The sequence below is a fragment of the Alosa alosa genome, chromosome 12 (genome assembly GCF_017589495.1).
Source record: "Alosa alosa isolate M-15738 ecotype Scorff River chromosome 12, AALO_Geno_1.1, whole genome shotgun sequence".
Classification (NCBI taxonomy): domain Eukaryota; kingdom Metazoa; phylum Chordata; class Actinopteri; order Clupeiformes; family Clupeidae; genus Alosa; species Alosa alosa.
In genome coordinates this window covers 32,761,753-32,833,841 of record NC_063200.1, presented here as the reverse complement: position 1 = coordinate 32,833,841, position 72,089 = coordinate 32,761,753, and the positions used below count along the sequence as shown (strand labels likewise).

The 72,089-nt window shown below is 39.9% G+C and overlaps 2 protein-coding genes and 1 pseudogene across 2 annotated transcripts in view; 2 read left to right on the top strand and 1 right to left on the bottom strand.

Annotated features, from left to right (window-relative positions):
* The first annotated feature begins 14,076 nt into the window (after nucleotides 1–14,076).
* znf462 (zinc finger protein 462) lies at nucleotides 14,077–54,384 on the top strand. Its single transcript, XM_048258387.1, is given in 14 exon segments — nucleotides 14,077–14,365; nucleotides 32,337–32,566; nucleotides 32,812–34,388; nucleotides 34,390–38,208; nucleotides 38,570–38,707; nucleotides 39,565–39,929; nucleotides 41,177–41,295; nucleotides 44,579–44,764; nucleotides 46,891–47,146; nucleotides 47,260–47,396; nucleotides 49,022–49,245; nucleotides 49,548–49,761; nucleotides 50,490–50,628; nucleotides 51,498–54,384. Coding segments are annotated over 13 exon segments (7,584 nt in total). The 5' UTR covers nucleotides 14,077–14,365; nucleotides 32,337–32,358; the 3' UTR covers nucleotides 51,700–54,384.
* Nucleotides 54,385–61,115: 6,731 nt separating this feature from the next.
* On the bottom strand, nucleotides 61,116–64,067 carry LOC125304203 (annotated as a pseudogene).
* Nucleotides 64,068–66,786: 2,719 nt separating this feature from the next.
* rad23b (RAD23 homolog B, nucleotide excision repair protein) overlaps nucleotides 66,787–72,089 on the top strand; it is a 24,878-nt gene continuing 19,575 nt past the window's right edge. The window contains exons 1-3 of the mRNA XM_048258907.1: nucleotides 66,787–67,004; nucleotides 68,497–68,578; nucleotides 68,841–68,920. Of these exons, the coding sequence (XP_048114864.1) occupies nucleotides 66,939–67,004; nucleotides 68,497–68,578; nucleotides 68,841–68,920 (228 nt within the window). The 5' untranslated portion in view covers nucleotides 66,787–66,938. The remainder of the gene's footprint in view (nucleotides 67,005–68,496; nucleotides 68,579–68,840; nucleotides 68,921–72,089) is intronic.

Sequence of the window (72,089 nt, the reverse complement as noted above, 5' to 3'; positions counted from 1 at the left end):
GTCTCAGGCTTTAAGCATACAAACTGGCCCTATTAAGACTGCACATCCTGTTCAACTGCTTCCTCTGCCAAAACTGTTTCAAAATAAAAGTCCTCACTATAATATTTCACTGTTAAAACAATTTAACCCTTTAAACTACTGAACTTTTTAACTGTTCAGCCATTGTAACTGTTACTTGTCATCAACTATGACTCCTACCCACTGTAGCTAGTTAACAGTGGTTAACATGGTTAGCATAGCAGCATGCTAGCATGTTAACATTGTAAGCATTTTTAGCAAAAAACTGCTAAAATGATTAGCTAAGTTAGCTAAGTCACATGGTTAGCATAGTTAGCATGCTAGCATGTTAGCATGCTAGTTAGCATTTTTAACAAAACTGCTAAAAATGATTAGCTAAGTTAGCTAAGTCACATGGTTAGCATAGTTAGCATGCTAGCATGTTAGTATGCTAGTTAGCATTTTTAGAAAAACTGCTAAAAATGATTAGCTAAGTTAGCTAAGTAACATGGTTAGCATGCTAGCATGTTAGCATGCTAGTTAGCATTTTTAGCAAAAGTGCTAAAAATGATTAGCTAAGTTAGCTAAGTCACATGGTTAGCATACTTAACATTTTAACATTGTTAGCATGCTAGTTAGGATAGTAATTTGGTTAGCATTATTATCTTTGTTAACATAGTTAGCATAACTGCTAGCAAACATTAGAGCCATTCCAAGTGTCAGTTATCGTCAACTATCTACCTAAATAATTTAACCATTTAAACTATCCACTTATTTAACTGTTCAGTCATTCCAACTATATTAAACCTCATCTACCTAGCAACCAATATAGTTTGTTTTTACTCTGTATGATTTTTTACATCATATTTTTGCATTTTCATGCACTGTATTTCCTTCAGGAAATGCTTTTCTAGTTACTATATGTTAATTTGTATGTTAATTTAGTATGTCTATTATTCTATTTTGAACCATTCAGTTGTGACCAAGCATGGAGATTACTTGGTCACACTTATCTGTGAGCTACAGGCATAAAAACAAGACCAATTTGTTAAACCCAGCTAGCTAGACACAATGTTCTTTTATAGCTGCCCTCGCACACTTTTTCATTTCGCTGGATATTTTATTCAACTGTTTCTCAGCATAATGTATGTATGTGAACAGAAAGTAAGACATTCTTAACTTTTTTTTCCCTTTTCCAGGAACCGAACTGAAGATGCTGGGATCCACCATTTTAAAGACGACTTGAGGCAAAATGACATCTTGACAACCCTCAGCTGCAACAGCAGAACCAGCCCCTCTGCGGCTTAAGGACAACGACAGCTTGATAGAAAACTGGGGGGCAGTTACCTTTGGGGTCTAGTGTTTCCCTGTCCCTTATATGCCTTGTGAATCACTGGAGATGGGAGATGCCGACCACAGTCTTTGTTTGTTGTTTCCGATAGTATTTTGAAATAGCCTCTTATATAGTTCTGTTAATTGGGCAAAATGTCCTGCGTGAGAGTGTGATTAGTAAATGATATACCCATGGCTGTATTACATTTGTGCTGCGCCTCAAGCCTTGTCCATACAGCCACCAGCTTGTTCAACGCATTTCTTGTCAGGCCATTATTCCTAGTCTACCTATTCAAGTGGAAGCATTTGATGGGTTTACTTTCTTTCTATGTAGTGCTACTCTGTGTGCTACTTTGTGTGTTTTTTTGGAAGGTCTGTGGAAAATTGTGTTTATAAGGCTTAGCTTGACCTAGGACCTTGGACCATGGCGAGTTTTAGGGTGTGCAAGTGAGTTTATGCTTTGTAGTCATCTTTTTTTGGTGGTCTTGGTCCTTTGTAAAATAGAAACTTTTTTTATTTTGCCCTCTGTGTGGGGTTGTTGAGTGGCCAGTAGCTGTCCTCTGAAATAGAAAACAAAAACAAAAAAACCCCCTCACAACAGCATTGGTGTTTTGCAGAACTTGCATAGAATTTGTGACATGATTGACATAAAGGTTTTTAGCATGTATTCAACATTAGTCGGAGTACTAAAATTCAAGATCAATGACTGTTTTGAGGTGACTGAAACAAAGTACAATCAAGATTCCTGTTAGGGAAAAATAATCTTCATGGCCATTCTTCATGACATTGCAGTATGTTGTCATTTGTGCTCTCATCAGAGTATTATCATTGCAATTTTTCATACAGACACAATATTTTTTACTATAATTTCTCCGTGTTTGATTACAAAATGAGTATTGTGGAGATTTTGGGAGAAAAGACTGTTATTGTGGCCAGTAATTGGATAACAAGAGGGAGATCTTAGTCAAAATTGCACTAGACAACATTAACATTAGGATTGGATTCTGATTAGCAGTCACTGTTTTAGCTACTCTCCACCTCAGCCGCTCCAAGGCCTTCATGCTCTGTACTGGTTGACTAATGCCTACCCTGCAATGTGGTTTGTTAGTACATCACTTCAATCTGTGAAACGCATGAATTTGACTTCAAATGTTGTTTTAATAGAAATAATTGTCGTTGTGATTTATTTATGTGGTCCCTGTATATGCATTTAAAATAAATGCTTCATCAATTCAGTATCTGAATGTATGTCATTGCTATTTTTTCAACTGGGTCAGAGTTTGTGGAACTGAGAATTGTTATGTAGTTATGGATTAATCCTAGTTGAGCACAAATAGTTTCTGTGGGAATTGAGTCATCCCTAGGTAGTGAATAAACAATACAAACCAGTGGTTAATTTTTCTGGCTCGAAGATAGTTTGACTTAGAAAAAAATCTGTTATTTTATAGCATGTTAGCCTATGGGTTTTGCTTTGCTGTCTGAAGGTGAGCTCTTTATTGTCACTATAAAATGGAAATACAAATTCAATACAAAACTAGAAATTGTCATACATATCCAGCATAGCATTCAAACCTAATCTTTGTGCTGGACATGGAAAAAACATTACTTGCGTTACCAAGTGGCAAAGTTATCAAAAATACCAAGCCACTACGTTGCGGCAACGTAATTTGTTTACTTAATGGCAACTTCCTGTAGGCAACGTTGTGGCAACGTCACTCACAGTACCAAGAGGCAACGTTATCAAAATTACCAAGCCACTACGTTGCGGCAACGTAATTTGTTTACTTAATGGCAACCTCCTGTAGGCAACGTTGTGGCAACGTCACTTACACTACCAAGAGGCAACATTATCAAAATTACCAAGCCAGTACGTCGTGGCAACGTAATTTGTTTACTTAATGGCAAGTTCCTGCAGGCAACGTTGTGGCAATGTTGCCACAACGTTGCCAGAAAGTAATGTCGCCATGACCAAATGGCAACTTGTAGGCAACGTTGCCATTTGGTCGTATGTTAGCTGGGAAGACGTTATTGTTGAGGTACAGTTTCCGATGGCAACAAAGAAGCTCCTTTCTTGTAGATATGATTTTAGCCAGCTGTAAATCCAACACAGTGTTCTAGTCTGTGTAGTAAAATATTGTGATCAACAGTGTCAAATGCTGCACTAAGGTCCAGTACCACTGGACTGATGTTTTACCTGAATCTGTGTTGAGGCGTATGTCATTGGAAACTTTAATGAGAGCTGTTTCAGTGCTGTGATTTACCCGAAAACCAGACTAAGAAATAGTCAAAATACCCATTTGATGTTTGGAAGGTGGTTAATTGATTAAAGACTACTTTTTCAATAGTTTGGCCAATAAAAGGTAAATTTGATATGGGCCTGTAATTGTTTAGCATGGAGGCAGTCAGGTTATTCTTCTTGAGAAGTGGCTTTACAACAGCTGTTTTCAGTGACTTAGGAAAAGTACCAGACAGCAGTGATACATTTACAATTTGAAGGACATCCGCCACTATGAGGTGAAAAACAGTTTTGAAGAAATTGGTAGGCAGAGTGTCTAAGACACATGTGGAAGAGCTGAGATTCTGTAACGTTTTTTCGTAGTGTTTCGTAGTCGATCAAGCTGAACTCTGACATCAAGTAAAGTTTCCCTCTGTTTGTTGCTGGAAGTTCAGGTTGTAATTGAGCAGATATGTTGAGTCTGATTTTGTCAATTTTACCTTTAAAAAAAAAGGATGAAAACTCATTGCATTTATTAGTTAAGAGAAGTTCGGGCGCTAATTGTGAGGGGGGATTTGTTAACTTATCAACAGTTGAAAATAGAATACGAGTGTTATTTGAACTTCTATTGATAATGTTAGAAAAGAAAGACTGTCTTGCTTTGCATATTTCAGAGTTATATGTGCGGAGCATCTCTTTATGGATTTCATAGTGGATCTGAAGTTTGTATTTACGCCATTTTCTTTCAGGCTTCCTACACTCTCTTTTTAGAAGTGTAACTGCTGGATTTTGCCTCAGATGGTGGTGTTGAGCGAAGGGTTTCTGGTAGACACACACACACACATCCACAAGCATAGACACGCACACATACAAACACACACATAAACACACTCAGAACACATACACACACACACACACACAGGCACATTGGCAGTGCACATACAAGCACACATACTATCGGTATCGGCAATTATAACGGCTGATAAATTATTTTAAATTCAGTATAAGAAAACCAAATATTGATCCTTCATTTTGGCTGCATTTCCAGTATTGGCGTTACATAGTTTGTCCACCAGATGGCGCAGCATCTTGCTGCAAGACACACATGCATTACTTGACTTGGTTCTACTTCACTTACGAAAACGACAAGGCAACGGTTGCTTATGGTTTCACAGTTTTGTGGCTTGAGTATTCATGGTAGGATGTTTTCCCTTGAAATGTAATTCCCATTTCTTCTTGAAGCCGAAATCAACCTGAGAATGTGTATTGGACATGCTTGGTTTTTACTGCAGGTACGTTAATCTTACAGCATGTACATGTGCAATATGTGCAATAACCATGTTATTCCCATTGGTAAAATAACGTTACCGTTAGCATTGGTTGAGTGATGGAGGCTAGTTTGATTGTTGGTGTATTTGTGAAACATAAACTCTGATAATTGATAACAGCACTGTAATTGTCTCTTTCGACTGTCATCCCATTGTGTTCTGACCATAGTGACAGGAGCTAAGCTAGTTAGCCACAACATTAATGTTTGCTAATGCGATGGTTTGCTAATGGAAGATATACAGCATGGCATGGAGACCTGTCTACAATGCATCCTAAACACCGAGCTAGGACATTTCTGCTTGCTAAATACCATATTTTCCGGTCGAGTATAAGTCGCATCAGTCAAAAATGCGTCACGGACTATAAGACACATTTATTATGACCGCCGCTAGCAAGTTTTTTTTTTTTTTCTGTCATCTACTTCCTGAATTTTTGGTCAACGATACCCGGGACACCGAAACACCGGGGCACATGAAATTTGGTGGGTATGTAGCCCCACTAGACTTTTACGGAAAAATTTCGTTTGGTCCCGGGGGGCCACTCCAATCCTCTATTTTCAAAGGTGATTCAAGTAAGGAAGAGCATGGCTCAAAGTAAATAAGTAACTAGGACTGAAACTACATAAATTCGTAAAGTGAATAATTTGTGTCAACTCGCCGCAATGTAGATTCTACATCTCCATTTAAACCAAATGTTTTAGAGCGCACGTTGAGAGATGTATCCAGGGCAGGGCTGTACCTACACATATTTGTTGCACGTGCTACAAAAATCATTCTTTGGGATGGATGATTTAGTACCAACATTACACCGGTCTGATACAGTTTTGCCTATGGCTATACCGTGAGACTGAGACGCTTTTTGTTTGTTCGAAGTGCGTGTTTAGGGTGTGAGAGGGGAGTCGATTCCAGCTTGGTAGTTGTAGTCTATGCGATTAAAAAGCATGTGTGTGTGAAGTATCCAAACAATGATAACACTTTCATTATGGCTGCTTTAGCCACAGACCTTCAGCTACTGTACAGTGGGTCCCATATAGAAGGGTCCACTTCATTCGCACTTTCCGTGATTCATGCAGCTGCCTGAAATGTATTACTACTGATTTGCAAAACTATTAACTTTTCGTCAAGAGGTGGCAGCTTAAGTCCGCTTCATTCTGTAAGCCATTGGTTCCCAAAGGAGATTTTATTTGGGTCGCCAGCATAGCCTAGTGACAATTTATGTTGTGTAATAGGCCTAGTGTAGGGCCTACCTTATATAGCTTATAGTTTGTTAACAGTCACGGTTTTGTCATAACTCCCTCTATGCATTTTTGCATTTAGAATAGCTCTGAACCTGGGGGGCGAACACGTCACAGAGGGGGCGTTAAAATGTGTATAAACAGTCTAGCGACGCATTTCATGAAGGCCCTTTCGGACATAATAATAATAATAATAATAATAATAATAATTATAATAATAAGCTTTATTTGTATAGCACCTTTCATACACAGAATGCAGTTCAAAGTGCTTTACATTTGGAGCATGTAACACAATAATAGTCATTATCAATCACTTTCACTTTTCTTCATTGCTGTGGCCGTTTATGATCCAATCAGCAACATATCGGCACACAGCGACATGTCAGTTATTTGCACCACTGGGTAAAACGGCATTTTGTTTTAAACTACTGGTATTTAATTTGTGCATTGACAATAAAGTTGAATATCATATGAACTAGATCAGGGGTTCTCAATGTTTTTGGACCCCTTTTGGGGGAGAAAATATTCCGAGGACCCCCTCATAGCCGTAACAATTAAGCATGTCATTTGTATTCTCTGAAGTTGTGGACAGGTCCACTATCCCATGTTTTTTTGGCAGATGTGCAACAGGTTTTTTGGCAGATGTGCAACATGTTTTTTTGGCAGATGTGCACGTCTTTTGTCAGTTTTGGATTTTGTATCACTTGACAACATGGACTCACTCAAACATTTCTACACATTCATCAGCTAGCTGGCTAACAAATAAGCCAAGCTAAGCAGTAGTTGGAATGGTTCTTCATGACCTAAGTTTTAACGGTGAAAAGGGGCATCATCTGTAGATATTAATATTTAAAATAATAAAACTCAATTTTATAATTTCAAGCAAATTATTTTGCGGACTCCTTGGCTATGGGTCCCCGGACCCCACTTTGAGAACCACTGAACTAGATGACTTAAACTGTTGCATAATGTAGAAAAAGAAACATTCACAAAAATCCATGACATGACATAGCTGTTGAAAACTGCATGGAACTGACAGGGATTGTTTTGTTTAATAATAATAAATAAATAAATAAATACATTATGCTGCTACCTACTGCTTTTCTCAAATACAACGTAGCCTACAGGTGTACCTTTCATCAGTCCAGTTGCAATGGATGGACTGTGATGAACTGCCCTACTTTGGTCTGATTGTTTACAGATTTTAAAGGTTTTATAACAATGCTACAATTTTTTTGGCAAGTGCTACAAATCTATTCACCTTTGCAGCGCCAGTAGGCTACTTTCTGTGCGGCCCGCACACATGCAAAACAAGCATACACAAAAGTTTTAAGAGTGGGGGATGGAGTAGAAGATTTGATTAATGTGATTTATTTTCGTGGAATGGATGTACAAGCCTGAGCGGCGGTCATATTTTGTACCGCTATGCGGTACATCTAGTTTAGAAATGTATTTCACAAAATCCAAGACCAAGAACAGACAGACTATGTAACTGGACACATAAAGGCCAAAAAGATTGAGAATTCTACCGGGAATGTTAATGAAGACGAAGGAGTGAATGGCTGCAAGCTGAGGTGAGCTGGGCGATAACGAAAGCGGCCAAGGAGGGCCCGACGGTAATTTACAAAAGATTCACTAAACAAAAATGCTGATGTGGTACATGAAAATGTAACTAAAAATCTGGAGAATGCAATGCAATCAAGCATTTTGGGCGATGTAGAGACACAAGCCAGCAGCAGAGCAAATGCTCGGCAGGCTAGGTCTACAGTACCTCCGAGAGAGCGAGAGAGAAAAAATGATGTGCGAATGACATGCAAACTTTCAATGACGCTATACTAAGGAAGCTACCCTTATTTTAGAGACTGTTCACATGCCATTCTTAACCAGTATGGACATTTAATCTGGAAAGGCAAGTTATTCAACTATCACACAGAATAGGGTGACCAGACACCCCGGTTTAACCGGGACAGTCCTGATTTTGAGTTGTGTGTCCCCGAGTCCCGACAAAAAGCTTGTCGGGATGCTAAAATGGCCTGGTTTACACCAATAATAATGCTAATATGTGTGTGTGTGTGCGTGTGGCAGTCAATTGTAACAGTCTACATAATCTTTGCAGCCAACCTTACAGTGTATCTCTGTAAACAATGTCTCGTCATATCTAACTCGTTTTAACGGTTAGGACAATGCTAAGAGAAAGTCATCATTCTAAAAATAACCTATGCTGAGTTTTGTTTCAAATGTTTTCATGCATGTCTGGATAACGGGTGAGAAATGTTTAGGAGTCGTAAATTCTCAAATTATGGCCAGGGTCTTTTATCTACTTAGGCTGCGCAAAGCACACTTTATTTGGGGCAGACTTGTATTTGAGGCAGGCCTTTCTTATGTGCGTTTTATTGTGAGACATGCGTTTCATTTGGAGCGGCATACCGGTAGACTATCAAAAGCAGAAGATGTTCAGTTTGGTTTGGGATTTAATTTACTTTGGGACTGTTTGATTATATTGTTAAATGTTGGGACTGATGGGCACTGAAATCTGGGGGGTATTTGACAGACATGGGGGACTCGAGTCACATTTTTTAGGACTTGAGACTTGCTTGATCAACATAAAAGACTTGACTTGACTTTGACTTGCTATTCATGACTTGAGACTTGAGACAAATGACTTGAAATGACTTGACTTTTTATTTTTTCATAGATATTAAGGAGTTAACTTTACGATTTTAGAAAATCTGCTTAGGTGCTGTTGCATGCGCCACTTGAGCTTAACCTGTCATTGTTACCAAAGTGACGCGACAAACCAACAGCAAGTGCCAGATCAAATGAGACAGACTGAGGTAGGCTAACTTGCAAATATGGAAGGCTCGACGTTTATACCAAAACATAATAATGTTTGGCTTTACAGATGATGTATCTGACAACTCAAAAGAGAAATGAACAGCAGTCTGCAAGTGCACAAATTAGCGACATAACCACCACACGTTGATTTTCATCCATCAGAAGTTAGTCATGTTAGAAACCTAATGTCAAATTTGAGTCATGTTAAGAGTTGGCTTTGAATCTATTATGATTTTTTAGTTAACGCCATATTAGGTTAAAATGTGTGAAATGGCAAAGTGAAACATTTTCTTGTCTAAGTTTAATCTTGATATGCGAAAATGTTGCCAATGTAACCTAAAGTAGGTGCCTCTCTTTCTCCCTCCCTCTTAAACACGTCCCTGTTCCATAGGCTACGTTACAGCCTAGTAACAACAGTAAGTAGGCCTAGCTAACTGCCAGCAATCAGCATAGAAAAGTAGCTTACTTCACATGTTAGGCTTATTATGTATAATATGATATAGCATTGACAGTCCTAAACCCTCCTAAAACCCATTGTGCTATCGCGCTTGTCAAAGTTGACATCGGCGGCAGCGTTTGATTGATAGATTAGTTCACTTTTTTCAACATTATTTGGTCCCTGGAGATGTGACAGGTCTGGACAGGTAACTTGAACTGTTTGAATATTGTCATGATTTGATGTAGTTTACCTAATATTTGAGGCATATTGAAACAATGTATATTTGTTTGTTACAAATAAAACTCCAGCAGTTCATAACTAGCCTATTGTAGCTTATTTTAAAATGAAAACATGGGTAAATCATCATGAATTTGTATGATTTGGTTATGACTTGACTTGACTTGCTTGACCCAAGCTATGACTTGACTTGACTTGACTTGCTTGATTGTCACAAAAAATGACTTGGACTTGCTTGAGACTTGAAGGTTAAGACTTGAGACTTGCTTGTGACTTGCACATGTGGTTGGTATCGAAATCGGTATCAGACTTCAAAATCCCATATTGGTCAGGCTCTATAGGAGATAGAAACAAATTGACATACACGCATGCAGACACACACGCTTGCACACACACACACATCCACACAACCAGACACACAAACACGCACAAACACACACACCCACATGTAAGCACACACTCACGCTCACAGGCACACACGCGCACACACACACACACACACACACAGGCACGCACATACAAGCATACACAAAAGTTGCAAGAGTAGGGGATGGAGTAGGAGATGGAGACAGATTGAGAAGTGTGACAACAAGCGGGAGAGGATGTACAGGACTGAGCGGCGGTCATATTTTGTACCGATATGCGGTATATCTAGTTCATAAAACACATGATCCTTCACAATGTCATTTAAATTGCTTAACATTTTATGCATTCTGTAGGACACTAAATCAGTTAATAATGACATGTAAATAATGAATACATTTTAGAAGAGCAGACCTCTGATGAACTTATAACAGAGTTCCATGATGTTTAGCTCCACAAGACAATTTTTTCTCAATAATTATTCAGATATGAAAAAGAGTCACTCAAGTCAAAAGGTTGTAAGTCAACCCATGAAAGACATTATTTTTCGGCTAGCATTTGGTCCATCTTCATGCTTTAAATTGTACATCTTCCCTCCTCTCTGTCCACAGTGGGAACATCTGAGTCCCTGACGTCTATTTGTCTGTTTTTAGCAACTCTGGAGGAAGGTCTGGCAGAGAGGAACATGGAAACGGCTGGGTTTTCCTGGTGCAGTCTGTCCCGTTCCTCCCAAATTAATCAGATTTGCTGCACAGGCCATATGCTGTAACAGCATGATAAACTCTAGCACCCGGCGGACACCCTTGAAATCTTCTACCTATTGTGGGTGTGTGTGTGTGTGTGTGTGGGGGGGTGAGAACACATTTGTAATTAGTAGTTCCTTCAAATGTTGATTCTCAGCAGCTAAATCAGATCACCTTAGTGATTAGGATTCTTGCTATCTGACAATCCATGTCGTCAAAGTGCCATGTTGATTCACATGTTGCATCTCACTAGCCAGTTGTGTATTTAATTTGAAAGGATACGTCTTCTCTCACAGATCAAACAGCATTGTGTTTGTGGAACAATGAATATCGATGCTTTACAAATTGTTGTAAAGATATCTCAATATCAACAATGGTCTGACTTATGAGGAAATACTACTTGCTCAGGGTAAAACTGGTTTCACTTAACTTACACTCAAACAGACACAACCTCTCTTTTCTTCAGACTCCCACACTTCCATGCAGGATGTCCTCTTCCTTTCAGACCATTGTTGCTATGTCATTGAAAGAGTGTTTCAGAGCCATTTTAAACTCTTTCAAAAAAGTCATTATCATTACTTGTCATCCATACATCTCTATAAAATATGAAATACATTGACTTTGTTCTTATTTGTTAGATGACTCAGATGGGTATGTAATACAAAACTTACAGTAATTAACTTGGACCAGCAGGTCTCTGTGGCTCAACAATGATTGGTGGTCTTGCTACATACACCCCTGCAAACATATCCCTACCAAGCATTAGAAACTTGCATAGATAGGCACAAATGTCACAGTGTTTAGATTTGCTATAAGTACATACCAGTATGATCACCTGCCATAACATTATGACCACCAGCCTAATATTGTGCAGGTGGCCACCAAAACAGCCCTGACCCGTCGAGATATGGACTCCACAAGACCTCTGAAGGTGCTGTGGTATCTGACACCAAGACGTTAGCAGAAGATCTTTTAAGTCCTGCAAGTTGCGATGTAGGGCCTCCATGGATCAAACTTATTTGTCCAGCACATTCTAAAGATGCTTGATTGGATTGAGACCTGAGGGATTTGGAGGCCAGGTCAACACCTTGAACTTGTTGTTGTTATGTTCCTCAAACCATTCCTGAACCATTTTCGCTTAGTAGCCAGGCACATTATTCTGCTGAAAGAGGCCACTGTCATCAGGGAATACTATTTCCATGAAAGGATGCACAAGGTCTGCACATTTTTTTAGATAGGTGGTCATCCACATGAATGGCAGGACCCAAGATTTCTCAGCATCACACTGCCCAAAGCATCACACTGCCTCCGCCAGCTTGCCCTCTTCCAATAGTGCATCCTGGTGCCATGTGAAGCGGCGCACATGCACTCGGCCATCCACGTCTGTTGGATCGGACCACATGGGCCGGCCTTCACTCCTCACATGCATCAGTGAGCCTTGGCCGCCCATGACCCTGTTGCTGGTTCGCCGCTTTTCCTTCTTTGGACCACTTTTGATAGGTACTGACCACTGCAGACCGGGAACAACCTGCTTGATTTAAAGATGGCATCCAGCCATCACAATTTGGCCCTTGTTAAAGTCGCTCAAATCCTTACACACGCATGATAACGAGATAATCAATGTTATTCACTTCACCTATCAGTGGTCATAATGTTATGGCTGATTGGTGTATGTTGAAGAAGGCTTGTTGTATCAATGTTTAATTTAGTTAACAACAGACAAATCAAATAAGTATAGGTCTACAAGCAGAATTATGAGATCTCACCTGTTTTTCCTAAAGGACTCTTGAAATAAGGCGAGATAAGAATAAATTGAGAAGAAAAAAAAAAACATTTTAAGATAAGTTGGACTTGAATTGAACTTGAGACAAGTAGAGGGATATTCTGCAGCTGAGGGTTCCACCATCAGCAACTTTAAATGTGTTTAAATGCTGACCCAAAATCCAGGAAACATTCAGGGAATATTCATTAGCACATTGTTGGGCTACGAATGTAAAGTGAATGATTATGTCAAGATTCTTATGGGTCGATCATATTGCCCTCTTTGATCGTACATTTGCTGTGCCCTCAGTTCACTGTTAAGTGGGTATGGTTTCTCAAAAATTGTGTGCTTTGTCTCATAATGGCGCTTTTGATAATCGCTACAGTCTCAGAACATATCAGAAAGCCTGAGAATCGGTCCAATCGTTACTAAAAGCTCCATTCTTGCTGTCCAGCTTTCTTCTCTTTGAGCAAGGCATCATGTGAAATAACATACGTATTACATTAGATTCCACTGTTTCTAGAACAATCCTGCGCCCCACCACAGAACCCTTTCACTGCCACCTTGTAGATTAAAATTCTAAATTCTAAAATATTGTTTATCGAATGCTCGAATGCTTGACTCAAAATGAGTTTGATTAGGCCTACTCTAGGTTAAAAGAACAAGATTCAAGATTCAAGATTTCTTTTATTACATCTCATTATGGGTTTATAACAGAGTAAAATTCGTTGTGTTTTTTTTCTCCTCAAAAAATAAATAAATGAAAGGGTGTGTGTGTGTGTGTGTGTAGGGGGAAAAAAGTGCCTTGTCTTCAGCATGAGTTCAGCAATAACTGCTTGGTGAAAGAAACTACTTTGGAGTCTGGTGGTACGAGCTTTCAAGCTTCTATATCGTTTGCCAGATGGTAATAGCTCAAATAGTTCATGGTTGGGATGACTAGGATCATTCAAGATTTTTTTTTGCCTTCCTAATGCATCTTCCCTCAAATAACTCCAGTATGGAGGGTAGGTCACAGCCGCATATGGTCTGTGCTGTACGCACAACTCTCTGAAGTGCTTTTCTATTGTATTGAGAGCAGTTCCCATACCATGCAGTTATGGTCCCAGTCAAGATGCTCTCAATGGTGCCTCTGTAAAAAGACCTCAACTTGCTTCCAAACAGTCCAGCCAATTGCCTGCTTGCCAGCTGGATCCTCACCAATATTCAACCCTGTTTATGGTAGGGTTTTGGGTGGGTTGTTGAAAGGGAAAAGTCAACATTGTGACACTTCATGACAATTAAGCTAATGTGACAAACGTCATATGGAATGTTACAGCCATTAGGCCTACAGGTCTGTAATACATGCTAAGCCTACATGTTTAGGCTGATGAGCAGGTTTGTTCAGTTTTGGTGCCATCAGGCTAAATTCTACCAGGACAATTTCTATGGTGTTTCAATCACTAGGCGTTGTTTGACTAGGTAGGCCTACTGAACTCAAAATAACCCCAAAATGACGTAGACGTATGGATAATATGCCATATCTAGCATTATCCAGTCCGCCTGATTGAGTTCCATAGCTACGCTGGTAAATTTCCCTCAATCAAGAATGAGTGGCTTTTGGGAAACATACCACGCTGACCATCCTGCTGCGCTGTCGTCTCATCGTAAACTCTTGTGCACCCTCTGGTGCTTGCTAGTCTCCAAAACTTCTTTGTGTTGCCTGCTTTGCAGATTGTCTTCCTTGTCTCTGTGGTTGCTCATTATTCAGAGACAGACGGATCTCAGGTCATCTGCAGCTGCAGCACAAGAGAAGCAGGAAAGATGGCGATCATCCACTAGACCGGGCACACGCATGAGACACGGAACAACTTTTAAGAAGGTCGTTTTTCTGGACGAACCCGTGAGTAAAACCGATTTCCTTGAACATGAAGACCACAGCTTGGTTAATGGTCCAGAAGCAACATCGTAGTCAAGGCTAGACATAATAATTTGGAGAGCGCCGCGTGAATGACCTGGAAACAGCTTTTTCTCGTTTTCTCTTAGTTGTAGAACCAACCGGTCGGGTGTGACTATGAGAGCGATTGAGAGAATGTCCTGAAACTGGCACCCAAATATAGGCTACCAAGTCAACTCGGCTGTGTTCTTAAATACTCTACCGACCTTCCATTTCTAGGCTATCTAGACATCTCGTTCTGTTGTTGAGGACTGGGACTCGGAAATGAACCTGTAAGGATTTATATTGAGTTTGTTAACACCAATTACCATTTAAGAGCAATCTTTTGGCTGGTCTGATCATGTATTTAGCTCTCGACCCTCTTGCTGGTAGGCTGTGCTCGCTTGGAGAAGAAGCCATTGCACGGCTTGCTCTCCACTAGCGCTAGAGCTATGGGAGCTGAGCCTCCATTAGCGACGGTCTGGCTGGCATAGCCTCTGGTCCACGTCCAGACCCATAGGAAAAACAACTAACAGTTTTTACTCCCTGTGCTTTGTTAAAATCTAGTTTGATGGGCTTTGCTATGCTTTGTGGGGTTATAGGCACCTTAACATAGGGGACACGCGAGTTATTTTCCAAGTCACTTATTGTATTCTTCCCCCCTTTGCTCCCACTTGCCATCGCTGTTGAATGTGTGTGTGTGTGTGTGTGTGTGCGTGTGTGCATGCGCGACTGTGCTGTCAGTGCTCTGAAGTCAGGTATGTCATTGTGGGCTTCACCATAAAATGGAGGAAGGCAGATAGTCTCACAGGAACGAGCCAGGAGGCAGACTAGATCTCGTTGGCTACGCAGGAACAAAGGTGGACTCTTCTAGCGTGGTTTGCACCGGCTATTCGGAAGATCTGCATGACTAGAGAGTGAAAGCTGCCTTTTATATAGCCTACAGCTGCTACTGGAGCTGCCTATTTGAATTTAGCATTCATTTTGCGGGGGAAAACACGGTGTTGTATTTTGAAACAGTTTGGTATTCTTTCAATCTCTCAGAAAGCCACATTTTCTTAACTCTTCTTGTGGAACACGGGGGGCGTTAGGGCTCGATGGACTGTCGGATTGGAAGACTCTGAGACAGACAGATGATTAGCGGAACATGGAGGTGGGAATTCTGTAGTAAATAACGCCTTGAGAAAGTCGGCAGGTTGTTAATGTTCTACTAGTGGCCCCCACTTACCAACGAGGTTAACTCCAGGAAGAAGTTTTCAAGTTCCTCTGTCTCTTGCGCATTTAAACACGCAGCTAAAAATAGATTTTGTTTAGTCTAAAAAGGTTTTACTGTCAATGTCTATTTCACAAATGGCATGCTCACCGACCTTTATTTTAACTAACAGTAGTCTACTGAAATTATAAAAAATGTATTTGGTTTTTTAAACGTAGAATGGCCTATGTCAAATCCATTAAGATACATTGAATGAAGACTCAGGCTAAGCGACAACTAGCCTATACTGTTGCCATTAAAACGCAATAAAACATAGTAGGCTAGTGTAGGCCTAGTGTCTTTTTTTGTACATGTACTTTTGTCAATGTAGTGTACTTTATAGGCTAGACATTTTGCTTAAGGTCACCTCATGGGGAAATGCCAGATTCCTCCTCCCTTGCAGTGTGTTTGCATGAGCTTGCTTGTTTCTGCAACTCCAGCCACTGTGGAATCTTGCTGACAGGGAGACAGCGCTAGACACTCTGCGACAACTCCAAGCTAGGAGCATTTAAAATGGTGCCGCGCTTGCCTGTCAAGCCAAACAGGTCTCTTGTGGTCAGGCTTGTCCTTCTTGTGGCGGCATTGCTTGATTGTGTTTATTTTACCTGTGCAGCAATCAAAGTTTAAAAGTTATCCTGAATGTTAAGTTCTCAATGAGTGAAGGACCTTTAGGCACACTCCTATCAGTTTGAATGTAATGCAACTCCTCCATGAGGGCACTGACCTATTCTGCTGTTTCATTTAATTATGTTCATTTTATGGACTTCATAGTTCTCCAGGTTCTGTTTGATGTTACTTTTCTTTAAAGGCTGTGTCCTACCCTGTCCATTCTGAATGTTTCCAACAGTAGTTCTTTAGTGTGTTTAGTTGAAGTGCTGTCAAATATTTTCCTTTCCAGTAGCTGTATTTTCATATTTTCAAAAAACATGGATGACATTACTTAACAAAAAATATTCATTTTTAAATTGCCTGGAAACTTGATCAGCTGGAAGTCAGTGTTGACTTAATTTGAAATGTCCAGTGTGGAAACAGGGAAGTAGGGATTAACACCATGTTTGGTATTCAAGGATTTGGAGTAGCCTACACCACAACATATTTCAGGTTACTATAGTGACTTAATGTTCCTCATCCTCAGATGAGGGCACTAATGGCAGATATCATAGAGACTTGCTTTGGCACATTACAGTAACTGCAAAGTAGAAAATGAAATTGAAGAAGGTTCATTGTTTACTCATTTTATGATGAATGAATGGGACAATTCCATTATTGCATTGGTTGAATACCATAATACATTTGGGCGAGTTGGGTTGAAATACCTTTGGTTACTAAAATTACATGCAAATTGTTTCCCCAATGTGATTGCATTTGTTTCAGCATCAAGTTATTGAAGCACTTAACAGCCAGTAGATATTTTCATATTGCATTTTACTGTAGTGTTTTAGTATTTCACATGTCAATGTCATATTTGACCTTTCAGTGACAAAATGTAAGCCTCAATCTTCTGGCAAGTTTTGTCTGGACTTCTGGTAGTGTTGTAAATGTATTATAAACTGTCTTAAAACAGTATTTGGACATAGATAGGGCCCATAGTGTAGGCCTACCTTATCCCATAAGTAAAGAAAATGGGCTTTTGTGGATAAAATGCTGAAAGGTTGGCATGTACTGTTTGTATTGAATGTTGTCTAATGGCTGCACCTGCATTAACAAATGTAAGACACATCAGTTGTGCCTGCAAGCCATGATTATGTATATTGTTATGTACAGTAGTTGCCCAATGTTTGCAACCCTAAGCTAACAAGGCTGCATATGATAATCAGTCTTACACTGTTTTCCACACCACATTATTCCTTTGTAAATATACTTATTACATTGGTAGTCTTGAATTAGCCTATATGTAATAATGTATAAAGGAGATGCGATTGTCACCTAAGGACGGAGTTTTAAAAGTAGGCTATTAACTTTGAGTATGCAGGCCAGTCTTGAATTTCCCTTAGGGATCAATAAAGTATCTATCTATCTATCTAGTACAATGTAAGCCAAATTCTTACCAGAACAGAAAAGGATGGTCTGGAATGATTGTATTCACTAATAAGGCTAATTACTTCACACTGTTCTCAAATTATGGGCCACAATGAAAGTAACACTAATGGTTATAACTGGCTGATATTGCAAACATGTGAATATGTGTATTAAATTGTAAACACCAATCTTTAGGGTCATTAATTCACTTGAAGACACACATGTTTAGTGTTGCAATTTCTGTTTCAAGGTAGAATTCTCCCTTTTGGAGGGACATAGTAGCCTAATGCAAGAACCAGGACCTTCATTTGGTCCATTGTCCTGCCTGTTGGGGAAAGTTTTTTTTATGATAAAATGAAAGCATCCATCTTGATGGAGTGTTAAATGGAAATTGCTATAATGGACATCTTGACACAAAAGCGGAGAAGGGAAGTTGAAGGTGGTGGTGCCCTGTGCTGTAACTGGGACTATCCACACACAATACCCTACTGCAATGCTCCAATAGCTTCATTCACAAAGTGAGGCAAGTTGCTCATGGGAAATGCTGTAACGGCACTCTCTCTGACAATCTGAGTTTGATTCAAATAATATTAATATATGTTGTAAATACTGTAGTCTACTTCCTTGAAAGGTGGTCGACCTTTGATATTCTTGATTTGTTTTATACAGAAGAAGTCAAAAAGGAAAGAAATAACACAAGGGGTGTACTAATATATTATAATATAATAGCATAATATAATCACATGTATTATTTGTGTATTCTTCATCTTTTGTATCTCTCAGGTGTGCTGTAGTATTTCACTACTTAAGCTCACTTGTTTGGTTTCCCACAAAATGCATCTTAAAATGCTCCAATCACCCCCCACACCCCCCCCAATCAAGTACATAGGCTTAAACATGCAAAAGGTTTAAATTCAATTTCATTGCTCCCCTGTGCACTTTTAAAGTTTTATTTCGATGTCTCAATAAAGGTTGAACATATTTTTAAAGAGATTTTATTTTATTCTGAAACGTTGCTCTACACTTACAAAATATTTTAACAGTTTCTTATTTATTATCTACCGTATCTGCAGCTTTTTAATGTAATGTAGAGGGACTGACAGGGACTTAATTCTATAGGTCAGAGACCCGGAAGAAGATGGAGGTAAGGCATTTGATAGAGGCAGACAGAGAGGTTGTTATGTTGATAGGGATCTTCATGTGACCAAGGCAGTATTTTAAGCCTAGTTGGTGGCAAAACATGAGGTATACTTTGATGTTTCCCCCATGCCCAATTAGCTTATTGTACAGCCTTTCGGGCCAGAGGGTTTAAGTATTGTAACTGAATATTTGACCAATTTAGTTGAAAATGTAGATATAGAAACAATCTATAAATGGGGCCCAGGGGGGTAGTGACAAACCTGGTAAGTTAACTCGGAGTAGTAAATCTCCTGCAACAAGAGCCCTATGGCATTGTTTTGTTTGGAGAATGAAGCCATACAGCTTTTCTGAGGTTTACCATTAGAAGGTTTGTCTCTAAACCACATACTTGGAATATCCCCCAGGTTGAAAAAGGCTGGAGTTTACTTTTGAATTAAAGGAAACAAAATCAGTATTTTCAGAAATAAGAGTTCAAACTGTACAATTAACATTGATCAATAAGACCTCACACAGTCCCTATCTCCTATACAAAATGGAGCACGTGTTCTGCTCAACAGGTGCATTAGTAAAATGAAAGATCCTGTATCATCGGTTTGTGTTTTACAGATACATTTTCACAAACTATGATCTACTGATTATTTATGTTAACACAAAGAAAAACAGTGTAAATGAATAAAACAGAAATACACAGTTGTTATACTTAAGTGTCTGCTGCTTATGAGAAGCTGCCCATTATTGTTTTGCAAAAGACAACTATCAACATGGATTACATTAATGTACAACATTCATTCAGATTGTTATCTTGACAAACTATTCCTTCTAAGCAGATTTTTGTTCTTAAAAACTAGATAACATTTAATAGAATCCCATATTAAAGTCAGGGATTTCGCAGGAAGTCGCATTTGTTTTTTTGTTTAAGTTTATGTTTACATTCATTAGCAGATGCAACAAAATGTACATTATATTTTAACCAAGGACCAAACAAAACACGAGAGGTACCTGACCTTCAGTATTCCTACAGAAATTCCACGCAGGGTTTCGTTTTTGTTTTGGGGCAGGCTGCCGCTTTGTTTGTGTCCAGTTTTCGGAGCCTGGGCTGCCTATAGAGACTGTTTTTTTTTTTTACAGTGTAATCATGGAATGGGCAGCTAGCGGTCGTGAGGAGATGATTGCTGAATGTGACAAAAAATGTTATGGACTAGAAATCACGTAAAATCCCTGACTGAGCCTTTAACTTGCTGCACTTTTGCACATGGCATTGGGTGATGACATCAAATGAGGTTGTTCTGGTCTGTCTCCTTTTGTCTGCTTAACTGTATGCATGTCCTTATATTCATAAGATAGAGCTTTGCATTTGCTTCTTACATTCCCATTGTATATATTATGATGAGGAATCAGCTTTGTCATTAAATACAGTTTTAATGACATTTCCCACTTGTCTACAAAGGGGATATAAAACAGACTCAGAACTAGAAACTTTTGGAGGTGCTTGTTCCTCTGCCAGTGAACTAGAGCAGGACAAGGCTGTCTTTGAGAGGGGAACAGGAGTGGTCTTTCTAGGGGAGATCCTACTTCTCTGTAGCACAGCATTAGCCAAGTCTCTGTCCAAGGTAGATTAAATATTTAAGAACGTGGAAGGAGTTCTCCCCAGTAAGTTAATATTAATGGGTTTCTCATCTTTCTACAAGTGGTGTCACAGTAAGAGGTGGTTTGGCTTATCTTTCAAAAAGATTCAAATAAACTAATGAAAAGTTAATTTACAGATCAAGTGCATTTTATTTCCCCGACTTTGTCAACTCTAATGTAAATATTTATTTCATTTTTAAATATAGTTTTTAGGAAAGTTTTGTGACATTACTGCTACACACTACACACTGCACAGACTGGAAATTAAGAAGGCACAGACCTGTGTTATCCTCAGGCACTCTTTTACCAAGTCCCTCAGATCAGCATATCACTAGTCATATTCCTTTGCTGTAGTATATCTGCTATATTATAGCCACAAGGAAGTATGGGCAAAACTAAATTCCACAGTCAACAGTGCTAGACATCCTCCCCGTTTTTCTACAAATTGTCAATATTGTTTCATTGCTAGATTGAATCAACAATTTGAATTTTGTGGAACCTGTTGCTGCCCCTGGTCACATGGCAGAGAATGGGCAAATAATGACATTTTCTAGAGTAACACACTAACTTGTATGTATTAGTAGAAACTCATGTTAACACTCGTCAGAAAAAAATGGAACCATATTAATGTAATGACATTTACATCTGGATTTACATTGAATATCATGACCAATTAAAGCTTTTAACAGTGATGTGACATGAATTGGTCAAGTAGTGAATATATCTTATGGAATAGGCCACGGTTTGAATGTGTTGGTGTCTTGTTCATATCAACCTCAAGTTCGTTGCCAATGTTTGTAGGTTTGAACATACGTTTATACTGACTGCCAAAAGCATATAACCTAATTTTTTCCTTTAATATTATGTTGCTCTTGAAACATTCAACTTTCATCTTTGTGTGTTTGCCTGATGAAGTCCACTCAATAGGTCAAAGCCAGTTATCAGCTGAGGCTATATTTATTTGGCTGGCTATAATACAATCTAAAATAGATCTAAATGAATTCATTCAAATTTCTTTAACCTGGATAACCATGGTGGCACTGCTGATGTCTATTTTGCTTATCATCTTGTATCATCTTATGTCAGAATATAGGCCATTGCTGACCTCAGTAACAGTAACTGTTTTTTGGGGGATTTCAGTTGTACTTAGCTTACTTTACCTGATCACAGACCTTAGTGTAGGGAGCCATCTGCCTACAGCCAAAGTTGTTGGCTTCAATACCAATAAATCAAGTTAAATTTTAATATTACGGTCTCTTTCCATATCTGTGGCCTTACAACTAATCACACACACAAAACAAGCAATTTGGAGAACTTTCACATTTAAATTTATGATAGATAGACAGATAGATAGATACTTTATTGATCCCCAAGGGGAAATTCAAGATCCGGCTCCGATATCCGGATCATAGAATGGATGTTTAAACGATAACGTTAATTCTAATGTGAAAAAATAAGATTGTAGATCTCAATTGCCTCTCAATCGTCTTTGAAAAATGGCCTTTTGAACCAGGGCTACCAGAGTTAATCCCTTTCATAACTGACGTTATAGTTGCAATTGTACATTTTCTTGAGTGCATCCATTTGGCTATGCTTAACTCACATTTGTTATTCTTTTGTGATGTTTTGTTTGCTTTTGTAGCATGAATAGTGTCATGTTCTGATCGAGCTAGATGATGAAAAAGAATGTTTTCACCACACCCAAAGGAATGTAGCCTACTTTTAGAACTCATAGGAATGCCAACCTTCTCTCTCTCAAAAATAAAAGTGATCATTCTCAGAGGCCTAAGAGCTAAATACGTTTTGATGAGCATTTAGGTGATTGCTCTACTTTCTTATTGGATAACAGAATGTATGCCTGTTTGCCTTGGTATAGCTATCTATGGTTTAAACTTCTGAAGGTTCAAATTGGTCTCTCCAGTAGCCTGTAAAGCAGATTTTCAAGATCTTCTCAGGCAGCTTGTGGACATTTTCTAAGGTCATGGCTGGATTGTGGCCCTCAACTGGGACTGTTCTTTTGGTAGTAGCAACCATAAAAAAGATGGGAAGCAGAGAACAAGTAAGGGAACTTGCATAGGTCATTGCTCTGAACTAGATTCCTGTCTGTGTAATGAGATAACATGGGGTGAAAATGGGTGGAGGGTGAAAAAATACTTCATTGCCTTGGCCTTGAGGAGCACAAAATGGTGGATTACCAATGACTGCCTGCTCTGACTGACGCTGCAGTGTGGCTGTGAGTAAAATGGAGTCCTCTGTGTAGCTACAGCCTCTGCACAGCCTCTGCTGTGGCGACGCAGAAGATAATTCTGTCAGACCAGAGGGAGCAGCCAAGTGAGGGGACTCCACTGAAACAGTTTGAGCAATCTGGCCTTCTACATGTAATGTTGAAAGTTTCTCCACCGTTTTTCTGGAGTGAATTTCAGTGTCTCTAGATGTAGTAGAGGTAGTATTTTAAAAAGATGTGGCTGGTAATGGATATCATTTTTTTATTTTGCGGATGGAAGAATTGTTGTCTCTTCTCATCTTTTTTCATGTTTACACCATATTTGATGAGGTCTGTAGGTCAGTTGTTTAGGTCCTTAACATGGAGACAAAAGAAAATCCAAAGTAAATCCATAGTGTCCCTAAAATTCATGTAGTATTCTGAGCAGGAATCCAAGTGGTAAGGAGGACTATGAAGAAAGCCATGGGACAGTGTTAAGTAGGCTCTCTGGGTGATTTCAGGTTGCCATCTGCTAAGAGCATGTTCTGACCTTGCAGTATAAGAAATTCCAGACATCAAACAGCAAATTATCATTTCACTGAAGGATTAACAATGTCCCCGCTATTGCAATAGTATTTTAAAGGAGATTCTTGCTTGGCAGGGAAGAATATCAGAACCAGACCTTAGATTATTTTGAAATTGACTATTTTTTTCTTTATTTATGTAAACACATTTCCTTGGCTATATTTTTATGAAGGTCCAGTCTGTCAAAATGTATTTCATGTGATTTTTTTAGACTTAGAGACAAATCAGGTTTTCTGGAAATTGCATCACCCAGTTACTGATTACTGGATCCCTGAAAACTGAATGTTCTGTGTGTCTCCATCTTTTCTAGCAGGGTTTGTTATTTACTTACCAAATATGAATATTGTGACAAACAAATACAGGTGTTTTTGAAACAGATTAAATTGAATAGACAATTATTCCTGAACTGGGAACACAATGGGACATAAATGCCCACCAGTAATCTTTGCTTTGCTGTTGCCTTTTGTAGGGTAATTTGACATATTTGACTTGACCACACTGTTTCATTGACATTTCCTCCTATCTTGTAATGGCTATGAGGCTAAACAATCTGTTCATTTGAAAAGGCTTCTGTTGGTATTCTCGGAGATGCTTCATGCTAGTTGGTAAATGGTTGACCTAGTTCTGCTGCCATATGTTTCCTGGAAATGGATTTGCTGTGAGATAAAAGCCAATGAGTTTCTCCTTGCTTGTGGACCAGAAAAGATTACAGTTGTCAAAGGAAAGTTGAAAGACCAAACCTCTGTGAGCTTTGCATTTTAAGCAATGTTGTTTGTGCTTGATTTTAAATGTTTCAATTCATGATTCAGTTCAATTAAGACTTTTGACTGCTTGTTTTGAAATCTATTACAATAATAGAGAGAAAAAGAAATCTAGGCTTAATGTAAGAAATGTATAGACATTTTTATTAGTAAGATGGCCTGATGTGCTGGAATATTTGTTTATCTGGTTCAACTGGCATAACAGCATTGTACTATTGACCTGACCGTTTGCTAATCTTCATGTTAAACAAATTGCTTTGGAAAAAATTGTCTACTAAATAAATCAATAGAAATGGCAGTGTGGGGTGTTGAGGTTTTGCCAGAGGTGGTCCAAGAGGGGCAAACACTAAGTTGCAGGGGGGTAGGGCAGGGGAGGGTTTAAGTTGACATCCAGTGCATCGTTCCTACAATCAAAGTAGTAAAACCACAGGGTGTCTACATTATTCCGTTTTCGCGTTATCTGTTAGATATATGTATGTTTTGCTTTATATGTTACATGTAAGCCTACACCTCTCCATACGTCGTCGTCCATACTATGGCAGAGTTTTCAAGCCCCTGAGATGGAGTTGTTTGCAAACAATACCTGCCCTGTTTCAGGCCCCGTCCACATGGAAATTATGAAAACGGTACAAAAAGGTTCCAGAATGGGAATGTTTTTAAATGCCGCCCTGGCATTGCCATGTGGACAGGCAACCTTTTGAAACCACTGAGGTCACAGTCCTGATGAAGCAGATCCCCTACATTTTACCTACATGGCAGGACATCCCAAACAGCCAGTGTCTGTCAGTCAGTTTGTCACATTAAAAGCAAGCAGCATCAGCCTTTTGTAGCTAACTAAAAGCACACCGGTTACGTTAACATTACTGCAAGGCCAGGGTTGCCAACTTCTAGCATGACAAGCTAATGGTAATTCCTCAGGGTAACTTGCTCTATACCAGAAATAATGCCAAACATAAAATAATTTCCACATTTATAACAGTCACAAACCTTGATCTTGAAAATTAACTTTATTCATTTTACAGTTCAATTTCATTAAAGGTATAATATGCAGGTTCAGGTATTTTAGAGCTCCCTCTAGAGTCGCGATATATTTATATTTGACTCTGTCGTTGTATATTGCCTATTTCTCTTGGTTTGTTTCCCTTGTACACAATGAAAAAGCTTTTGTTGTGAAGGAGAAGGATTAACAGGCAAAAACTATCTCCAAAGAGCTATCTACTGACAAAGTAATAATTCACAATTCTCGTGATAAAGGTTATATTAAGGTGAAAATCGTGCATAGTGTACTTTCAATGATAGCCTGACACGAGTGCGCCGGCGGATGTTGTAGGCTCTTCATGCATTTGTGTGAAACCTCTACACTGCCATCTACTGGTCGGGCTTATGTACTACAGCATTTTCACTTGTTTGTGTTTCCTTCTAGACAAAGATATATTTGAAAACAATGCAGTGTGGATGCAAAACACAAACGCATGACACATACAAAGCTAAATACGCTAAAATGAATGACGGATCATTTTATTTTTTAACTGTTTGCAAACAAAAACAAAATAATGTGGATGAGGCTAAAGCAAGGATTTTTGTTTCAAAACCTACAACTTAAAAAAACATGCAAAATACAACAATACAATTAGTACTTACCTGGCTGTTACAGCCCGCAACATAGTACCCATGGGTTTTAGCCTCCCTGTTAGCACGCCTGCTCCAAGTTTGTGGGATTGAACCTGGGGATGGGCGAGCAGGCAGCAAAATGCAGATGTAACTGTAGCCAACTGGTCCGTAGCTGTGCAGTAAGTTCGGTGGTAAAACTTCCCTTCCAACGCCTTAAGAGTTGCGATAGTGAGAGAGCTAGTAGTTTGGACTTTTAGCTTGATTGCTAGCACGCGTGACTCCTGATCTGTTTGCAGGTTCGAGTCCGGGAGGGTGCAGAGCTGAGCCACGTGGTTTGGTTAACTGAATAGAAGTCTTTGCAGCTTGTATATCCTTGCTCTAAAGCAAAATTTGCCCTAACTCTCTTGAGCATGTGCTTGACTATGTGCTTTTGAGGTATGAACGAGTACAGCCATTGCCAAGCAGGTCTATAATGGGCAAGAGGGTTGGATAAAATTAAGATATTTTGAGTAGTTGTCAGTATTAATTCAGAAATACCATGCAGTGGTAACACTGCTACAGCTAGTTTAAATGAACTAGCTGTTAGTATGTTCGGCTGGGAGCTTGAGCAGAGAGCGTAACAGAGGTACCATGCAAATAACCAAGTGTATTTATCTAAGGACATATGGTACAACATTGAGACTCATACACAAAATTATTAAATATTGAACTATTCCCATATAGATTTTCAGGTTCCTGTCCTATGCAGATTTCCAAAAATGACCAAATGCAACCATATGTAGTTTTCTCTACTATTAAAAGTATTACGTTTTCTCTACTATTACATTTCTCCATTATTAAAAAAACATTTTTAGAGAAAACACTAGCGCCTTATGTTAAATCAATGGGAATGCAGTAAAAACTTTTAATGATCCGTAATCTGAGATGCTGCAGCAACCATTTTCCTGGATTCTGTCTTATTTGATGCAGAATGACCCATATACAGTAATAATGCCTATAATGTGGTGTGGTGTTATGGTGTGATGTAAATGTCAATATTGAGGCGTGGTTTGAGAGGGAGTCTGTGCTGAATTCAAATGAAGAATAGAATCAGAAATTAATAAGAAATGTATTACTGAAAATGTATCCACAGATGGTTGCATTAAAGGTCTTTATGGGTGGTGTCCAAGATTTGTAAAAGCTTGTAAATGCATAAAAACAAATCACATTATATTATGGTTCTATTAAAAGGCATGATCCTAATGTTTTATGTTTTGACTGAAAGTCAAAGAAAATGGTCTTTATTGTTTGGGCAGAGATCTGCAGAGGTTGATTGTTTGTCTTCTTGAACATGTATGAATGTAAATCCACATATACAATGTAATATGTGCACAACCCCCCACTATTTCCCTTCTCTACATTTCCCTGTGGCCAGAGATGGTAGTCCAACGGATAAGGACAAAACCCCTGTGCATCTAATCAGCTTAATGTTGGCTTATTCAAAGGCCCTCTTTCAGAGGAGCAGCTGCTGTCGGGCAGTTTGAGTAGAGGGTGTGACTGCTGGTAGAGCTTGCTGATGCAGAGAGACCGGTTGGTGATTAACAAATGTCAGTAGACTTTGGAATCTGGGGTGCAGAGTCAGATGGCTTTGTCCTCTGTACATGGAGGAAGGTCTCCCAGGTGGTTGGGTCAAACTGGCTGTATACCCCCCGCCCCCTACATTTCTCCCTTCTTTCCCACTCACTTGCTCCTCAGCCTAAGGCTGCAGATGTTTTCTGAGCTCTGAAAAAACGAAATGCAGACATGCCTTGCATTTTTATATCTCCTTGTGGAGCTTAGTTGGCAGTTCTCTTTTTTCCGAGTTGGTCTTAAGGAGAGTGTCACCGTGACCCTTTCCAGAGACCTCAATAATTTTTTAATCCCAAGATGCAAGAGATATTGTTCCAAGATATGAAAGGGCTAAGTCAGGCTGGCAAGTGTGAACGTTTTTTTTTTCTTCTCTGTCCTCCATTTCGCTGAGCTACGCAGGCAGAGGGCTTGGGCACAGTACATCTGGTGGATAGATTTCTGTCAGCAGTTCTCCAGTGACTGGACAGTCAGTGAAGTGGATCTGAGGAATCATAATATGAACACCTAAGCACACATGGCTTACACCTAAAAGGTTTCTGCTTGATGCTCAGGATCTATATTGCTTACAGATTCACACATTTCACCTTGTTAGTCTGCCATGACAAAGAAGCAAAATATTTGCAGTGTAAATTTTTTGGTTTTATTACCCTTGTTTTTTCTCTTTTGTGGATCTTATTTTTGTCAGTGTGGAAGTTGATATTTCATGGGTTGTTCTGTGCTCATCTGAGCTGCCAAAAGATCATGCCTTATGGGCCTTATAACTGAAACTGAGAAGAGGCGAGGATGTCTGAAAGGAACAGTGGTGACGCTTATGCCAGTGCAAGTCCAATATTAGATAACAGCTTCTAAAATGGATAGTTCCGGTCCTGGATTATGATTGGCTGAATCGCGTTGGATGCCGTTGTAAAATCCAGCACAAAAATACTGCATTTCGTTCTATATTACTGCGCTACCACAACTCGATACAAAAGTTAGAGTAGCTGTCAAACTATAACCTCCTTAATTTCCCCCATTCATTCTCTATGGTGAGTCTTAACAGTACACATGTAATACTTTTTCTGTCCACTGGTGGTAGGTTTGGCACTGTTTTGAGTTTGCCATTGAAAACGGAATAGAAAAAGTAAACTTTCTGTTATGTTGTAGATTAAAAGTCCATTGTAAAGTCTTTCTGTCAAGCTTGTTGTAGATCTGCCCAGTGAATGGACATGATCTGTAGCCCATGTATGTAGCCCTACGTAATATGAGGCTATTGTCATTTCATTTGAGCTGTAAAGATAAGGTGTCATTTTCAAATCAAATGTATATATATTTTTACATATGACCTATAGTGTTTAAATGTGACTATAGGTTCAAAATTGATCACAATATAGTTACCAATCTTGCTTGTTTACGTTGTCATGTTCCGATTGAAGTCAATGGCCATAGAGTGTGGTAGCCACCCTGAAGCTTGTAGTTTTCAGCGGTAGCATTTTAACGCTTCCTGGTTCGTAAGAAAAAATCTATGGGAAAATTAATGGAGTTTTGAATGAATGGAATTTTCAATGCTGTCCTCTGCCATCATTACACAATAATTTACATCTTTAGCAAATTAAATGTTGATGTGAGATGTTTTATATATTATATTTTTGTCTATATTATGAAGAAATTGATTTTTATTGGAGACTGGGAAGTTTATTGGGATTGATACATGTGAAATTGGCTATGTGATTTAATGTCACCATAATGATGGCACATGGCATGGTATAATGGTGTCCCCATCCTAAAGTCAAGGTTCCCATAATCCCCTGCATTTGCATGGCAACCTCAGTGTACAGAGTATTACACATCCAGGGTTTGATGCAATCTGACGGAATTGTCTGATGTAAATACAGCAGCCCGCTGGTGCTCTTCATCAGCGGCTTATCCTGAGGTAATAAAAAATAGAACAAATCACCCACATAATCCCCCTCAACTATTGTTTCTTGAACCTACCATTCAGTAAAAAAAGATCCTTTTGTGCATCTGTCACTGTTAGGTCTTAGAATGTGTTATTTTCCTTGAGATTGCGAGCTATAAACTCTCTCTATCTTTCTTTCTTTCTCTTTCTCTTTCTCTTTCTCTTTCTCTTTCTCTTTCTCTCTCTTCTCTTTCTCTCTCTTCTCTTTCTCTAAATAATTAACATTTACATTCACAGTGGGGTCTGTGGGACCACATAAAATCTGATGTGGTTTTATATTTTATTCAGAGTTTGATACAGCAATAATATTTTCCAATGTGTGAAATTATTTTTATATATTATATATAATATATTATTATTATATTATTACTTGTGGCAGATATATTTTCTAAGATATACTATTCTACTTATATATTCATATATTTTTGAAGGCTAAAAGTATCTCCTAGAAATAATAAGTGAGTCAAAAACAGTGTCCAGACAGTTTTAGTGAGTTAGGAGTCCTCTCGACTACTAAAACCAATTCATAAATTATCAAAAACAGCAAGTTTTATCGTTCCTCATCATGTTTTGGAACATGCAGAATCACTTCAAAGATCTCAATCATGATGAAATAACTATGGCGCTTGTAAATCATATAAATGAAAAGAGAATTCCACTTAGATGTCTAGGTTTTTTCATTAGGGACAAATAATAACAATGGTGGAGTATTGACTAGGGCTGTAACGATATGCGTATCAAAACCAAAATCGCGACACTCATATTCACAAACCTGTGCCGCGGTGTGTGAAGGCAGAATCGCGACACATTCCTTCCAGTTTTTCCCTTAGCACTTTGCTACGTTGTCCAAAAATAAATCATAATTTTATAGCTCTCATAGACTTCATTGTAGAGTTGTGTGCAACTTTACCAAACAGTAGCCTATAGAAGTGGCCTTCCCTTAACCTGCACCTTGCCTGCTCTCTCTCTCTCTCTCTCGCTGTCTCTCGCTGTCTTTCTTGTTCAATGGACACACCCCTCAGCATGCACATTTAATCCAAATAAAACATTCACAAAAGTCAAGTCAAGTCAACTGGCTACAGTTGGGGCAACTTTGATCTCATCTGAAAGTTGGTTTCTGAGCTGAACTGCATAGCAACTAAACGCTGCTTCACCATATTTAGTTCTAACAGTAGGTTTTATTAACAAGTATTTCTCCTGAGACCTGTGAGGAGAAGGTGTGTACTGCTGAAGGATAAACAAGCAGAAGCGCTTTAAAGTCAATTCTGTGACTTACTGGAAGCCAATGCAGGGACTTAAGTAATGGAGTAATGTGGTCAATTCTTTTAGTTTTTGTGAGAACCCTAGCCACTGCATTTTGTATCATCTGAAGCTGTTTGATAGTCTTTTTAAGAAGGCCTATGAAAAGCCCATTGCAGTAGTCAACCCTGGAGATGAATGCATGATTTTTTTTCTAGAAAAGTTTTTCTAGATCATGTTTAGACATTAGCCCTCTAAGTTTGGCAATGTTTTTGAGGTGGTAAAAAGCTGATTTAGTTATTGCTTTCATGTGGCTGAATTTTGAGACATCCAGTTGTTAATCTTGTCAATACACTGACAAAGAGATTCAAGGGGACCATAATCATTTGGCGAAAGAGCTAAGTAAAGTTGGGTGTCATCGGCATAGCTATGCTAGGAAATCAAATTGTTTGTGATGGTTTGTCCAAGTGGGAGCATATAGAGGTTGAATAATAGTGGCCCCAAGATCAACCCCTGGGGGACATCACAGGTCAAGGACCTTGGCGTAGAGGTACAGTTGCTGATAGCAACAAACAAACTCCTTTCTTGTAGGTATGATTTGACCCAGTTGATGACTATACCGGAAAGTCCAACCCAGTGCTCTAATCTGTGTAGTAATATGTTGTGATCAATAGCGTCGAAGGTTGCACTAAGGTCCAATAACACTAGGACTGATGTTTTGCCTGCATCTGTATTGAGGCGTATGTCATTTAAAACCTTAATAACAGCTGTTTCAGTGCTGTGATTTGCCCGAAAGCCTGACTGAAAGTCATCAAAATACCCATTTCATGTTAGGAAGGTGGTTACTTGATTAGAGACTTTTTTTTCAGTAATTTTGCCAATAGAAGGTAGATTGGATATGGGCCTGTAGTTGTTTAGCATGGTGGCATCTAAAGTTATTCTTCTTGAAAAGGGGATTTACAATAGCTTTTTTCAGGGACTTAGGAAATGTGCCAGACAGTAATGATGCATTTACAATGTGAAGCACATCTGCTGCTATGAGGTGAAGAACAAGAAGAGTTGAGGTTCTGGACAGTTTTTACAAGAATTTCATAGTCTATCAAACTAATGATGGTAAGGACGCATAGAAGACAACTAAGTTAGCTAAATTAAGTTTACTTCATTATACTTTTTTCTTTATATCTTTTCGTTATTTGGGGTCAAGCCACATTGTGTTTCTATGTATTCTTATTATTCTTTCTTCTGCCATGGGAGTGTATGGCAGCCATCTGGTAAAAAGTTCTGAAATTTGGCACACTGATTAACCTTTGACCCGTTATCCCAATTGTCGAAAAATGAGGTTTCGTTGGAATCCTTGGACCAAGCAGAGTTCAACAAGTTTTATCAAAAGTGAAACTAAATTTTCACAGGTCACAAATCTTGACACACATTATCTGCAGACCATGCCTTACATATGCATTACTTTCTGGAGCCATTTTCAAAAGCGCTCACCTGTGACAGGCAATCGAAATTGGAAGTGAGCTCATATCTCAGCAACCCTTTCATGTATCATAACCAAACGTAGTACATAGAATCATGACCCCATCAGGAGGATTCTTAAAAAAAATGTGGTGACCTTTGACCCCTAGGGGGTGCTGCAATTAGTAAAACCGCATTTTGGCCTGTAGCTGTTGATGTGTTTAAAATTAAAACATACTAGTGGTGTCTGCTAATACTGTGGGATGTCTCTAGGCCGTCATATTGGATTCAATCAAAAACACTAAAAAGTTATGTCTAGCTCAAGTCTCTCTCTGAAATCTGGTGGAAGCTGAGATGTTGCAGGAAGAGGAAGAAATAGGCTACACATAACTTTTGTTGTGTTATACAGACAGATGTTAATTATTGGAACTACACATATAATATATAGAATATATACTAGAGATGATCATTGCAAACATATCTTTTTTTTTCTTGTTCAGTCCATCCCAGGAGCCCTCAGTGATGGAGGTGCTACAGTGCGATGGCTGTGATTTCCGAGCTGAGTCATATGATGAACTCAAGACACACATCCAGGATGTCCACACAGCCTTCTTGAAACCCACTGAAGTTGTTGATGGTACACAGGATCTGTCAAGGTCTGCATCTCTGAACTCCCTCAGTCATGCAGAGGATGAGGAAGAGGACTTCTCTACTGAGACTGATGATGCAGGTTGGAAACCTCCCCTGATATGTTGCATCCCCCAAAGTTTGATGAAATGTTCACATATTTAATGGTTATGAGCATACATTTAACAGTTTATCTGTGTTGTTATAGAGTAAAACCAAAGACATCTGTAAACATCTGTAGATGTTATAGAGTAAAACCAAAAATACAGTTTCTTTGTTAAATAACCCGTAACAATAAAATGTAATAGATAATATTTAATTGAGGAATATTTGTGATTTCTGTTCAAGGCCTCCACTCCATGGACAAAGACGTGGACCAGTGTTCCAATTCCAAATCAAAGCTATGCAGTCAGCCAGCAAATCCCCCAAGTAAATCGTCCAGCCCCTTTTTCCAGTGCAAGTTTTGTGTCCGCTACTTCAGATCTGAATCCCTCCTAATTGAACACACCAGAAAAATTCATGGAACGGTTGGAGCGGCCTCAGAGACCACAGGAAACTCACAGACAGTCAAGCAGACAAACTACAATGTACACATGCATGAAGTCTTTGGGAAAATCTTTTCTTGCCAGTATTGTACATTCAAGTTTACTAGTAGGGCCAGACTGAATAAACATCAAAAGAAGTATCATGAAGATGTTTTGTTGGATTCTCCAGGGTCCCCTACTGAAGAGGAAGCTGACACTGAAGCTGTTACAATGGAATCAGAATCTGAGGACTTTGATGAGGAAGCACCACAGGATGATGAAATGCGCAGAATCTTAGACTTAATGTATAAATGTATCTCTAAGTCCAGTGGAAACTTAACATGTGAGTGGTGTGATTATCAGACCCATAGGCAAGAACTGTGGTATGATCACATGGCAAAAAAACATTGTAATATGCTAAAGATTATGTCATCACTTCAGGAGGATAGTGGATCTTCCAAATCAGGATCTTCATCCCCAAGACATACTCCAACATCTAAGCTGATGGCAAATAATTTAAATGGCAATAAAGATTCAGCATTAAAGAAAGCCTCTGGAAATGCAGTTGTGAAAGCCCCACCAGGGATATCACCTTTTCAGTATTCACAGATTTCAGCAAAAGTTCCCAACAGTACAGGCTCTTCCATTTTATCAGAAAGGTCAACCTTCGTCATGTCTGATATGTCAAATTCTGCCATAGACTTAGATACCAGTCTGCTCAACGATTCCAGAAGCAGCTCAGAAGATGAACTCGGTGACATGGATGATCCCAATTACAGAGACCCCTTGTCAGCTGAGGATTCCACTAAGCTGCTTCTGTCAGAGGAGGATAATAAAATGCTTGAAACAAAAGGGATCCCATTCAGACGGCACTTGAACAGGTTTCAGTGTCCTTTCTGTTCCTTTCTCACAATGCATCGACGGAGTATTTCTCGTCATATAGAGAACATACACTTGTCTGGCAAAGCAACAGTGTACAAATGTGATGACTGTGCGTTCATATGCACCAGTCCACTCAAGTTGGAAAGTCACAAGCAAAATCATATTGGTTCATCTTCAGACTGGGACACTATGGACTTAACATGTGAAAGCCCAGACGATGAAAATGAGTCAATAGATCCCTTGAATGGGGAAAGTGCAGGCTCAAAGATCAATGGCAAGCAATCAAGTCCTGGAAATGAGGTAAATGAGCAAAATCTTCATCACTGTACTCTCTGCAACTTCTCTACCATGACACTGAAAGGGCTGAGAGTGCATCAGCAACATAAGCATTCTTACTGTGACAATATAGCAGATAGCACCGAGGGTTCAATGAATGAGCAGCAAGACACAGACTCCGAAACAAATAGCTCAGCAAATTTTGTACAAAAAACTCAAACATCAATCTGGGGAAACGCCTCAAAAAAAACACCTTGTTGGCAAAACTGCAAGGAAGTCTATTAATGACCAACCTTTGGACCTGTCCCCTGTTAAGAAACGTACAAGAATTGATGAAATTGCCAACAATCTCCAAAGCAAGATTAGTCAGACCCAACAGCAGGAGGATATGGTTATCAATTTAGAGGAACTTGGTGATGATGAAGATGAGGAGAAACAAAGTGATTTTCACATGGATAAGGAGAAAGATGTTCATAATCACAGCTACTTGTATAATACAAACAATTTGTATCAGATTGAATCAAAAGAGGTGAAAGAAGAGTGCAGATCAGGGAGAGAATCAGGAGAGGTGAAAGAAGAGCGCAGATCAGGGAAAAGAAAACGAAACCTTCAGGCAAAAGGTTCTGTGAGAAACATTCCTGTTCGAGTAACTGTGTCTGAAGATGAGGACAATGAAAATAATTTCAGTGCCTCTGTTGACAAAAATCTTCAAATTCAAAACACTCAAGATGGTCAAAATACTTTCCAAGAGACTGTTGAGTACACAGAAGAACCTGGGAACCTTTTCTATTGTAAACACTGTGATTACCAAAACAAGTCTGCGCGTAGTGTCAGTACACACTACCAGAGAATGCATCCCTACATTAAATTTAGTTTTAGGTACATCCTTGACCCAGAGGATCAGAGTGCTGTCTTCCGTTGCCTGGAGTGTTACATTGAATACACCAACTTTAATGATCTGAACCAGCACTATATGGAACATCATCCAGGGGCCAGTAATGTTCTGAACTTAAACCAACCCAATCTCATCTATATGTGTCGCTTTTGTTCTTACACCAGTCCTAATGTGCGTAGCTTAATGCCCCACTACCAAAGAATGCATCCCACGGTGAAAATTAACAATGCCATGATTTTCTCCAGTTACATGGTTGATCAGCCTCAGAAAAGTGCTGAGTCTCAAACACTAAGGGAGATCTTAAATTCAGGACCCAAGAGCTTCACATCCTCAACACCAGTGTCACGGTCCTCATCGAGCCCTTCCCTCAAAACCATCTCTAAAGTATCAGAGTCTACATCAGATACTGAGACCCTCAAAGAGACCATAGGAGGAAATGTTGTTGTCTATGATTGTGATATGTGTTCCTTTGCCAGTCCCAACATGCACTCAGTCCTGGTGCACTACCAGAAGAAGCATCCAGAACAAAAGGCCTCCTATTTCCGTATTCAGAAAACCATGAGGGTGATCTCAGTTGATAGAAATCAGGCACCTACTAACTCTTACAACCTTCCCAACACTCCAAAATCAGCAAACATGATGCCATTAGGCTTAGATGATGAAGTTTATTATTGCAAACACTGTGTATATAGCAACCGTTCTGTGGTTGGTGTACTTGTCCATTATCAGAAGAGGCATCCAGAAATAAAAGTAACAGCAAAATACATTAAACATGCACCTCCAACTCCTGGTCTCATGAAGCTCATGGATGAGTTACAGATTGCTCCCCCAAAGCAGTTCTTCAAACCATCTAGCAACAATGGGACAGATGCTTCATCAACCAAAGGAAGCAATGAAAAAGGCGAAGCAGAGATGTTGTTTTTTTGCCAACACTGCGACTATGGGAATCGTACAGTCAAAGGGGTGCTTATTCACTACCAAAAGAAGCACAAAGATGTGAAAGCTAATGCAGACTTGGTGCGCAGGCACACAGCTGTGGTACGCAGCCAGAGGGAGCGCGCCCAGCTGAACCAAACTGCTGCTCCAGCAGGAGCTACCACAGTCTCTACATCTGACAAGGACACATCACAAAAGTTGAGATCATTGAAGTGTAGGCATTGTTCTTATACATCTCCATATGTGTATGCTCTACGGAAACATTTAAAAAAAGATCATCCTACTGTCAAAGCAACAGCCATTACCATCCTCAATTGGGGTTATCAGGATGGTGTCCTTGAGGCTGGATATCACTGTGAATGGTGCATCTATTCCCATGTTGAACCAAGTGGGCTGCTTATGCATTACCAAAGACGACACCCTGAGCATAATGTGGACTATACCTATATGGCTAGCAAACTTTGGGCTGGTCCTGATGCTTGTGCCTCCCAACAAGGGGGAAACTCAGACACAAAGCACTATCAGTGCAGGGATTGTGCCTATGAGGCAAGTTCTATCTGGGACATAACCAACCATTACCAAACTGTGCATCCCTGGGCAATCAAAGTAGATGAGTCTGTGCTGCTGGACATAATCAAAGGTAATCAAACACAAGAAAAGATGCACTCAACTCAGTCAAAAGGACACAATCCTGGCATGTCAAATCCATTTGATTGTTACCAAGCAGATCATGAAGAAGGCACAATGGATGTGTCCAGACCATCTCAAGAGAGACAGTCCCACCTGTCTTTCACAACTACATCCATTTCAAACAACCCGTATCAATGCACTGTATGTCTGTCTGAATACAACAGTCTTCATGGACTTTTGACACACTATGGCAAGAAACACCCAGGTATGAAAGTGAAAGCTGCTGACTTTGCTCATGAATCTGACATCAATCCCAGCTCAGTGTATAAGTGCAGACACTGTCCGTATGTAAACTCTCGAATCCATGGTGTTCTCACCCATTACCAGAAGAGACATCCTCTGGTTAAGGTCACTGCAGAAGATTTTGCTGATGACATAGAGCAAGTAAAGGATTTGGGAATCGAAGGTGATGAAAAGTGCAAAACGCAGAGGCAAGGTTATGGTGCCTACAGGTGCAAAATGTGTCCTTATACCCATGGCACGCTAGAGAAACTGAAAATACACTATGAAAAGTATCACAACCAACCGGCCTCAGACATGTTCAACCCTGCTGTGACTCAGTTTTCTACCAACAGAGAAGAACAAGTAGCAGAATGCAGTGCTACAAATGTCACAGATGCCCAAGATGTATGTGACTTTGATCTGAGCCTCTCTCAATTTGAAAAGGGAGAGAAGCATGCTGTTTTCAGGTGTCAGCTTTGTAAATACTTCTGCTCTACTAGAAAGGGGATAGCTCGTCACTACCGTATAAAGCACAACAATGTCAGGGCCCAGCCTGAAGGAAAGAACAATGTTTTCAAGTGTGCCCTCTGCTCATACACCAATCCCATCCGCAAAGGTTTAGCAGCCCATTATCAGAAACGTCATGATATCGATGCATATTACACACACTGTCTGGCAGCCTCCAAGGCCTTGACTGAGAAGCCCAATAAGGTGATGGTACCCTTGACTTCTGAAGCTGATGGGGCCGGAATGAGTGAAGAACTGAAACTTGCTGTGGAGCGAAGAAAGTGTTCCCTTTGTTCATTTCAGGCATTCAGTAGGAAAAGTATTGTCTCACACTACATCAAGCGCCACCCAGGTGTCTTCCCCAAGAGACAACACTCAAGCAAACTGGGACGATATTTCACCATTATCTACCCTAAAGAAATGGACAAATCCTCTGCTGTGGAGGAGAATGAGTCTGTTGAGGTCAAACCAGAAGCAGAGCAGGAAAGGGACCTTGAGTGGTTGCCTTTCAAATGTTTAAAATGCCACAAGATATGCTTCAGCTCAGCCGATCTGCTTTGCATGCACTACAATGACTACCACAGCAGGGACCTCAGGCGTGATTTCATCACAGTTGCAAACCCTGAGCATGGGAACTCCGAATTCTATCAGTGTGCCCACTGTGAGCTCAAGTTCTTGGCCCTTACTGACCTCACAAACCATCTGATGGATCACAATGAGGAAACTCAGAAGCGAGCAATGAGACAAGAAAGAAGGAAGCAACTCCAGAACAAACAGAAGGTCAATGAGCAAATAGAAACCAAGCAAGAGAAGGTACTGTAAAGTTATTGCTTTTATTCTTTATGAACACCCCAGTATTCTGATATTTTTGGTATTATCTCCTGTTATTCACTGCTGGAATTCTGGGTAAAGAATGTGTCTATGCTTAAGTTCAAAAGCATTTTAATTCAGTGAACTTGGCTTTGGCACCATACCTTGATGTAGTGTTTTGTAAGTTAACCCTTTGGACAAAACATAATGCATATATGTTATACATTTACTTCAATGTATAACATATGCATTTTAAGAGAGTGACCCAAGAGTTACTATACCATAATTATGTTATAGTTAGTTACTATGACATAATTTCTTCTGAATGTCAACCAATTCTAGTCATTGTTTTCCTACCATTTAGTTGGATGCCACTGCTGATAAAACCCCAATAGGCTATCGGTGTAATTTCTGTGTGGAGGTCCATCCCACCCTCAGAGCCATCTGCAACCACCTGCGAAAACATGTGCAGTATGGTGAGGCTAAAGAAGGCCAGCTGAAGGTGACACAACTTCACTATTGTCTCTTCCCTACACCATAACTGAGTTTAACAACAAAAGCTTAAAATATGTTTGTTACATATTGCATTTATATTTTCATTTCAGGAATTTCTGCTTTAGTTAACCTATATTATTGTAACAATCATCAGTATCACACAATTGTCTGATATAATTTGTCTGCATGAATTGAATGATCAATTTACAGCTACAAGTTTCTTTCTGCTATTCCCCAATAGATATGTTTAGAATCTACATGTATATGGATATGTACAGTATCTATCCTAAACCCTTCTCACTGTGTGTAGCACCAGGAAGCCAAACTCTCTGATCACACAGTTTTTCAAAAACATTTTGTTCCTTTTTTGTCATTATGTGGTGTTCCCATCTTTACTTATGAGAGGCCTGTTGTGGTGAGAGAAGGCTGACGAAGCAGACTATAAGCATGCAATAAGTTATTTATGATGTGGGTCAGGTCCTCTTGTTTTGAATTTCCTGCGGGTCTTTCTCGGTAATTTCCTGTTGGCAGTGACAAACTTGTTGTCTCACATCTGCATAGGCATACCTTGGATATGTTTTCCCAAATAAAAAGTGTGGGATGTGGTGGATTTAATGTTGTAACATTTCTTACACAAACATCACAGACATTGGAGACCATTTGGTCTGGGCAAAAAAGAATGTACATCAATAAAGTACATACTCTTTCTTTTCATCTACCTTTTGTTTAGCTATTTTTACTACTCTGGTGTAAGTCAGCCAAAAGAACAATCCCATGAATTGACTTTTATTTAGTTTATTGGCTTATTGAATGGTTTTAGCAAAGGTAGTATATTAATGCTTTCCCCCTCTTGTTTTCTCTCAGCAGGATATCACAGAAGTATCGTTTCCTGGTGCAGAGGATGCCATTCCCAATGGCAACACAGAGGACTCGTTGCCCATTGACGATGCTGTGTCTTCAGAGATGGACTTATCTGTGGCTGATATGGCCTCCACTGGAGATGTCCCCATAGAAACAGGGGAGAAGCCTATGGTTGTGAATGCACCTGTGTCTGTCCAGGAAAAGGAGAGACGGACAGGCGGTCACCCCTGCGCCCAGTGTGACCGGATCTTCATGTCTATGCAGGGTCTCCGGTCTCACGAGAGAAGTCACTCAGCCATGGCTCTCTTCTCTCGGGAGGACAAGTATAGCTGCCAGTACTGTCAATTTGTTTCTCCCTTTAGACACAAGTAAGAAAACAGTTCTTTTCAGTTTTAACTTTGCCTGATTGAGTTTTCTTTTTTGTGCCGTTTCCACATTTCATATAGTAATGGTGCTTTTCCACAAAGAGGTAAAACCCTGGTGGTTAAGGAAAAACCTCTGACTTCAGTGTTTTTGTCTGAGGCTGTCCTCAGAGCAGAGTTGGGGCTGAACCAGGGACTTTTCATTAGCCTGCCTCCAGGCTCAACCGTCGTCCTACTATCGCTGTTATAGTTACCATTCATAAGCATTGACATGGAACAGCGATTAAACTTTTTTTACCAGATCTACTTCATAGGTGTCCCATTATTCAGAATTAAAAGCCACCCCGCCAGCCAATCAGAAAAGAGTATTTCTTCTCTCCGGGTGATAAGTAAGGGATAACGACCGCCGAAGGGTCGGAATACGGAATTAGTGGACGAGGGGGAGGCAAAGAACTCCCTGACGCGCAGTGGAGGAATCCATTAATTCCATATAACAGGACACCTCGAAGGCCATTGTCCCGCTTATCACCTGGTTAACCAAATCCACACCCCTCCTTCTCTGTTGATTTGCGGAGTAGGCCTACTCGTCATACAGATATCACATGCTTCTGAAAAAGCGGAACCTAAGCTTTCCAATTACATTAGCGGCTAAACTTTGTGATAAACGGTTCGCGAGAAAATTAACGTTGAACTTACATGAAATTGAATCATATTTACATTATGCCAATGTCTCTGCACACCCATTACTCTCGGTGAAATATCTCACAAACTCTTTACTCAACACATGGCAAACCGTGTATATATAAATAAACAGCAGACCTTATTGAATACGAAGATATAAAGCATGCCTCTGTACAATAAGCCATTCTTGAGTAATCACCACTTGTGAATGTGTCTCTTAAATCAGCAAACCAGACACTTTTTACAAGACTTTTAGTCGACTAAAACTTCAAACAAAAATTATATTTGAAAGACTAAATATGACAACAACTATGACAAGGACATTTGACACAAGACTAAGACTAAATTAAAAATAGGTGACAAAATGAACTCTAATTTGCATGCACTGTAATAATAAGAGGTCTAGGAAGAGGCTTCAGGGGGGAGGAATGTAATTTGATTGGCTGTTGAGCTCAAATACCAACAACAACCGTTCACCAGAGTTGTACACTGTACCTTTTTAAGTGGTGTAACATTGATGCTAAAACTGTCTCTTTTCTGAGTGCAAATTTTCTTTCTCATCCTGTTCTTAGTTTGGATCGTCACATCCAGTCTCATCATGGCCATCACAAGCCTTTCCGGTGTAAACTCTGTCCCTTTAAGTCTGCTTATCTAAGCCGACTGAAGAGTCATCTGCTCAAAGCACATGCAGGTAATAAGACCTGATGAAAAGAATATACAGTGTCTTGCAAAAGTATTCAACCCCATGAGAATCATCACCATTTTCAGTTTACAAAATATACTTGCTTGCATTTTCCTAATCAGTATTTTTATATTGAATAATTGTGATGTAGTGTGTATATTATGACCTATAATATTGATATTTCAGAAATATATACTGTAGTCTATAAGTATGTTTGTTGCACTGGGTAAAGTAAATTATTTGTCTACCTAAAAAATACTGTTTGCAATTTCTATACATTAATGCCTGTTAGAGAACCAGGGATGGCTCGCTGTGCGCACGCCGCACACCCTAAGGTCTATTTATGGATGGTAACAACTTCAAACTTTTGAACACCGTTGTTTGAATTAGCAACAAAATGGCTTTTAGTTTGCAGCAGCAGGCATGGAGCCACGTCAAAAGAAATCGATTTCCACGATATTCTAATTTGTAGAAACCCACCTGTACAGGCATATACAAAAGTTGCAAGAGTAGGAGATGGAAACAAATTGACAAGCATGATTTATTTTCGCGGAGAGGATGTACAGGACTGAGCGGCAGTCATATTTTGGGGTACATCTAGTTATTCTTCTTGTTATGTTCTTAATTTTGCAGTTTTGTGCTGAAGAGCTGATTAGCCCAGATGGGGTCCAGCATGTTTGCCATGAACTAGGGGTGGGCGATATGGACAAAAAATAATATCTCAATATTTTTTGTGATTTTGATGATAAGATAATTAGTCGATATCCTTTAAAAACATATTTTTTAAAAAGTTTGAGTTACTTTACAGCTCATTATTTATGAATAGCATCATTATAAGAAATATAGCTGCAAGCAGCAATGAGGGGGCCAAGCAGATAGGCCGGAGTAACCATGGCAACGAAATGCTGTTAGCTTAATGCTGCAATCAGACGTATGGCCATAAGCTGTCAAAGCAAGTTTCACGTCTAGCACGTCAAAAGTTACAAGGCAAAACGCATTTTTGCTAATTGCAGTGACCCTAGAGGTCAAAGGTCACAAAATTTCTTCGGCATTCACCTGATGGGGTCATGAGTCCATGTACCAAGTTTGGTTTTGATACATGCAACGATTGCTGAGATATGAGCTCACTTCCTGTTTGGCGGCTTCGCCACAAATTTCGATTGGATGTGACGGGGGAACGCTTCTATCAATTGTTACAGAAATAAATGAAGTGACAAGGCATGGTCTGAAGATGGTCTGTGCCAATTTTGGTGAAGATCAGATGAAATTTGTGACCTGTGCGAAATTGTTGGTGTTTTTGATCAAATCAAATATGGCGGCCGAATAAATTATATTGATGTGACAAGTTGCCCTCAGTTGACCTAAGGACCTTTCACAGTATTACCAGACACCACTAGTACAATTTAATTCTAAGCACAGCAGCAGCTACAGGCCAAAAGGCATGTTTGTGAATTACAGGGCCCCCTAGAGGTCAAAGGTCACCAAATTTCTCGAGGGTCCTCCTGATGGGGTCATGAGTCAATGTACCAAGTTTGGTTTTGATACATGCAAGGGTTGCTGAGATATGAGCTCACTTCCTGTTTGGCGGCTTCGCCGCAAATTTTGATTGGCTTTTACGGGCTTAACGGTAATACTTCGAGACAAAAAGTGATAACTTTTGTGAGGCTTGGTCTGAAGATGATCTGTATCAAATTTGGTGGGAATCAGAGAAAGTATGTGACCCCTGATACATTTTAAGTGTTTTTGATGAAATCCATCATGGCGGACGTCATAGGGTGCGTTGATCTCGGCTTGGTCCAAGGATTCCAACAATACCTGACTTGAATACCTGAAGTTACGTGCATGAACGCACGTCCAACTTTGGCCTGTTGGTGGCGCTAGAGGGTTCGAGTTGCCGACATGAAACTTGGTGACATGAATCATGGGACCGTCCCCAATCAGTGTGCCAAATTTCCCAACTTTTTACCATACGGTTCTATGGGCTGCCATAGACTCCCATTGCATATAATAATAATAATAGGAAAACGTAGAAACACAATGAGGTCCTCGCAGCTTCGCTGCTTGGCCCCCAATAACCAATAATCTAACCAGTGACTACTCTATGACACATTTCCAATTCTGCCCCCATTGTGTGTGGCAACTACATGGTCAAGCCAGCTGCATTAGAGAAGATAGATAAGGCCTAACAGTTTCCGAAGAGAACCAAGAGAAAGTCTAAAGCTAGTCTGAAGCTACCAAGTAGCCACACAAAATAAACATTTGGCATGCGTGTGACAAGGTGGTCCCACTAGCGATCATGTGAATTGCTCTGCTGTAGCCAGCAGGCTTCTCTCACTTCTGTTGCATACACCTGAATTTAGTGAATGCATGGACTTTCAATGCATGATTTCGAGTGCTCCTCCCGCCCACCCCTACCATGAACCCAGCCATAAGTAATGTAAGGTGTAATATTTTGAATCAGTTGACATTTAAGTGGTATTGCACAAGGGTTACTCACATTTTGATGGGATGATTAATGGACTGTAGTGTCACAAATTACCAGTAGGATTTGGTTAGGGTTTGACTGCCATTTCAGAATGTTGATTGTACAGTTAGGCTACTTAGTAAATCCTCTCCCAAGACTTTGTTGTACAACACACTCCAAAAGATTCATAAAATGAATCCTCTTCAATTTTGCAAAGTTTATTAGTTTATCAATATCGTATGATAAAATGAGACAAGCTGAATACATGTGTGAACTATCAACTACATCAGACCAGGGCAAAACCGGGGGAAAAGAATACTGTCTGGTTTCTTGTAGAAAGGCCAGACATCTAAGTAACTGTAATCATGTATGATTTGCTGAAGATAAATCACTCAATCAGAGCCACCCAGTATCACGTTATATTTTGTGTGTGTTCAGTGGTACTGTGCTTATATTAACAGACTATTTTCAAAGCCTAGATGGTTTTTGACAAAGATTATTTGCAAAGAAATTATCTGTGCTCTATGGAATCAGTTGCTGCTAAAACCTAAACGTTGGTCTTCTCAAAGTGCCAAAGTCATTGAATGGCAGCACAGTTCTATTCAGACTTACCCAACTGTAAGATTTTCACGTCTCACCATATTATGGCAATTACTATGCCCTTGAACACTCTTCCACCTTGTTACTTTGAAATGAACCTTCAGTCACAAGAGAAAAAGTTATTGCCATGGTGTACTTTTTTCTTTAATTATCTTGTTATTCCTGTTTCTATTTTAGTTTTCCCTTCTCCATTCTGCTGCTTATTCAACTTCTTCATTTATCTTTCAGGTGAGAACCCTTACAAGTGCTTATCATGCGCCTTCTCCACCATAACCATCAGCCAGTTAAAGGAGCACTCTCTGAGGGTCCATGGAGAGATGCTAACACTCCCCAAACTTCGGGCAGGGGCAGCATTGCGCTCCCCACGGCCCACCTTGAGCACTGATCCCATGAATTTGACACAGGAAGGGGAAGGTAAGAGGCAAAGGGAGGAATACATGAATTTTAATTTGCTCACTGTGTGAAGCCTATACAGCATAACTCCTCGACACAACCAGTAAAAATATTGGCTAGACTGTAAATAAATTGGAGAGACAAAAGTGACATTGAAAAGCGATACCTCCATTTTATTTACATTGCATTTATGTTCAGCCATTTAGCTGACACTCCTACCCAAAGCCACTTGCTACAAGGAATTTTCGCCATGTTTCCAACTTTTTCAGTGACACGACAAGGAATCCATGACATTGTAATCATTTTTCATTATTCAAAACTGGTTGATATTGGTTGACTTTTCTGAGGAACTCATGCCTTTTCTGTTAGGTTTAGGTTTTGGCTTAGTCTTTTAAAAAGTAAACAGTTTGAATGTTAGGAACATTAGGAATGCACTTATATAAAACGTTAGTTTGTAAAATCTGTTTGGAGGTCAGTCACATACATCATATGGGTTATTCCTTATGGACTCAGTTGGAGCCTCTTGGCTGCCAACCGCAAAATATGTTTAACACCTTTACCTTCTTGAAATGATACACTTCCATTTTCTCAGTGTTGCCAGCTTTTTCAATGGCATTATTTGGGCTAGGCATTAATACCTAGTTCCAATATGGCAGTGATGCTGACACAAACGGTAGTAACCAGACTGAATGAAAAGGTGGATTTCAGTGTTTCATTTCTCTACAGATCTATGACAGGTTGTCAACTACTATGTATAGTAGCTACGTTAAACGCAGTTAAAATGCTTAAAGCTAAATGGTCTGTAAATTGTGGCTGTGAATCAAAATATTTGGAATGTGAAACAACTATTAAACTATTGTGTGGGGAACACATTCAAATGTAATGAAGCATTTGGGGACACATTATATAAACTTGAAAGTAGGGGAAGGCATCTGTTCGATTAGGTTACTTGGGTTTGCCCATGAGCTGGCAACAGGTGCATCTATGGCAAGCCATTTTATAACATTAAAAAGATAAACTTCATAGGCTATTGCAAGCCATCTATCTTGAATTTCAGATATCTGCAATTAGAATTATTTATCAATAGTATCAATAGAAACAATGCAATTGCAGGTATTGATAAAACAGCGAATATAGTTCAATTTCAAGTTCAAATTCATCTCAAAGCGGCCATCAGTTTGGGCATGTCCTTAAAAAAAGTACTGGTTCAGGCAACGGTACCGTTTTAAACGTGTCTATTTAGCACTGGTATAGGATAAAACCCACAAGATACCCACCCCTATCCATTGCAGGAGGTAGCGCCCTATTTTCAAATATTAATAGCTTGAATTGTCAACAGAGGTGATATTTGTGCCGTCGAATTTGTCTTAAAAAACAAATGTTAGCCAGAGTGCACGGCTATTGAAAGTCCTAGATCTTCTTATTGCTAATATATAAGTCTTAAACATGTTTGAAAAGCTTGCTAATGCATCTAATTAGTGTAATGAAGCAGTTCTGTTCACGTTCATAAGGAATAGATTGTAGGTGAAAATCTGTTTCTCTTCTGTGGTTGCCTCAGACCCTTGTAGACTGCATCGGTTTTGGGTTTTCTACCTACTAAATCATGCTTGGATGCAATGTTAGGTGCTGGAAACACTTAGAGAGACAGATTACTCCTCTCCATGCAGATTGGAATGGCTACCCTCATTTACATACTGTCTTTGTTGTGAATGATGCATTAGTGTTATAAATCAAAGTCTCATCCGGATAGATTCATGTGATTTTTCTTCCACTCTTTGCAAAGTCAGAATTGCATCATGTGCATTTTGAAAAGTCAAATGTATGCCTTTTTTCTGCCTGGTTCTGCACTTGCTGGCATGTTGCTGAAAGAGGCATTTTAACACCAGCGGACACACCCTAGTACAACAAAAACAGAATGAAGAGTGGTGGAATGAAATTATAATGAGTGTTCTTTGAGGCTAGATAAAGTTTGATTTGAGTAAATTATCATGTACCAACTCTTCCGTTACTAAATATGATGAAGGGCAAAGCGCAAGAAATGACAAGCATCTGTTGGCCTACTATTCACATTCATTAGTGACCAAGTGTTACAAAATGGTCCTCTTTATAATGATCATTTCTGTATTTCTACTCTACCTCTATACTAGAACCAGGCTACTTGGAACCTGCTGACGTTCAACAGCAACTCAGCCACTACCAGCTTGCTTCACGGAACCAATCCTCCTGTAGCCCCCCTGCAGCTTCTGGTGTAGTAGCAGAGTCCCGTCCAGACAGCGTTCTCACCTGTGAGTTCTGCGAGTTCAGCTCTGGCTACATGCAGAGTCTACGTCGGCACTACCGTGATCGCCATGGGGGAAAGAAGCTCTTCAAGTGCAAGGACTGCTCTTTCTTCACCTGCTACAAGTAAGACCAGGGATAGGCAAGCTTGGTTGAATTCCTTATCACATCATAGATATGCTGCATTTGGTGAAGTATGTTGTCCATCCTTCACTCAGTCTTGTTGGCTTTTCTCTCAGGTCAACCTTCACCATTCATGTGGAGGCTGGCCATACCAGTGCCCCTGAAGAGGGGCCAAAAGATTTGCGGTGCCCATTCTGCCTCTACCACACCAAATACAAAAGCAATATGATAGACCATGTTGTCCTGCACAGAGGTGAGATTCTAGTGTTTCTTCAAGCGTAAAAAATTAAATTTAAATCTGAAACACTGGACACTGTTAACATGTAGCTACAACTCACTATATTCACTTTATTCACCACCAAAATTGGAATGGAAAAATGGAAAAATGCTATTTTGCTCTATTTTACTTACATTTTACAAAAACAGGTTATGGTTATGTTATTTTTTGTCCAAAGCCATAAAAATAATAGTTTAATCCATAAAAAAATAATAGTTTCAAATAAAGTTGAAAAGCCTACATTAAACACAATAACAATAATCGTAACAACAATAAATGATAATATTATCAGATATCAACAATGAAAATAAATAGTTTCAATATTAAAAAAAAAAACAAACATACAAGTATCATACATAACATTAATACAACTATGGCATACTACAACACAAGATCAGGAGGTTTGCCATCAAACCTTCAAACTTGCAGTGTGGCTCAATTTACCTCATGTAAGGGTAAGTTGATCCATCCAAAAAACAGTGACTATTAAAGCATAATTCTAAATCTAATCATTGATAATTATATCCCCTTTGTGTTGATTGTATTGATTTATAATTAAATTAATATTACAACTAATTTCACTACAGTTATGGAACTTGGAGATGATTTGCATTTGCAAAATACATATGGAAGTCTTAAAGAAGACAGAGAATGGATGAACAGAGTATTTTACTTGTTCTCTGTTTACATAGAAGGTATGCAGCTATGGTCTGTTTTACAAGCCCATTTACATCCCTGTATATAGGCTGGGGAATAAAATGGCCCATTTTTCCGCAGATATCTTGCACCCTTCATGCTTATCTGGCAGCCGCATGAACAAGTGAGCTTTATGCTGTATGACTGCTCATAATGGGCTCCAGCAACTTCTACCTGAATCTCCAACTCGAAGTATAATATGTGGAGAGGGGCAATGATCAGAGATGTCACAGACCGTGTTCGGCGTCACACTCTGTCTTTGTTCAGATTAGCCGGTTTTTAGTGGTAATTTCAAAGTCTGTGATTTGCACATGAAGGAGGAAACAACTGGGTTTGGGGTAAGGTAGCTCTGTGGCCATGAATCGGCTACTTATTCAACAAAGCCAAGGTAAAAACTGTTTTCCATTCTATATCTGCTTCAAATTGAAATAAACCTTTTGTTCTTCCAAGAAACACCCACAAATTATTTATTTTTCTCATTCAGTGAAGACTCTCAGTCATGTATGGCATAATGGGAAAACTTTTGGCACAATGCTAATCTTTGTAGTGAAAAACATAAACACCAACATGTCACAACACCCTTAGAAATATGTTAGCGACAGATGCTAGCACCCATGAGTTTTAGTCTACTCGGTACCACATCCGCCAATGCTCATGTGCTGCAGGTTTGAGCCCACTGTGGGGCCTGACTGCACAGTACACATAATGCAGGTTGCACAACTATCATGACAAATATATATTGGTTGTTCAGGGGTTTTCATTAAAAAAATGGATAAAAATAATGGATAGACCTACCTGTTTTTCACCTGTCAACCTTGTCCTTCTCTTTACCTCTTCTTTTCCTCTCTTCTTTTTCTTGTCTCTACATTTCTTTTTCCTTTTTTCCGCTTTCTGTCATTCTTCAGAAGAACGTGTTGTACCGCTAGAGGTGTCCCGTTCCAAGCTCTCACGCCACCTGCAGGGTGTTGTGTTCCGCTGCCACAAATGCACCTTCACCTGCTCTAGTGATGAAAGCCTCCAGCTGCATATCCATAAGCATGATGAGATAAAGCCCTACCAGTGCCAGCTCTGCTACTACGACAGCAAGTACAAGCAGGCTCTGGAGAACCACCTGCGGGATGAGCACAAGGTCAGGCTTCAGCCTTTATTATATTGGTATTCCAACTGTCTGTTGTACTATTATGTTTTGTACTATTACATGTCTATCTCAGACCCTTGCTCCCTGGTAGTGAATAAGTATGACATGTATACTAACTGACTGACTAAATTCAGTTTCATTTGTAATTCACATTTTAATTCTTGCTGCACAGAAGCCTAGTTAAAGAAATACCAACAGTAGCTAGCTATATGAAGGGTTATAGTAAACCTTCTTAGTGTAACCAGTTTTTCCTCATCTGCCAATGTTTAAAACCCTCTTTCTTTATGCCCCAGGTGATACGAAACTTTGAGATTATGGGACGGGTCAGTCTGGACCAGCTGGAGGCTCTGAAGAATAAGATGAACAACCTCAGCAGTGGCGAGGAAGAGGAACAGGTTGAAGGACAGGAAGAAGAAGGAACAAAGGAGCAGAAGGAAAATGAAGAAGTGGTGGGAGTTAATGAGATGGATGTACAAGAAGATGAGTCTGAAAGGCCTGAGGCTAAAGGTACAGCATTAGTGAATAAGAGTGGGGGGCTCAGAAAGATATAAGCTATTACATGTAAGCATTGTTTAATTATATGAAGGTAGGGATCGGCCCAACGTTGAATACATTGTCCAAAACAGTGCAAATAATGACTTAGTTTTCCAAACTGTAGAACTGTACATTATCCATTTTACACTGTAATGTTTTAAGGAACACACCAACATTTTGGGAAATAAGCGTATTTGCTGTCTGCCCCAGAATTAGATATGATGATGTATACCCTTCTTGTCTCTGCGTGTGTAACTGTAACCAGCTGGTCCGTAGCTGTGCCGTAATGTACGTTGGTAAACCTCCCTCTCGACGCCTTAAGTGTCATGCTAGTGAGAGAGCTAGCAGCCTGGGCTTTTAGCTCGATTGCTTTATTCTCATTCAGGCAAAGCACTGCTTCTTGGGATTTGCAGAAGTAACAATGGAGCTTTTCAGGTGCTCCGCCCAAGTAGTAGTGCTACGACAACCTTTGGACATATATTTTCTTTAGCTTTTAAGATTTTTTTAGGGTATGAGAAGAAAACTTAATTAAAATAGTAAGTGTGTGTGTCTCTTTGAACAACAATATAGCAGTATATTGCCAGATATAGAACATGACATATAAATCCACTTTGTGTCAGGCTCTGACTCTATAATTTTATCTGTTGTTGTGGCTTACAGTAGCACCTACTCTTTTTTTATTTTTTTACTTTACCATATAGATAGCGATTCTTCAGAGACTCCCTGCTCCCAAAGTTGTGGGAGCATCACTGGCAAGGAAAAACGCTTTCCCTGTGAGTTCTGTGGCCGTTCTTTCACCAATAGCTCAGAGTGGGAACGGCATGTACTTCGGCATGGCATGTGAGTTTTCTCCTTTTTCTATAATACTGGTTGCTCACTTTTCTTTTTTGACAGTTTTTTCACAAATGCATTATTGGGTGTTGATATTCATTAAGAATTACGGCCAAGGCTCAACATCCCTAAAGTGACTGATTTGTCACAGGACTGGTCTGAAAAAAAAAAAACTACCGTAAATCCTTAAATTATGGCCGGGATTCTATTTATAGCCGGGCCTCGGATAATAACCGGGGTCGTGGTTGATTCGGATAAATAAAGGCCGGCCCCAAAATACAGTCGGGGCTATCAGTCCACGAGCACTAGAAGACATTGTTTCGATTTAACTCAATGAAATAAAAGAGCTCTTCTTAAAATTTTATATTGTTGGCCACTCCAAACGAAACGCATGTCTCCCATAAAAACTTGCTGTTATCTAGCCTACTGTATGTCTGCCCTTAAAGAAAGAAAGTATGCTAATTTGTTATTGATCATGAAGGCGTCTAGCAAGTTGTTATTTCATAAGTAACCTTTTACTTTATTTCTAAGAATAATAAAAGCCTAATAAGAAATAAAGGCCCCAAATACAAGCCTGCCCCAAATAAAGACCTGTGTTTAATAAGTAAATAAAATACCCCGGTCACACTTTGAGGATTTACAGTAATGTTTTTTACTAAAAGACTTTGTATTTGGATAACATATGGGCCTATAGCATTTGAGTTCAATTGCACTGCAATATAAATAGTCCCTGTTTGTCAGCTGTCAATCATGATCATACTCAGTTTCATTTAAAACTTATAGGTTTTGGAATTTTTGTGGCATAATGTTATTACTTAGTTTTAGTTTTCCATGCCACTGATATTGTTTACGATTTGACAATTGTCCTTTCTTGACAGGTCAGTTAACAACAGTTCAGATGCCAGCCTCATCCCAGCAATAGGAACAACAGCTCAGCATCTTATTGGCTCTGCTGTCTGGATGGATAGAGGTGGCAGCCAACCTAGTAGTCCAATCAATTTGGAGACTGAATATCCATCAGATCTATCAAAAAGTATCAATTTGAATGAGGAAAACAAAGAAATGCTTGACCAAAAATGAGCTGGACGATACCATATTGCTGTGAAGAATTTGGAGTCAACTGAATGGGCTGCTTCATATACCCTTAAATTGTCAAAAAAAGGCTCAATTAACCATTATGTAATCCATTGTTAAATTTTTTAGTGTTGCACATTAAGTTGTAATCCATCTATTGTTTAAAGTTAAACCCATGAATAACTTGGTCCCATTGGACATATCCTAATATATTGGTAACCAATAGCTAATAGAACTGTGAAGTCATCATTTGGGTCAAATCTTAGCTTCCTGATGGTGGTTCTTGGGATGACTAAAAAGAGGGAATGTAATAGACAGTGTACAAAATGAGGATAGTAAAGCAGTGTCCGTTCCAAACACTTGGTCATTGTATTAAGCCGGACTGGCCTTTGATTTTCTAACTTTACTGAAGGGGCCTCTAGTCATGGCGGTTCTGTTTTGTCATCCTCTAAAGTGCTCCCTGATCTCTTCACTCTCTTGTAGTTTTGCACGTAAAGGTGCAGTCCTCAATTCTAATTCCATCACCTTTTCTTAAATTCAGTGAATTGCTCCTCACTGTCCTTAAAAAGAAACTCAGGTGTTTGTGCACAGTCCTGGCCCTGTAAATGTGACCCTGCGAAACCAGTCGCTTTGCGCACGGTGCTATTTTGAGAAAATCCACGATAACGTTACGTTTTCGCATAATTCGACAGTATACAGTCTACACTTTCATATTGTGAAATTTCACAGGAAAACATACGTTTTGACTGTTTAACCCTCTCTGTAATAATTGTGCCCTCACACTATCGCACGTGACAATTTAAAGAAGACTTAAAAAGGTGATTTTCTCCTCTTCTGGCGTATCGTGACAGGAGAACCATGGCAACTTTGGATGCGGTCATCTTAGCGATACTTTTTGCAACAGCCTACCCTCGATATACATATCATTGGAAAGCCTAGTTTATGGTCGTTCATGTGAGCACGATAACTTAATTTTGTAAATTTTACCAAAGCGACTGGTTTCGCCTTGCAGGGAAACGACTAGGTTTAGACAGAGCCATAAACAATCCAGCCAATCAACACATGTGCTTCAGGAGCATGGAAAAAGAGAGGGATGTTCTTTGACTGTTGAGCTCAAATATCTGCAGCCTTTTGCAAAACCAAAACCCGAATCGTGGACTGCATCTTTACTCAAAGTAGAAAGGTTTCTGTGATTTGACCTGAATATTTTTTGTTATTTGTATGTTTGCTTTATTAGACCCATTTTTAATCCAGATATATTCCTTTAGGAATATTGATGTGTTATTTATCTTAATGTCAAAGAAGTTTCATTTTTTATAGATCTTAAGATATTGACACTGGCCCTAAAATTGTGTAGCAAATTGCTACTGATATTTGTGATATGTTTCACTTGCCTCCATAGGCATTCCCTGCACTTCCTAACGCTTACTGCTTTTAACAACGTCTGACCAACTCCAGGATGGCACATATTTTCACTTCTTATACATAGTATGCACAGTATATATATGCATAGTATATATATTGTGTATATAAGGTATACAGAATATACATATCCCTTTTTTATTTGGTGTGTCTGTCAGAAGTTTTTAATGAATTGGGTTCAAGTGCAAATCGATCTCTATTGTTTGATGGATGACTCCATATATAGTTAAGTAGATATCAACAATGTAGCTATGGATCTCAGGTAGTACTTTCACCACACACCCATTTTCAGTACTGAAGTATCTTCTGATCTAGGAAGTAGCAGTATGTTGGTCTGTGCATCAACACAAACAGCAACAAATGTGCTATATTCAATAAAATACACCGTCAGAAGGCATTTCTCTGCGCAGGGGAAATCTCACAGGGGAAAAGCTTTTCATTTGCATTTTAAAATACATATGAATGACTAAGAAAATATGTGCGGTCATACATTTAACTACATAGAAAAAAAACTTTTTGTGCTATGGAAAGCAAAATAACATGTGCCATCCTGTTGTGATGACATAGAAGCCTGGTGTGCCATCAGTTTATTATGGGGGGAAATAATAGCAGAGATTGTATGTATTGGAAGTTGCTGCTCTAATACCCCAAAGCCTTATTAGATTCTCAAATAATATGTTGTAGCTCGGTGAATATGCCAACCAACAACAAAGTTATCTCAACACACACACACATAAAAAAAACATTCAATAATTGAACTAATAATTATGTCCAGAACAACTATTTTTACTTGTTTTTCTTTTTCTTTTTTAAGACAAAAGCAAGAGAACACTCTCGTTGGTACCAAAACTGCCAGCCTTATCAATTTGCTGGCTGTCTTTGAGATTGTCTTTCCTGAGCAATGAACCATTGTTGCAAGGAAGGAGAGCCCAAGTGCCATGTGGTGCATTCTGGGATCTCTGCATGCCGAATGCAGCTATGTATAGAACTACTTGTCAAGTGTTTGAAACTGTGGTGTTTCAGAAAAGACTCTTACCTTTTACCCTTTTAAATGTCTAAAATCATATGAAACAACCTAAAAAGGTAACTTTTTGGAATTTTTCCAATCTCAATCAAATGTTAAAAGCTGTTGTTAAAATGTCTGGTTAAGAAATATCTCTTTTTTTTGTACCTTTAAATTCCGGGAGTTGTTTTGGTGACCTGCCTTTTCATCCCTCTCTTCCTTTATAAGGACTAGCATAGCTTTTTAAAATATATATATATATATATATATATATATATATATATATATATATATATATATATATATATATATATATATATATAATATATATATATATCTATATTATCTCATTAGGAAAAAAAAACATTGGAGAATAAGCTTTTGAGTGACTGCTATTAGCTGTCAGTCTCATTCATAACACACTGGATATGTGTAAATATTTTAGTTTTTGTCTTTCCATCTCTTCTGACTGTTGAAGTTCTTCATAGACTTAGGTCCTACATCTTGCCTTTCTCCTGTGAAAATTTGGTCCCAGATGGTGGGTTGTCATGTTGCCTAGAATGAATGTTTACAATTTTATTCCATTTATTTCTGGATGATGTAAATATTGTAATTCATTGTCTTTTTTTAACTTGTTAATAAAGTTATCAGATAATGTTACAGTGAACTGTCTCCTTATTTGAGTCTTCGAAATTGAACTGATACAGGTAACTCTGCTGCATTGATTGAGATGATCCATCAGCGTGTTTGGATCTCAGGATCACCTCCGCTCCACAATTCAGTATCACACCGTTCACAGTCTTCACATGTTTTTGAGAATAGTTTTATAACTTCAATTATTTGTCGTTGTGATCTTTTATGAAATCATGTGCCTTATGCAGGCACGACTGGTGGTAGATCTCTAGAATGGCTGGGAGTCTATTTCCAGTGATATGCACTGCTGTCTCCACCACTCACTAGTATGTTTGTAATAGGATGCAAGTCTAAAAGTATATCAGAACTTGAGGTGTCTTGTAAAGCAGACTGGGTGAAAACTGAGAAAGACATTCTTAAAAGTCTACAAACTTTCTTAGCTGTGCTATTTGACAAAGGGTTTTTGCTATATTGCACATACAGTTATTGTTGTTAAATTCTTCTTTACACTTCACAATTCTTCAAAATCCTGTTTCAGCAGGGTTGAAACATTTCAACAATCTAGTAAAATTGTTAGAACTAAATAAAGACCAACATACAGATGCAGGCAACTGGTGACAAAAATACTTTTGGAATGAGCAATGTGATCATTATATGGTGGCAGTTATTTTTGTTGTGTATTTTACTATAATGTTTCTGTCTTGTTGTCATAAGGGTTTTATTATGCATCACTCCTTTTCCCAATTTTACACTGATTTCTTATTTTAATCAAAGGCTCTGTTCTGGCCTCCCTGACCCCATTCTTACTTTCCTTTTGAGAGATGATTTCACAGGTCTAACATCATCTTTAAAAATATCTGGAAGACGTGTTGGATCACAAGTAATCTCAGAGGCTCATCACTTCACAGGAGCTGCCTGAAGACACGTGACCCCATGGGATAACTGATCAGCCATGCTGTGGAGCTGCGTCTTAGCAACACTGAGGGAATGTCAGATGAGATGGGGTGCTCTGGCATCCAAAGTGGAATCCAGGGCAGTGACCTCATCTGGTCATAAACTATTACTGCACCTATTCTCAACTGTTGTGTGGTGAGCATTGTCAGATTATCAAATGAAGGGTTCAGATGCAAAAGCCTCTAAATGCCACCTACGTCAAAAATGAGATAAAGATGGTGAGTGAATGCTCTCCTCACATAGTATACGTTAATCAAATAATTTAACTTCAAAACACACTAAATAACACTCTCGTCCTGGTCTGAAATATCGATTTCTATGCAAAAACCTATAGGAACCGGATTTTAAATGCTCATTTAAAAGAAATGTGGTCAGACGGATTTTGCATCTGAACTCTTCAAATGTTTCACCAAATATTACGAGTAAAATTTGACAATGAAAATGTTAAATATTTATCATACTATTTGGCATAGCTCCATCCCACGTGACTCACAACAGGTGTATTGACAAGTACTCACACATGCGTACAGAAAAAAACAAGCAGGGAAGAAGCTGTGTGCTCCCCATTGTTTGTGCATCTGCTGCCTATTCAGTGCATTGCCTTTTGGCAAGAGGATGCAAATATTGAAAATGCCAGCCTTAATCTCTGTTGTGATGCCGGGTAGTACACAGTTCAGCCTCTAAATATGAAAAATTAATAAATATAGAGCAAAAGACTATCTTTCAGTTATTACAGATGAAATATTGTTTCAATGTTAGATTTTGCCAAAGTATGATGTCAAACTAACTAATTAAACCAATATGATTCAAATTGAATGTCAGTCCATGTTGCTGCTTTTAAGTTTGACTTAAGTCCAGTAAGGTACCCTGCAACAGTGTTGCTAAATTGTTACATTTACATAGGCATATTCAGACACTTTTATCCAAAGCAATATGAAAATGAGGAATACCATTTAGGCTACATTGCAAGGGAGACAAAAATACCACTACAATAAATACAAACTACCAGATCATGAGAGTGCAAAAGGTTAAGTAGTCAAAGTGTGCTTGATGGAGTTAGTGGTGGAAGGAAGTAGAAAGGGAAGTGCATGGTAAGTGCATGTTAGGTGTGTTCATTTGTTAGATGTGTTAGGAGAGGACAGGTCTTGGTAGCTATTTTCCTATTCAAGTGAATGGGGAGGCATACAGGAAGGGGCTAGATATATGTAAACTACTGCCATATTGGCATTACAAACTAACCCCATGTATTTCTATGGAGGATTGTTTGAGTGCTGTGTCTCCTCATTAGAAAGTCTCTGGTAACATAGTAGAGATGCACCGATATGGAATTTTGGGGGCGATAAAGATAACTGATATTTATCGGTTTGTTGTGGCCAATATGATAAATAACGATAACTGATAATGTTAAAGGAACCTCTCTGATTAATTGAGTGTTAGTAACGATGGATTCATCTTGGAGTCATATTTGACTGTCACCTAACACTTCAGTCTCACATCAAGGCCATCACCAAAATAGCATTTTATCATCTAAGCAATATTGCTAAAATTAAATCTATCTCGTCATTGCGTGATGCATTCATATTGTCAAGACTTGATTATTGCAATGCCTTGTTTTCTGGTCTTCCTGATAGTGCTAGAAGTCTTCAAAATGTTAAAAATGCTGCAGCAAGAATATTGATAAAAACCAAAACAAAAAATGTAACCTCATAACACCTGTATTAAGATCTCCACACTGGTTACCAGTTCAAGTCAGAGCTGATTTTAAGGTTCTCTTTTTAACTTTTAAGGCTTAGGCTACATGGACCACTTTATTTAACTGAGCTTCAGTTCATTCCATCTGTTAATAAAAAAAATCATCCGGTCAAAGAGCATTCGCCTTCCGTGTTCCATAGGCTACCATTGGAATGGCCTTCCACTAATTGTAAGGGAAGTCAAGTCAAGTCAGTTTTATTTTTAAAGCGCATTTACCATGCACATAGTGCAACCCAAAGCGCCCCAACAAACAAGACGCATCAAGACAAACGATGCCGGATGGAGCGGCGTAGTCGCCAGCGTGCCCATGACATCAATACATGACAAATACATTTAAAAAATAACAAATACAAAAAATGCTGGACGGAGCGGCGTAGTCGCCAGCGTACCCGTGATACCAAGACATACAACAAAACAAATAAAAAGTGAAAAAAAAAAAAAAATATATATATATTTAAAAAGGGGAAAGGTGATGTTAAAATTAGTCCAATTTCCAAACCAGCTGAAAATGTCCAAGGGCAATGATGATCCGTGAAAACTGCCGACACAACCGATATGCCAACAAAGTTCTTTAACGTTAGCAAATTATCAACCCGGTGAATTCACTGGCAGTCTGGAGATCACGTTAACGTTAGGCCTTGTAGACTGCAGTCTGGAGATCACTGGAAGCACAGTCTGAAGTAGTGGGCGATCGTGTAGATCCGCAACTCGGTGGACTTCTAACAGCGACCGTCTGTTACTCCGTGAGACTGCAGCTCCTCACCGCTAGGCTAATGTTAGTCTGCAGTTGGCAATTTGCACCCCCCGGTAAAAAATAAAATGCAATATTATACTGCTTCAATCGCCCCTGTCTTCAGTTGAGAAGTTCTGAACTGCACCCAATTTCATGTGTATGATTAACCTGACATTCTCTGGGGGTATGCCAAGTTTAAAATAAATGAATTGATGTGTACATTTAGTGTCTGTACAGCAGCCTGTAGATGGTGGTATTGAGCGAAGGGTTGCTGGTAGAGGAGAATGAGTAGAGGAGCTATACAAGGCAGGACTGACACACACACACACACACACACACAAACACAAACACACGTGCGCACACCAGGCTTGTGCAAAATTCAGAACTGAATTGAGAATGACTTGTAAATTCCCATTAAATTCTTGAATTTGAAATTAATTTGTTACATGTAATAAGTTTACATGTAGGGACCCTCATTATTTTACCATCGAAGTGTGGTACTATTTTAAGCCTTGTTAGTGGTATAGAAATAGCGATTTCTTTTTACTTTACTCTGCCCCTAAGACTAACGTTATAAGCTAATTAGCAGTTTGGGATAAAACTGGTCACATTCTATTAGCATGAAAACATATCTCAGAGAGAACTTGGTACACATGTGTTATTAACCCCTAGGTTAATTTTGCACCAGAATAGTCCTTTAACAATGAAGCTTCACAGTATGTCAGATATGACTGCATCAAACACATAACTTAGAACTTAAAACTGTAACAATTTACATTTCCAAAGTAACCTTCCTAAAACTGAATGTATGTGAGATTCAAAACATTCTTTCGGTTATGTGACTGTGGAATTGCTTTGAATTTCCATGAATTTATTTCCACTTCCTGTCATTCCAATTCAAATTCAACTTCCTGTGGGGCAGAGCCAATTCAATTCAAATTCCAATTCATGAATGGAGACCCATTCAAAAATTCGGAATTTTGCACAAACCTGGCGTGCACACACACATCCACACGTCCAGACACACACGCATGCACACACACACATACACACACGCACACACACATAAATGAACACACACACACACACAGGCACGCACACACTCACCCACAGACACACGCACACACACATACATACACGCATGCACACACACACACACAGGCACGCAAGCATACACAAAAGGTGCAAGAGGGGATGGAGTAGGAAATGGAGACAAATAGACAAACATGATTTATTTTGGCGGAGAGGATGCACAGGACTGAGCGGCGGTCATATTTTGTGCTGCTGTGCTGTACATCTACAAGGAAGTTTATTGTCACATGCATATAGTTACTGGAAGTAAGAAATGCAGTGAAATTATGTCTGGTGTCAGCCTATTTGTGCATTTATTGGGAGTACATTAAGTGCAGTAGAAGAGGGGTTTAGTAGATTAAGTGACAAGTGCTGCATAAGAAAGGTGGGGGAGGATTGGGATTGGGGGGGCACCAACAAGGAGCACCCAAGAGCAACCCAAGAGTAGTTGTTGTTATTATTATTATTATTATTATTATTAGTATTAGTATTATTAGTATTATTATTTTATTTTACTTGTTGGTTGTATGTTTTATCTTTTTTTATTTTGTTCAAGTGTATTGAAACCATGTTGCATGGTGATACTGCACTATAAACAATAAAGTGATTGATTGATTGATTACTCTTATGAAGAAAAACAATTGAAAGTGAAAGGGACAGCATTTAATGAGCAGCATTTAATTGCAGTCATTTTACATACCACCAATGACAGACAGAACTCATAATAGGCCTGTCCTCAATGGTACAGCAGCAAAACTAGTCATCAAAATAGCAGTATGTGTTGCTCCTTCAAGGTGAATGTGCATCAGTTAGTGAGTGAGTGCCTGCGGCCAGTGAGATACTGAACGGAGATAAACAGAAAAGCTGGGAGAAAGCTGGCGACCAAATCAGAGTTTGTGATGAGGGAAACTTACACATAGTTTTAACTGCTGATCATTGAATAAAGCTGCAACTCCTCAGACTATCATGTGTCTGTCTGTTGCGCACAACTTGCTGCAACAAAAGTGAAAGGGGGTTGCCCCGATGGTCTTGATCACTTATTGTGACCTGACTACAAACAGGCAGCCGTGGGCCTACTGGTTAGCACTTCGGACCTGTAACCGGAGGGTTGCCGGTTCGAACCCCGACCAGTAGGCACGGCTGAAGTGCCCTTGAGCAAGGCACCTAACCCCTCACTGCTCCCCGAGCGCCACTGTTGATGCAGGTAGCTCACTGCGCCGGGATTAGTGTGTGCTTCACCTTACTGTGTGTACACTGTGTGCTGTGTGTGTTTCACTAATTCACAGATTGGGATAAATGCAGAGACCAAATTTCCCTCACGGGATCAAAAGAGTATATATACTTATACTTATCAACTCCATGGCGTAGCTACGGCGCCACTCCTAAGGCGTTGTGACCCTTTTATGGTTCTGCGTCGGGTTGCTTTGCATCGCGGTGCATTTCACCGCCATTACGCTCGGTGTCGCCTGTGTCTGTGTCGCTCACCACCAAAACAATAGACTGTATGACCGAAACAGTACTCAGAATGGCAAACCCCATAGACTGTTGTGCTAAAATATTAATCTTATTTGTTTGGCCTATTTTTGCTTACATTTTGTACAAAGTAAAATAGTCTGGCGGTCTCACTGCCAGAGTCAGGCCTGGAAACCCATTAGGCAAGGCTCCTTTGTCGAGTCCAAGACCAGGACTACTCTAGTCCAAGTCAAGACCAAGTCAAAAGACATTCTGAACATGTTCACGTAGCCTAGTCGTTTACAGAAACATCTTCTGACCTTGGATCATCAATGTTGTTTAAAGGAGTCACTGTGTGACCCTCTTCAACCAGAACCTTCTGGATGTTTTTTTTTCTGCTGCCTATACATTGTTGCCTATGGCTCTTCTCCGGTTAGCATCTGCTATGCCCAGCGTGCCGTAGACCTTGCTCAGGGAGTGACTGGCAAATCCCATACAGCCCACCTCCACTGGCATACACCTGGTCTTCCATCCGTTCCTCAGACAATCCTCCACCAGTTCCTGGTATTTCTCTCGTTCTCTCTTGAGCCTCCTCCATCCTCTCCTCCCAGGGCACTGTCAGCTCTAACAAGTGTTAGGATATAGGGTCACATAGTAGGGCAAGCACTGACTTAAAGGCAGGGTTTCAGTGATACCTGTGGCTAATTAGGTTAAATTGAACACCTGTCCTGGGTCCTTGGCTCACAATTAGTTTGCCAGGCCTTCGGAAAAGACTAGCAGCCTGTGTTCCCCTCGTGTGTTTTGCCCTTTGAGTCCGGCAAACTTGGACCCATCTCGTTTTCATTTCATGTGGATTTTAAACCACCACACAACAAACTGAACACAGCCTAAGAGTTAGGAACCAACGCTTGGGCTATTCAGGAGACGTCGGGTGAGCGCTATACCGGGTCAGCAAGAGGATGTTTGGATGCTGTGCCTCGGCCTCTTTGTAACACAAGATAAGTTGTCTTGTGGCCTCAAAGACCAAGATGATGTCAGATCTCAATTTGGACTGCGTGATGTGTGTTGGGATTTTCAACTGCCTTTTCAGGTCAACTGTCATCCCCCAGTCTCGGGCCGTGGAGAACAAACCTACAGAGCAGTTCTTCAATGTTTTCTCTGGCCTTTGTCCTTCCTTGATAAAGTGAATGGCCTTGGCTGTAGCTTGGGCGTATCGGCTGCCCTTGAACCCCTTGCTGATTGCTTCAGTGATGGATTTGAGGACCTGGTTGTGCCGCCATTGATACCGGCCCTCACCCAGCACCTTGGAGCAGCTGCTCAGGATGTGTTCTAGTGTCCCTATTTTGAAACAAAGGGGGCTGTGAAAATACGGCCCTTGCGGTCCATACTGTGAAGTGATGATGGGTGAAGACACAGCAAGCAAACGTGGATTTTGGTGGAGAGTGCAGATTTATTTACAGTGCAAAAACAAGCAAAGTGCAAACAAATAGCAAAGACTTAACAAAACAAAACCAACCGGTTTCTTAACTCAACCTCACAGCATGTTGGCACTGTCAAGACTCTCCTTCACTGTCAAGACTTCCACTCTTTAGCCTTCCCCCTCCGCTCAGAAAAGCCTTGCTTTTAAAGCCAACCAATTAGAGCTAATTGGTTCATACTATTATGACTGGGGGGTGGGGGTTACCCAGCTCCCATACAAACAGACGTGGACAATACATACATTGACGAACTTGAACATACATTGGAAACATAATTTAACACACAGATCACTACTAACTAAATATTCATAATTAAATAAAAACACAACAATACATACAATTATTTGAAATGGGGATGAAAACCACGCCGCACAATCACACACATTTCACTTTCCCAGTCAGGGAACAAGTTACCCAATTGCAGGGAGTGAAAATGTGCATGTGAGGGTGTTTCAGTGTTTGTGTTTGTAGGAGGAATATAGTCAGTTTAAATGATGCAAGAAGGGTTAGGCAGGTTGGGGAAAAGGAAGGACTACCTTTTCACAGGGGCATGCAGGGTGTTTGGTGTTTTAAGCCCCCAACGTCGTCTTCCAGGCAGCACTGCATGGAAGGCATAGGGTTAGGCAAGGATTACCCATAGTGGTGCAGTCTGGTATCCTCACGAGAACCTAGGAAGTTCACACAGAGTTTGAACGAGTTTGGATGGTGGTGAATAAACATATGGAGTTGTACGTTTTCACTAGTAAATTATACGTTTTTAACAGCCTAAGTGAATTTTTGCATTTCTTAGATGATCTGATTCCAGAAATATAAAGCCTGGCAAACTGTAATGACAATGATGGCCTAATGTCAAACACTAAAAGTAGCCTATAGTGGCAGCAAATGGCTAGTTGTGAGCTTTGTGCGCGCCATGGCTCAGTCCAAGAAATTAAAGTAAACAGAATGGATCAGCCAACGGAGCTAAACTTTACGGTCCCTGATCTAGCTATTTTGCCAATATCGGCCGATATCCTATCTTAGTATTGAATCGGTGCACCCCTACTCCAGATCACTTTCAGGACCCTCCAAAGCCGATGTATTAGCTTTGGGTAATTCTTGTACACCTTGTAGGGTGTGGGGGCGGTGGTAGTGTAGTGGTTAAGGAGCTGGGCTAGCGTGCAGTAGCCTGAAAGTTGTCGGTTCAATTCCCGGCTTCCACAGTTGTGCCCTTGAGCAAGGCACTTAACCCCAAGTTGCTCCGGGGACAATGTGATCCCTTGTAATATAGCTGACATATGTAAGTCACTTTGGTCAAGAAGTGTCTGCTAAATGTAAATGTAATGTAATTGTAGGGCACTCCACTTGGGCCTGGTGCAGAGCTCGATCATGCTCTCCTCACCACTTCCTCCACTTCCATTGGGCGGGGCTCTTTCAGGTTGAAGTCTGATGAAAGCTCTGGTGGTGTTATCAGTGCCATGTCACGGACCCAGCGATTGTTCTCTGATGGAGTCACTATAGTTGGCCTTGAGGTGGTTGTTTATGGCATCCTTGGAGCGGAGCAAGTGATGCGGCCAGCCCTCTTTTGTCCAAGGAGCTGCTTGGTCAACTTGAATGGATTGGCCAAGAATGCTTCCTGGCTCTCTCCTTCCGCCTCCTCCTGTGGAACTCTGCCCTCCATAAGGTCAAGAGTTGTCTCCTTAGGATTGGTCTCAGGTCCGCTAGGCCGGCTATCTCGACTTCTCCTGCTGACTTGTATTACCTTTTTAGCAGCACTGAGTTCCCCCCTGAGGTGCTGGATTTTTCTTACTCTGTGGCTTGGAACATATGCCGATGGAGCAGGCTTGGGTGCCTCAGTTCCAAATCGCTCAGTTGCGATATTCACTATGAGGGTGGTCATCGTTCTCAGTCGGTGGTCCACATCCCCCTTGGCTGTCACTTCCAGGACCTGGCTTACATCCTCATCAAATAGTTGCCACTCTCGGTGGATTTGCGTTACTGGATCCTTGGTTGGACCGAGGGGCCAGTTGTTATGGCTACAGCTTGCTGGCTTTGGAGGCCCTGTGGGTTGTCTGGAGATGCTGTCTCTTGGGTTAGGGTGGCAGGTGAGCTGCTGACAGCAGGTGTTGGCAACACTAGGAGGCTTTGGGCACTGTGGGTTGCCTCCAGGCCTGGCTCCTCTTACATCTTACCAGAAGTCACTTTTGTGCGTTGTATGAATGTTGCTGCTGTCAAGCATCTCATTCTGCCCTCACACTGTATTGTCAATGTCATTATTCCGTTGTCCTGTGTTGTTATCCTTGAGTCCGTCCTGTTGGGGAGCTCAACCCCCCTCCTCAGGCACCCATGGGGGTATGTTTCTTTTGTGGATATTGTAGCTTGCTTTTGGGTTCTTGGTTTGGACTGCCAACCCTCTCCACCCCGGGTTGCCGTCTCTCCGGCTGTCATCTGTCTCTACAGATTTCACCACCTAATCAATGATTTTGTTTTAGGTTTATAATTTAGAAATATATAGACCACTGGACTTGGACAAGTCCAGCTAGAACATTTGGCGAGACTAATGCCCGAGACCAAGACAAGCCTGACTCCAAATACCAGTGAGTCCAAGACTGAGACCATAAAAAACGTCTGGACTCCAGTACTACAGCCCTGTCATTGGGGTGTTACAGTAGTTGAGATGAGGGATAACCATGGTTTGTACCAAAAGGTGGGTGGCATGTTGAGTTAGGTGGCCTATGGCCTGATTTTTCTCATATTGAAGGGTGCGAAGTGGCACAACCAGGCAACGGAGTCAGTGCAGCAAACATCAGTGCAGCACTCCACCAATCAGGCCTTTATGGTAGAGTGGACAAATGGAAGTTTCCCATAAAGCACCTGAACAACTCTCAGACCATGAGAAGTAAAATCTGGTCTGGTGAAACAAAGACTGAACTATTTGGCCACAATTCCCAACGTTTTGTGGAAGAATTCAGGCACTGAGCTGCACTGATGGTTGCCCTTCTTTACGCTTCTCTCATCTTATCAAAGAAACTCTGGATCTTATTCATCATCTGGTCGTTCAACTAGCCCTGTTCCCAAGCTGAATTTTCAGTTTTTGACCATTTCATTAGCATAAACAAAATAGTTGCCAAAATGGTGTTGGTTAAAATGTTTTTTTTAGCCTGTATGGTTTTACTATAACAGGTTTTTCACCTGGGACCTGAGAGGATGAGAAGGTGTACTGCTGAAGCATGTCTGATTTAGGTCCTGCTCCATTTACTGATTTATAAACAAGCAATAGTGCTTTAAAGTCAATTCTGTGACTTACTGGAAGCCAGTGCAGGGACTTAAGAATTGGAGTAATGTGGTCAGTTCTTTTAGTTTTTGTTAGAATCCTAGCTGCTGAATTTTGTATCACCTGAAGCTGTTTAATAGTCTTTTTAGGAAGGCCTGTGAACAGTCCATTGCAGTAATCAAAGTTTCACAGACAGAGATAAATGCATGAATGAGTTTTTCTACTGTAAGTCATGTTTTGACATCAGCCTCTAAGTTTGGGAATATTTTTGAGGTGGTAAAAAGCTGATTTGGTTATCGCTTTCATGTGGCTGTTGAAATCACTGTCAATTAATACACCAAGATTTTTAACAGAAGGCCCTATCCTTTGCCTTCAAGTCTTTTGTGTCAAGTGGCAACCCTAAGTCTTTCCTCTTTTTTACCAAATATAATCACTTCAGTTTTTTCTTTGTTCAGCGAAAGACAATTTTGAGACATCCAGGTGTTCATTTGTTCTATACACTGACACATCGATTCAAGGGAACCAGTCGTTTGGTGACCGAGCTAAGTCAATTTGTGTGTCATCTGCTTAGCTATGATATGAAATCAAATTACTTTGGATGATTTGTCCAAGTGGGAGCATAATAGAGGTTGAACAATAGTGCCCCCAAGATCGGCCCCTGGGTGGGCTATAAGCGAATGGTAAGTAAAAGTAGTGGATCTTGGTCAAGGAATAAAAGGACGGGCTAGACGGGGCACTCCCAACACCCCCCCCCCCCCACAAATACGAAAATGAGTGGGGGGCCTTAAAGCAACACCAAATAGTTTTTTGCACCTTAAAATAATGTTTCCAAAATCGTTTCAGTGGTTCAACAACTCGTAACAGGGTGAACAGCACTTCTGCATTCGCTTCGCGGCCCTCTCGGCTATAACCGCACTATGTAGCCTACGTTTGCCAGATCGGGTAGCAGATCTGTAGTTCGATGGAATGAGACATAAGAAACTACAAATTTGACTTGAATCTGAAGTCGCAATACATCGTACTTTAATAAAATCATGCAACATATTCTACCTTATCTGTGGACAGTGTTATTTGCAAAGCCGGTGCTGGATAAACAAATAGTGCGTTTGACAGAGGAAAAGTTATTTTGGTGTTGCTTTAATAGATCTGGGCCCAGGGGCCTGAAAGTTCATAATCCGCCCATGATTTTACAAGACAGTTTACATCATTAGACACATTTACAGAACTCTTAACGCTTTACAGAAGGATCCCCTTTGGTCAGGCAATGACCTAGAGACCACGTGAAATATCCGCGCAATTACAAGCAGTTGCGCATGCCTACTAAGTGTTTGAGGTAGGTTGGTTGGTTTGTTTATGCGCTGAAAAAAGCGAAAGCGTAATGGCGGCAGGCAGACTGTGATGAGCTAGCAAAATTAGCCAGGAATCCTTACCCAGAGCTTGTAAGAGAACTGAGGGTTGGAATAGTCATAAGACTTTCTTTAAAATATTGTCGTCAAAATGCAGATCACATTGAAAACCCTGCAACAGCAAACTTTTAAAATCGACATTGACGCAGAAGAAACGGTGAGAGCTTGAAACCATGCATTTGTCCGAAGGGGGTGGACAGACTCTACGATGAGTTAGCTAGCTAGTTAGCTAGCGAGCAATTTAACGAATAGTTTCCCTCAGGAAGGTGAAAGACTCTCAAGATTTCAGCTGTCAACACCTGTAAGGGGTCAAGGCTTTGTTCCTTGTGGACAACGCTGCCTTTCATTGCACTTTCATTTCACTTTCGTTTATTTCCTATGGGAACTATGTAACCAGGTAGTAAAGACGTGGCTAACAGTTCTAAGGTACAGGCTGAGTAATGCTAGCCTGTAGCCCAATAGCATTGACATTAACTAGGATAGCAAGCTAGATGCTAATTGTAAATTGTAGCTAAGTGGCTCATGTTGATTAACTTAGTTTCGCAATCCTTAAGGGTACGATTATACAGCGTGAGATACCCTTCTCCAGCATCTATTAGTCGCTGACTGCACAAGTAACTTTACGCTATATATGTTGGCCTTATAGAAGTAGCCACTAGAAGTAACGTAAACTATGGCATGTTGATGTCGGATTTCCTAGCTAACGTTAACGTTACTAGCTGTTTTGCCATAGCAAGAAATGTGATGTCATGAAATTTGAATGTTCATATATTTAAATAGCTGTAAGTATCTATATTTTGTTGGGTATTGTTGCCATCTCATCACGTATTTAGAGATAAAAAAAAACAAAAAAACAAAAACAAAAAACATTCAGCCTATTTGTCAGTAACTTTTCTACAACAAGCTAGGCAGGATAACGTTAACGTCAGTATGCTAACGTTACAGTGGAGGTGTACGCTATCACCATGTTCGTTAGGAAGTGGAATGTCCCCAGCCATTTGGCAAGTTTGTCAAGCCAGCATGCCACTCGTGCATATTATATATGGAATGCCTTCGAAATATAAAGAACCGATTAGGCTAACTCTGTCTGGAGGAACTTGACTAGCCAAGTGCATGTATCGAGGCAAGATTTATTTAACGTTAACCATTTTCCTTCATGTGAATCCTACATTGCTCATGTTTTGTGTTATCATACGACAAAGCCCGTTTGTCCCAATACCTTTTAATCCTGAATTTGCACTATTTGCTGTCAATAGACCTTGTTATCAGTCATTTCAAACTATCGAAGGCTGTTTAAACTGAGCATGCCACACATTTGACAGGTTTGCTTCATCCTATCTGTTGATATTCACTTACTATGGGCATGTCATTCACTAACGCCATAAATGCATATTCCACATCACGTTCGTAACTCGTTATGTAGGTTTCTAGGTAGGCTATGTGGTTGTAGTCTGGTGGTGTTTTATAGGTATGCTGTTGCTATGCCGTGGGGGTGAATCTGTGTCAGAGAGAAACTCATAATACAAAATATTATTGTGACACTGAAGTTCTCTTTAGTAGTGCATATAGTAGCAAGACATGGTTGCATATTTTGGGAATGCTGATAATGAATACATTCAGTTGACTCTTCTTTCACCTTTTCTCTTCAGGTAAAGGCCTTAAAGGAAAAAATAGAGAATGAGAAGGGAAAGGAATGTTTTCCAGTTGCAGGACAGAAGTTGATATATGCAGGTATGACCCTCTTTATTTCCCTGCCTCCTTTTCTATTTCTTGTATGAATGCGCTCTCAGTTTATTGTGTTAATGTATAATTTCCCCAACTGAATTCTACGTCAAGCTGGTCAGAGAAGCTGTGCTGCATTTGCAAGTCACTTGCCTAGATGGGGCTCATGTGGGTCAGATAGGGTGGTTTGGATAGATATGCAGCAGAGTACTGATGGGTAAATTGTACTATTCTCAGGTCAAATGTAAATAGATTGTCGTCTTCTTTGTAGGCAAAATCCTTAACGATGACACAGCTCTGAAGGAATATAAAATAGATGAGAAAAACTTTGTGGTTGTCATGGTAGCAAAGGTAAGTGAGCCTTTATTAACCTCCATTGAAAGATTTACTAGCTGCTCGTGACCAACACTTTGGTCCTGGAGAATCCTGTAATGATTCAAATATGGTTTGGAGCTGAAGCAGGAAGGGCTAATATATTTCTGTACAAAATCTAAGCGAACAAAATGTTCTGAAAATGTATCTACAGAGATGTTCCTCCATAGAATTAGTTAAGCCTACTTACAGTCAGCAGTGCAAGACTGAAATAAGTATACCGGCAGCACATGAAAGCATAGTTGCGGTATCTCTATCCAGTAACGGTAGTGGCAAAAATTAGAGCGCAGAGATTAAAGTTCTCCGTCACTACGACAGATTTCCGTCAATTTGATTTTAAAAATGCCATATTTGAGATAGATGCAGATCCGATGAGAGAGAAAAAATGGGAGGAGGTCTACTACAAATATTAGGTCCGAATGAATGTGAATTTTGTGCTGTTAAATGTTTACAGACCTAATAGTGTTCTTGAGAACTTTCTGTGTCTCAATCAGTGACAGCTCAAGGCTCAAAGTTTCGCTTTGTTTATGTTGTAGCCTACACACTTGTCTCATTAGCCCATTTGCTTAAAAAACACATATTTTAGGAGGAGGGGGGGAGTTGAAAATGATTATTTACAATTAAAGCTTAATAACATAGGTCATAGGTCACATCCCACCTGTGAGCTAAACTATTACACGTATCTTTGATGTCAATACATTGTAGGTGTGTAGGTCTAATTGAGTTCCTTGATTGCATAACTTCACTTAGTAAATTTGGGACACTAAACTATGTTGTGATAAGACTTTAGCAGAGTTATCTTGAATGCAGCAGTTTTGAACAAATTTGCGCAGCATGGTCACAATGTTAAGCGGATTTAATAGCAATTTAGGCCGTTGTCTTTTTATGCAATGTTTCTATGTACCAACAACAATCCTTAAAGGACAAGTTCGGTATTTTACACTTAAAGCCCTGTTTTCAGATAGTTTATGATTAAATGGAACGTTTAAGATTGAAATTTGGACACATGCTGCTGTCCTGAGAATTTTCGGTTTCTGTGGTAGCCCCCCCTGCATAGGTGCACTGGAACAATCCTTCCTAAAACGCATTAAACCTTCGTTTACAAAGACGTGAAACTCACCGAGTTGTGGACTGTACATGCAGAGGAGGAGCAGCGGATCCGTTATAAGAGGGGGCGGGGAAAGGCAGCGTGTGTCAAAAGCACAGCTCAATGAAAGGATTTTATCTAATTTAAACAGTACAGCATAGAACATTATTGTGTGGCGGCCACTGTTGATTTTATGGCGGCCCACCACAGATTAGTCAATGTATGGGAAACGGGGGAGAACGGCAAGCCATACAGTTCATGGTCTAAAAAAAAATAAAGTGTCGGGGGTTTGCTTTTGCGTGGTTTGCTGCAAGAAAATTGTTTATGGAAGCAATGGGAAAAAAGTTTTATCACCCCACCAGTCTGAAGATGGCCATAAGGCTAGCGTTCATGCTCTTCAGGACATCTTCCATACCTGGTGCAACTGCCACCACGACAGAGGTAGACTACACGCAGTGAGCCATGTTTATTTATGGCTGACTGTGTTTGTGCTCAGAAAGTATGCATATGTTTTTTCATAGCACAACACGACCTGTCCCTCACCATATTGCAACCTGTCGTCAACCTTATACTCATGTAGTATTGCTGCTCATTGGAAAACTGAGTTCTCTGTCAAACTCAAAACTACCATTTTTTTCTTTTTATCATCGTTTCCAAACCTTGGGGTCGGGACCCCATGTGGGGTCGCCTGAGATACTGGGTATCTTACAATTGAACAGTATTTAATGTACATTAAAATATACATTAAATAGAAAAATAAAATAAAAAACCCATGATGTCTTAGTTAGGTAACGGATCCTTCATTATAATTTAGCTAAGTAAAAATAGACCTAAAATAGCATGTTTGAACGGGCACTGCACTAGTAATGTTAATCGTGTAATGACATGAGTGCTCAAGGGACGGTGAGGTGTGTGTGTGTGTGTGTGCTGTCTGTCCGTTCTGTCTGATGGTGGATGTTTGTATTGCGAATTAGTGATGTTCGATGTATCTTCTAAATTATCACAAAACCCATCCCACCTGTGAGCTAAACTATTACACGTATCTTTGATGTCAATACATTGTAGGTGTGTAGGTCTAATTGAGTTCCTTGATTGCATAACTTCACTTAGTAAATTTGGGACACTAAACTATGTTGTGATAAGACTTTAGCAGAGTTATCTTGAATGCAGCAGTTTTGAACAAATTTGGCAGCATGGTCACAATGTTAAGCGTGATTTTAATAGCAATTTAGGCGTTGTTTTTTTATGCAATGTTTCTATGTACCAACAACAATCCTTAAAGGACAAGTTCGGTATTTTACACTTAAAGCCCTGTTTTCAGATAGTTTATGATTAAATGGAACGTTTAAGATTGAAATTTGGACACATGCTGCTGTCCTGAGAATTTTCGGTTTCTGTGGTAGCCCCCCCTGCATAGGTGCACTGGAACAATCCTTCCTAAAACGCATTAAACCTTCGTTTACAAAGACGTGAAACTCACCGAGTTGTGGACTGTACATGCAGAGGAGGAGCAGCGGATCCGTTATAAGAGGGGGCAGGGAAAGGCAGCGTGTGTCAAAAGCACAGCTCAATGAAAGGATTTTATCTAATTTAAACAGTACAGCATAGAACATTATTGTGTGGCGGCCACTGTTGATTTTATATGCCCACCACAGATTAGTCAATGTATGGGAAGCGGGGAGAACGGCAAGCCATACAGTTCATGGTCTAAAAAAAAAATAAAAGTGGGGGGTTTGCTTTTGCGTGGTTTGCTGCAAGAAAATTGTTTATGGAAGCAATGGGAAAAAAGTTTTATCACCCCACCAGTCTGAAGATGGCCATAAGGCTAGCGTTCATGCTCTTCAGGACATCTTCCATACCTGGTGCAACTGCCACCACGACAGAGGTAGACTACACGCAGTGAGCCATGTTTATTTATGGCTGACTGTGTTTGTGCTCAGAAAGTATGCATATGTTTTTTCATAGCACAACACGACCTGTCCCTCACCATATTGCAACCTGTCGTCAACCTTATACTCATGTAGTATTGCTGCTCATTGGAAAACTGAGTTCTCTGTCAAA